Source organism: Pinus tabuliformis, chromosome 4_2 (assembly GCF_031772625.1).
Source record: "Pinus tabuliformis cultivar Carrire ecotype Pingquan chromosome 4_2, CPIR1, whole genome shotgun sequence".
Lineage (NCBI taxonomy): Eukaryota > Viridiplantae > Streptophyta > Pinopsida > Pinales > Pinaceae > Pinus > Pinus tabuliformis.
In genome coordinates, this window is record NC_142304.1 from 564,282,952 (window position 1) to 564,355,040 (window position 72,089).

Below are 72,089 nucleotides of genomic sequence, written 5' to 3' on the forward strand. Positions count from 1 at the left end.
ACATATTGGAGCTTCACTTCTCCTTTTGTACCATGTCGAAAATAAATTGGTACTTGATCTCGATGTGACTCAACTTGTCATGGAAAATTGGATTCTTTGTAAGCTTCACACAACTCTGATTATCACAATATATTACGGTTGATTCTACTCCTAGAAGTAGCTTCTGAATCCACACTACTTCACAACTCACCAAGCTAGCTGCAATATGTTTTTCCTCGACATTGTTGAGTGCAATAGATGTCTACTTCCTTCTCATCCACGAAATCATACCAAATCCCAAAAAAAAGCAACCTCTGGAGGTACTCTTTATGTCTTCAACACTCCCTTCCCAATTTCATATGTATAGCCCTGCAATTGTATGTCAACATATCTCAAACCATAGTTAATTGTACCATATAGATATCTCAATATGTGCTTTGTTGCAATCCAATGATAATGTCTCATACCCACCTAGAACTGGCTCAACGTGTTTACTGCAAAGAAAATGTCTAGCCTGGTATTAACCAAATACATTAATGAGCTAATCAGCTTTCAATATATGGAAAGATCTACCAAATCAGACTCGAAGTCTCTCAGCTTTGTTAGATTTGTCACCATCAAATTCAACATCAACTTAAAGTCCATCATTCCAAACTTCTGCAAGATATTGATAATATATTTTCCTTGACCAATAAAGACTTCACAGGGCTTCTACCATACTTCTAGCCCCAAATTGTAGTGCATTAATCAATATCCTTCATGTTAAATCCAAAATCCAACTCCCTTTTGCACCAAATAATGAGATGCTCCACTCCTATTAGAAATAATTCACCAACATATAGTAATAGAATTACATGTTCATTTTTCTCAACCTTGAAGTACAAGTTTGGATCAACATTGTTCTTGGAGAAACCAAGTCTTGTTAGATAATTTTCAATTTATGTATATTAGGCTCTCGGTGCTTACTTAAATCCACACAAGGATTTCTTCAATCTAAAAACATGATATTCTCTTCCATGGACCTCAAAGCCTTAAGGTTGTTCAATGTATGCTTCTTCCTCAATTACACCATTAAGAAAATAAGTGTTTACATCCATCTGATATAAACTCCAACACATATAAGAAGCAATGGAAATAATAGATTTAATGGCAGTATACTTGGTAACCAAAGGAAAAGTATCATCATAGTCTTCTACCTATTTCTAATAGAACCATCTAGCCACAAACCTTACCTTGTATTTTGGATACTTCCATCGATTGCATGCTTGATCTTGTATACCCATTTGGAGGACACCATTGATTTTCCTTCAGGTATAGGCTCAATTTCCCATTCAAAATTATTCATAATCGATTGGTATTCTTCCAACCTCACATCCTTCCAAACTTGTTGGATAACTGCTTCTTCAAAAGTGGAAGGTTCAGCATCAATAAGATTAGTCATTAAAGTTGCATATCCAGAATACCTCTTTCGCCTTTTGCTTTCACTAAAGGATCCATGTAGGATTGCATTTCCTTCTACTTCTTTCAAAGTGGAACTTAGCTAAGCTAGCCTATTCTTGATTTCAAGAACAATAATTGGGTGCAGTAGATTGATAGGCCCTTCTGGTTCTTCTCGATGATCAACATGATGTTCTTAAGGATTTGATGGACTAGAATCTTGCTCTTTATTGGGAGCTTCATGTTGTTCATCCTCATCAGAGTTCATAGGGACTTATTTATATTTCCAATAGGCCGCATTCTTATTAAAGGTTACATCCCTACAAACTTCAACTTGTTTTTGTCATGGAACATATATTCTATAGGCCTTTGATGGCTCACTATGTCTAATGAATATTCCTTTCTTTCTTGAAGGTTCTAACTTATTTCTCTTACCTTTTGGTACATGAATATAAACAAGACGATGAAATATTCTCAATGACTAACTTGAGGTTTTTGTCCAATGAATGCTTCTTCAGGAGCCTTGTCTTCCAAAATTCTATGATGACTTCGATTTTGAATGTAGACAGTTGTCATTGATGCTTCACTCCATATAAACATGGACAGGTCTTGATCGTGCATCATTGCCTTCATAGATTCTTCAATAGATCTATTCTTTCTTTCAGCGACTCCATTTTGTTATGAACTGTAAGGGACTATTAACTCCTTCTTAATCCCAGTTTCTTTACAAAATAAAATGAGCTCCTTGGAGGTATATTCTCCTCCATTATCAGATCTTGGAATCTTGATCTTCTTTCCCTTCAAGTTTTCTACTTCAACGTTGAATTCCTGAAAGTTGTCAAAGACCTCATCCTTCGTCTTCATGAAGTAAATCCACATCTTGCGAGAGAAGTCATCAATAAATGTTACATAATACAAGGAGCCTCTAAGGTATTTTACTGGCATCAGACCACATACATCACAATGGACTAGATCTAGGATTTCCTTAGATCTACTCCATTTTGTTGCAGATTGTAAGAGACTATTAACTCACTCTTAATACCAACTTATTTACAAAAGAAAAGAGGGCTTCTTGGTGGTGTAGTCTCCTTCATTATCAAATCTCAGATCTCAATCTTCTTTCCCTTCAAGTTTTCTACTTCAGCCTTGAATTCCTGGAACTTGTCAAATACTTCATCCTTCATCTTCATCAAGTAAATCCATATCTTGCGAGAGAAGTCATCAATAAGTGTTACATAGTGTAAAGAGCCTCCAAGAAATTTTATTGACATTAGACTACATACATCGGGATGGACAAAATCATAAAGACCCTTAAATTTTGACATCTAGAAAAATAAAATTTAATGGACCTTTAAGTGGAAAATCCATTGTGAAAGAATTTTAAAATAAAATGCCGCTTGTAATAATTAAAAGAGAAGTTAAAAGGATGATAAAATATATAAGAAAAACTTGAATTTGAGAAATTGAAATATAACACCCCCCCTCCCCCCCACACACACACACACATATTTGCACTGATCCATTGCGGCTCCTTCCAAGGTGCCTCATTGTTTAACTTATTTTTTGATGAAGCAAGTTTGCCAGTATAAGTACTAGTGAGAAGGCATAAGAATGTGTTATTTTCAAACATAAACCTTTGGGATAGTTGTCTCCCGTAAAAATGAATTAAATTAATCATCATTCAGTAAATTTTATAATATATTGTTTTTTTCTATAAAATATTAAATAAAATTCAAAAAGGACTCTTATGCCTCTAAAAACAAGAAAATATTGTGCATATTCTCATTTTTTGTCCATGTGTTCCAACATTATGCTATGTAAGGCCCAATTGTATTCAGACAGACATAAGGATAAGGAAATCCTCTTGCACACAATGGAAAAGTATGGATCTGAAGCTTTCAAACAACGCATCATCAACAAAGCATGGAAACTTTTCATGGGAGTTTTGATGTTAAAAGTGTGGAAAGAAAGAAACAGATGAATATTCAAAAATATCTCCCCAAAAGTGTTGAGTTTTCAAGTGCAATAGATACAAGCACAATATTTCTGAAACACTGATAATTACTTCTAGTGATATAGATCTTCTTTTAACAATTCCAATGTATCATTAAGCAATTACAATTCAAGAATTAAACCATAAAACCATAAGGACAGTAGAGATCACAATGTACAAATAGAACACAAGATTTACCCTGGTAAAACCCACTTAGGGGAAAAAACCAGCAACCTTTTTCTTAAAGAAATTCTTCAGTTCAACAAGAGATACACCTAATGTTTCTAGTAAACTATGAGGTCAAATTTACCAATAATGCTTATGGTAAAACTTGGTCCACATCCCTCAAGTCAAGCCCTCAAATTGCATTGCAATTCAGCCCTGCAACTTTAGCCTTGCAACTTCGGCCCTGTAACTCAACCCTACAACTCGACCCTACAACTAGTCCAGAATTCATGTGTGTGAGATCTAAATAGAGAAACGCGAGCTATATGTATATATATATATATATATATTCAACTTTCTTATCCTTCTTGTCCTTCGCTTGGATGCCCATAAAAAAAATTCTTCTATGAGGTTAAATGGTGCCTTTATGGAGGAGGTTGAATGCCCTTATATAGTGTTCTTCCTTCGCAAATGGGTGTGTCTCTTCACTACGGCCGACTTCACTATTTTGGAGCAAAAAATTCAAATTTCAAATTTCAAAATTTTATCTTTTAAATCCAACATGAAGAACATGTCTTACAATAATTATTTCAAGGGCTAAATAATCAAAATTACATGAATAACATATTACAATTTATTTATACATTAAAAAGGATAAAATATAAATTATGAAGACCGGCCATAGCTATAAAAATGAACACTCCCTCTTAGCTAGGGAGGTATTCATAATGACTAGACAGATTTTCTTCATGTGAACAAATTTCTCTAAAAAAAGGTTATAACAAATCATCAATAGTATCAACGTCATTCAAATACCATCATTCTGGGCATTAACTTTAACACATGGTAGATTTATTAGCATCAACATGCTACCATAATTTTTTTCGGTACCTCTAACACATGATGAATTCTCATCATAATTTTGGTTAGTACTCCTAGCACATGGTATATCAGTCATAATTCTAGTTGGTAACTCTGAAACAAGGCTCATCATTAGCATCAAATAGTCACCATAACTCTAGTCTATTTGTCCCACAATATACAGACTAGTCTTGGTTCACCATTATTTTGGTCAGTGCCTGATACATGGTGCATTGTCATCATTGTTTTGGTCGGTACTCCTAACACATGGTATAATAGCCATAATTTTAGGTGGTAAATCTAAAACATGGCTCATCATTAGCATCAAATAGTCACCATAACTCTAGTTTATATCTCTCATAATATACAAACTAGTCTTGGTTCAACATTATTCTAGTCGATACATGACACATGGTGAATCCCCAAAGGCCGCACTCCATCTTAGTAATTCTAAGCTTGATGCTAATGACCTTGATGTTGAAAAGACACACTCTATATAAGTAATTGTGGGCCTCTAGGACCATTCTTCCTAATTTTGGTCAACAACTTGATATAAGAAGAATGTCTATCCCATGTCAGACCATTCTCCCTAATTATGGAAATATATGACAAAGGGAGAGTGTCAGTCCATGATGTTATCTCATCAACAATCCTTCTCAATGAGAGATTTGTTCTCAACAAGTCCAACCTTGTCCCTAAGGTATACAAACTTCTCACTAGACAAAGGCTTTGTAAGAATATCAACAATTTGTTTATCAACAGAGACATATTGGAGCTTCACTTCTCCCTTCTATACCATGTCACGAATAAAGTGGTACTTGATGTCGACGTGCTTTGACTTGTCATGGAAAATTGGATTCTTTTTCAACTTCACACAGCTTTGATTATCACAATATATCACAGCGAGTTCTAGTACATGATAAAACAATCTCGTGAGTAGCTTCTGAAGCCACATTACTTCACAACTCGCCAAGATAGTTGCAATATTTTTTGCCTCAACAGTGCTAAGTGCAACAAATGTCTACTTCCTAGTTATCCATGAAATCATAGCAGAACCCAGACAGAAGCAACCTCTGAGAGTACTCTTTATGTCTTCAACACTCCCTTCCCAATCTACATTTGTATATCCTTGCAGTTATATGTCATATTTTGATATATCTCAAACCATAGTCAATCGTACCATGTAGATACCTCAAAATTATCGTGTCTTGGTTCCACCTAGAACTGGCTCAACGTGTTTACTGCAAAGAAAATGTTTGGCCTGGTATTAACAAAATACATCAACAAGCCAATCAACTTTTGGTGCATGGATGGATCTACCAAATCAAACTTAGTCTCTCATGTTTTTCAAATTTGTCACCATGGGAGTCGACATCGAGTTATAGCCCATCATTCCAAACTTATGTACGATCTTAATAATATATTTTCCTTGACCAAGAAAGACTTCATCGAGCTTCTGCCATACTTCTAGCCCCAAATAGTAGTGCATTAATTAAAGATCCTTCATGTCAAAATTAAAAGCCAACTCCATCTTAAATTTAATAATGAGATACTCCATACTTGTCAAAAATAAGTCACAACATATAGTAATATAATTACACGTTCATTTTTCTCAACCTTGAAGTATAGGTTTGGATCAGCATCGTTCTTGGAGAAACCAAGTCTTTCAGATAACTTTCAATTCATGTATACCAAGCTCTCTATGCTTGCTTAAGTCCATACAAGGCTTTCTTCAATCTGCAAAAGTGAGACTCTCTTCTGTGGACCTCAAAACCTTGAGGTTTCTCAATGTATGCCATTAAGAAACACAGACTTTACATCCATTTAACTTAACTCCAACCCATAGAGGAAGCAATAGAAATAATAGATCTAATGGTTGTGTATATGGTATCCGGAGTAAAAGTTGCATCACAATTTTCTCCCTCTTTCTAAGACAACCCTTCTATTTGTCAATACTTCCATCCACTTCATGCTTGATCTTGTATACCCATTTAGAGGAAACCGTTGATTTTCCTTCAAGTCTAGGCACAATTTCCCATATATCATTCTTCATATTCGATTGGTATTCTTCCAATATTGCATCCTTACAAACTTGTTGGCTAATTGCTTCTTCAAAAGTGGAAGGTTCAGCATCAATAAGATTAGTCATTAAAGCTACATATCCAAAATACATCTTTGGCCTTTTGCTTTCACTGAAGGAGTCATGTGATGTTGCATGTCGTTTTGCTTCCTGCAAAGTGGATCTTAGACAAGCTCGCCTCTTCTTGATTTCAGGAACAACCACCAGGTCCACTTGAACGTTAAGCCCTTCTAGCTCTTCTTGATGATCAACGAGATGTTATGAAGGATTTGATTGACTAGAATCTTCTTCTTTCTTGGGAGCTTCATATTGCTCATCCTCATCAAAGTTCATAGGGACTTATTTAGATTTCAAATAGGCCACATTCTCATCAAAGGTTACATCCCTACAAACTTCAACCTGTTTTTGTCTTGGAACATATATTTTATAGGCCTTTGATGGCTCACTATATCCAATGAATATTCCTTTCTTTCCTGAAGGTTCTAACTTCTTTCTCTTACCGTTTCGTACATGAATATAAACAGGACAGTTAAATATTCTCAAATGACTAACTTGAGGTTTTTGTCCAGTGATTGCTTCTTCAATAGTCTTGTCTTCCAAAATTCTACGACTGCGAGTGATGCTTCACTCCTTAGAAACATGGGCAGGTATTGATCGTGCATCATTTCCTTCATAGATTGATCAATAGATTTGTTCTTTCTTTCAGCAACTCCATTGTGTTATGAATTGTAAGGGACTATTAGCTCCTTCTTAATCCTAGCTTCCTTACAAAAGGAAATGAGCTCCTTGGAAGTGTATTCTCCTCCATTACTACATCTTAGGATCTTGATCTTCTTTCCCTTCAAGTTTTTACTTCAGCCTTAAATTCCTGGAACTTGTCAAAGAATTCATCCTTCATCTTCATGACATAAATCCACATCTTTCAAGAGAAGTCATCAATAAATGTTACATAGTAAGAGGAGTCTTCAAGAGATTTTACTAGAATCAGACCACATACATTGGAATGGACCAAATCTAGGATTTCCTTAGATATACTTTCACTATGTAGACCTTTGATGACTCACTATATCCAATGAATATTCATTTCTTTTCTAAAGGTTCTAACTTCTTTCTCTTATCTTTTGGTACATGAATATAAACAGGACAACCAGATATTCTCAAATGGCTAACATGAGGATTTTGTCTAGTGAACGCTTCTTCAGGAGTCTTGTCTTCCAAAATTCGATGAGGGCTTTAATTTTGGATGTATATTATTGTCCGTGATGCTTCACTCCATAGAAACATAGGCAAGTCTTTATTGTGCATCATTGCCTTCACAAATTCTTCAATAGATTTGTTCTTTCTTTTAGCAACTCCATTTTGTTGTGGATTGTAAGGGACTATTAACTCCCCCTTAATCTCAGCTTCTTTACAAATGGTGACGAGCTCTTTGGAGGTGAATTGTCCTCCATTATCAGATCTCATGATCTTGATCTTCTTCCCCTTCAAGTTTTCTACTTTAGCCTTGAATTCTTGGAACTTTTCAAAGACTTCTTCCTTCATCTTCATGAAGTAAATCCACGTCTTGTGAGAGAAGTCATCAATAAATGTTACATAGTACAAGGAGCCTCCAAGATATTTTACTATCATTGGTCCACATACATCGGAATGGACCAAATATAGGATTTCCTTAGATCTACTTTTACTGCTTGGAAATGGCTTCTTGATGTTCTTCCCAAGCACACATCTTTACATACTTCATCATGTTCTACGTACAACTTTGGAAGACCTACAACAATCTTCTTTTAAGCATGTTAAAGCTCTATAGCGAGGGTGAACATATCTTCTATGCCAAAGCTCACATGGATTATTATCATTATGTATAATTACTTCAGTAGTTTGTTTCAAAATTCTATACAACCTTCCTTCATGAATTCCAATTACTCTCGCAGAGTCTATACTGGAGTCTTTGGGACAAACAAGAAATTTTCCATCAACAAAAGCTAATCTATCTCCTTTATCTTCCAAGCATGAAATAGAAACCAAATTTTTCTTCAAACCTAGTACATATAGTATGTTGCTAAGATGAACATTATCACCTAATTCTAGCTCAATGGATGTCTTCCCAATGCCTTTGATTGTGTAATTCTTGTTGTCTCCAAGTTCCACCTTTTGTGATAATCTTCTTTCCATCAAGCTTGTGAGGTTGTCTCTATCTCCACTCATATGCCTTGAGGCACCACTTTCTACTAGCCACAAATATTACTATCTACAATATAACCAATAAAAGCAAAAAATAGAAGAATTTTTTATTACCTGAATCTTCATTCTTAGGCTTATTTGGAAGTTCATCCAAGTCTATTGTGGTAGGATGTTGGTTTCCTTTCCTCTTTCTATCATTCAATCTTTCAGGGCAATTGATTCTATAATGGCCAAATTTATGACATTGATAGCATTAAACCCCTGACATGTCTCTCTTTCCTTGAGAAGCGAATCTTCTTTCTTCAGGTCTTCCTCCATTACTTCTTTGAAAGCCAAACTTCTTTCTACCTCCACCTTTCCTGAAATGTGTTGCATATGCTTGAGAGTCACCTGGATCTTTGAATTCTCCCTCTTGACATGAGTCGTGATTCTTCTTGACTACAAGAAATCCATAGTTCATCAAACTTTGGAACATCTTTTCTGCAGATATTCCTAATGCAAATGAATTCCATGATTCAAGGAAACCATTAAGCATTGTAGTCACTAGTTATTTTTCGAGAATGATTTCATCGATCGCTTGAAGTCGATCTCTAATTGAGAAATCCTCATAAAATATGAGGCAATAGTATCATTCCTTGTCATTCTAACATCACGAAGCTCATTGTTTAAACTCGTGGCTTGACCAATATTTTTGATCATGTACAAACCAATTAGAGAATCATACATTTTCTCTAAAAAATCAAGATTTGCAATATATGGCATCAAATGATCTCTGATGGAATCTACAATGATACTTCTAGTTGCAATAACATATTTCTCAAATTTTAATCTCTTCATCTTTTTCAGGGTTAGTGACCTTGCCTTTCACAATACCCAACAAATTATCCTTTGCGAGATGAAAATCAATCCTTGTTTTCCAAGCCCTAAAGTTTGTAGCTCCTAATTTTTTTCCCTCATATGGAACCCATAGTCATGAACAGGAAAATATAGGGTTTTCTTCAAGAGTGATCTCTTACCAAAGCTTCTCCAAGTGTGATCTCAACGTCCTTTTGTCACGAAATCTTTGATACCATGTTAAGTTTTCAAGTGCAATAGATACAAGCACAATATTTCTAAAACACTGATAATTACTTATAATGATATAGATCTTCTTTTAACAATTTCAGTTTATCATTAAGCAATTACACTTCGAAATTCAACCATAAAACCATAAGGACAATAAAAATCACAATGCACAAAGAGAACACAAGATTTCCCCTGGGAAAACTCACTTAGGGGAAAAACCCCACAAACTTGGAGAAATTATTTAGTTCAACGTGAGATACACCTAATGTTGCTAGTCAACTATGAGGTGAATTTGACCAACAAAGCTTATGGTCAAACCTAGACCACAACCCTCAAACAGCCTTGCAATTCAGCGTCACAACTAGTCCAGAATTCACACATGCGAGATCTAGAGAGAGAAATGTGAGCTAGAGAGATAGAGATTTTCATCCTTCTTATCCTTCACTTGGATGCCTAGAAAACTTATTTCTTGTGTGAAGTCGAATGGTGCCTTTATGGAGGAGGTTGAATGCCTTTATATAGTGTTTTGAGTGCGCGAATGGTTGTCTCTCTTCACTAAGGCTGAATTGACTTGAGGGAGGGCCGACTTAACTATTTGAGAGCCAAAAATTTAAAATTTTAAATTAATTTCAAAATTTTCTTTTTGAAATATGACATAAGAATGTCTTACTATTATTCTTTCAAGAGCTAATCAAAATGACATGAAGAACATGTCTTACAAATTATTTATACATTACAAAGGCTAAAAAATAAATTATGAAAATCGTCCATAGCTACGAAAATGAAAGGTAATATCAAAGAAACAATCCTCATAAGTCCTTGGTCCAATAAAGATTGGTAGGGAAATAATTTGGAACTTGAAATAATGCATTCTAAACCTTTATCCCCCTCTAATATGATCAAATCCCCTAATGTCACTTCCCTTTCTTCCATTGTGCATTTAAAGCCTCTACCACTCCATTTCATCGAGATGGGGTTGTTGAGAAATCTAGGGCATTAGTATTGGATGATTTCTCTTCCAGTAGTGCCTACTTGTGAATGCTTTTTACTTCTTTAGATTAATATCTTCTTCACGTTAGATTATTAGTGTTCTTCTTCATCAAACAGTAACCAATGCATGAACATAAATACACAAGAGACACATCATGTAGGCTATAAGCCAGGGCCAAAACCTCTCACTCTTTGAGAGGAAAACCCGCACAAATTCTTCTTATAGAGATTCCAATTGACGAATACCAAGACCAAGACCCTTGACCTATTAGCCACTCCAAGATCAAGACACTAGTTCTCTATTATTGACTCCTCTTCCTCTTCGACCTTCTTCAGAATGAGATCATCTTCTCAACGAGCTGGATATATCACTGAAACATGTCAATATGATGTCAACAAATTGTGACTATTGTAGCAGCACCGAAACACTGTGATGTAGCTCATTCATAGCACTTTACAGTGATATTTCTTTGTTGTAACATCGAGACTATTATCTCATGAAATAGAACTTTAGTTTAGCCCTAGAAGAATCCTTGTTGCTTCTTTGTTGACTGTTTGAGTTCCTTCTTGACATCCAACTTTGTCTCTTCTTCTTTCACTATGACTATAATCTGAATCTCTGAGAGATCCGAGATTTCCTTACTGTGATCATCCCTACTCAGAACTTGTTGTCTTCTCCTTACTCATATGATCTTATCCATGCCTTATCCAACCGAAAAACACATAAATGTATTTGAGCTATTGATTGTACTTAACCACCGAAACTGCAGAGAAAATTTGAATTATATATTGTCCTTATGCGAAGATCATACCCACCTATTTATAGTGGTTGGTCCCATCAAATAATCTGACCTATGCATATCTGAATAGTTGTGTCTATTTGATGTGAACCAGCATGAGATTTATCTATGTTTTGAGGCCGACTTCAAGAGGAGGACTATTGCTTGCCGTTGGAGGGCTCCTAGACATTTTCATAGACTCATACATTGACTCATGCTCAAGAAGAGCTCTTCATACATGACATTGACTCTTTGACTTAATGATAAATCCTAAGGATCTCAATGGGAGCCACTAACAAATAAAATCTCTTGCTCATGAAACCCATGAAGCAAGGCATTATAAAAATATTTTTTCTTCTTTTCATCATTTATAAATATCATGATTACATGTCATTATGGAGACTGAACCTAATTACTTTTAACAACACTCCCTCTTAACTAGGGAGGTATTCATAATAGTACATGGTCATTCTCAATTTGAATAATTTCTCATAAGAAGAATTTGGATTTGTAACTCATTTGTATAGCATCATATCAACCAGCATTGTTATATAGCAAGGCCTTGACTAACAGCGCTATCTCTCCACAGGATCAAAGCGCAATGCTAGCGAGACCAATGATTTATAGACATACTCATCATTGTCTCTCAAGGAACATACCCCACTGGGGTTCACTCAGGATATGGTCCATAAGGATTATTCTTTTCCTGGACTCCCCAGTCCGAAAAGAATATTGGTTCTCCATGACTACTCTCTCATGGGATGCCCTATCTCATCCCCTAAGAGCATCAAATGCCAAATGATTACACAATCCTCCATTTTGTCTTCCCAAGTGAATATCAAAACAAAATGTCTATCACTCCTTTTTATACCAGGAGGTTTTATTCCATTAAAGGAATGTACTCATTCCTATCATAAAGGAATGTACCTAAGCTTCCAGCTTAGGAATTTCCAAGTTTATTCCAAGTAAGAAACTTCTTCTCAGGCTCCCTCTTAACTAGGGACCTATCGTAACTCCTTATGTGGAGATCCTGAAACAACCGGCTGCTTGAAGAGCTCTTTCCTTCAATGTCATAAATTTCTTTTTTGTCAAGGAGTCTTCATCTTTGGGAACTTCTATATATGGCACAAATCATCCACCACTTTATTCATGAGTTAGTCATGTCTTCGACTCATCATAAAGTGGTCCATCATATTTTCCATCTGGATTTTCTTCATGTCATTCTGCTTTCATGACATAATTTCAAAAGGACATTACATCCTTCTATATGGTTTGCTTGGAAGTCTAATCAAGTGTTCAGTGTTTAACTCAAAAATGAAAGTTTTCATAATCGCTCGAAACTTAAACGATCGCGTCCGTCTTGGCGATACGATCCCAACGCAACTCGTTTCACTCAAAACTGAGTTCGTATGAGGAAGATATCGTGTTCTGTCTGCTTTGCCAAACAGAGGAATTTTTGCAAAAAAAATGTACAATCACTGCAACATTAGGAGTCTGTACTGCTGACATGGTAAGTGATTAGGCAGGGTCAGAGGTGGTCAACGGCCTATCAGATTTCACCAAGTGGCGCAATGCTATTGGTTGATGGTATGGTGAGTTGGTTCGTTTTTATTGGTTTATGAAGGGCCAATGAGAAGGGGACAAGTGGCAAGCCCGGAGGCCGCCACATGTCCCTTCCCAAAGGCTTGGTCATTGGCAAGCTGAAACGGCAAAATTATGGGGTAGGTCGGCGGAGTCGAACCCAAGACCTCGCCCGAGCAAACCACACGCTTTACCATTCTACCATCGCTTGTGACTTAACCTATAAAGGTTTCTGGTTATATTTGAAGTTTATAACTTTTGCGGTTGGGGGGAGGAGGCAGCCAATCCGCGGGCCAGCCCCATCCCATGTGAACACCACCATAACAGCTAATGGCTAACAGTTACGGTTAACCAAAAACCGCTAGCGTAACCGTTGGCATTTACCACGATATGTGACCTCTACTGTGAAGGCCAAAGGACTGATGGTTATCTTAACGCACTTAATGCGCTCACTGTGGATTAGTCCGTAATTAAACTCCACTTAACATTTAATTAATCTACAGTTAACTTGTCAGAGGAGTTGGCGGTCCGATAAACTCGAAGATTCCTCCAGTTTTAGTGGAACTAACTGGAGTTCTCTAGTTTTAGTGGAGTTTTACTAGGAGAAACAATTTTTGCCATAACTTTTGCAAAATTCGACCAAATTGGGATCAGGAAAAGGTGTTCCTAGATGATTTTGATGTTCTGAACACATTGAAGCAGGTTTCAGGAGTAGTAGAGCATTGTAAACAGCATTTTTCCATTATTGAGCTAATACAAAGGCCTAAACCATGGAAGCTGGACCAAGGAAATGTAGCACAGGAGGGGTGAACTCCTTCATCAAAATATTGTGTTAAGTGTTCATTTTGATGGTTTGTTATACATTTAATTGTTGTTGTTCAACACTTTATTTTCATGTTATTTTTCTCATGAACTTAACATAAAACTTGACAAAATTTACATGTTTTCATTCACAAACACCATAAGGGAACCTATGCACATGAAGCAAAAGATAAGCATTTGTTTTTAAATCTGAAGTTAAAATTAGCGTAGCAAAACTAACATTCAACAACGTATCGAATTCATTCACAAATCTTCTCTTTGACAGTCCTACATAATCCCAACCAGATGTTAGTTCAAAAATAATCAATGAATACTTCAAATTAGAATCACCTTTGTGATGATCTTTACCATGACATCTTCCTATAAGTATTAGCATCCTGCATGCAAATTGACACATCTACCTGAAATATTCACTATCAAGGGTCTCTATCTTTTCCTAACTTCCATCAGAGTCTTCACATCATTCCGGGAGATCTTCTAGTCAAATATTTTTGGACTTCGGATGTTGAATGCCTTCTACCTTCATTGCATATTATCACAATCTCTTCCTATCTTTTCACACACTTCATTCCTAGGGGCTTCCAATCAGAGTTCCTCAATCGTAATCAACCACCTCATACTTCATATGAGGACATATTATGTTGATTTCATCTAGTGTGACTCGTGCCTTCCGACATTCTTTCATAGGAGGAGATTCCTTTCCTTTGATCATACTTCTCAAAATAGAAGTAGTGATCCTTATTCCCTGCAACCATATTGAATACAATCATACATACCTTATTTACCTTTAGGTCATCTAGGCTTCTTTCAACAGCTTCCTTGATTGAAAAGATCTTCAACCCCTCGATCTGCTTCATCTCTCATGTCATCATACCATCATCCCATGAATCTCCACAAGTTGGAGTTCCTGATGAAACACTTGCTTCCTTTCTAGATCGGTGAATCCTCCAATGAGGATTCTATCTCACATATCCTTATTCAGTGGATGTTTCCCTTTTAAACTAATGTATGATGAGACTTTTCCTAGACTTCTTCCTTTGATCTTTCAATGAAGTCACTAAGAGCTATATCCTTCAAAGTTGACTATCAAACATCTTCATGTTTCCTATGATGATGTCACAAGCTCTTGTTTCTAATGCTTCCATGATGCCACGATGCATCTTATTATTTATTATAGCCATATCCCATAACATAAGATTTAGAAGTTATGTCAAGCCCCTTTGAGAGGGAGACTATCTTAAACCTAGTAGAGATCTCTTACTTCCTCTTTTCTTGGACTTCTTTTCAGCTTCCTCCACTTCTGCGGTGATATGGACTTCTTCTCTTATTCTAATATTGTCCCTTTAAGACAATATTTTATGTAATTTCCATAGTCTTTACATCCATAGCATTAAATCTCAGCTATGCTCTTCTTTCCTTTCTAAGGACTAAAATTTTCCAAACTTCCTTTCCTTCCAGCAAATGTTTGAGTCCTTTAACCTTCAACACTTTTACCCTCAACTGGTTTTCTTTCATCTCACAAGTTGTCGAATGAGGTAATTTTCTTATCTCCATGGATATATGTTACCTTGATCGTCAGTTAGTGTATTTTAGATCAATGAAGATTATTTTCTTATCATCTCTCCCAGATCTCATATATGAGATCTTATGAAGATATCCCTTCATCCTTTGATACCTTTAATTTTTGTGAAGATCAAATCTAAGTCATGTGACCTCCTTTACCTAATCTTCAGAGAATATTCTCATGAGTTTATATACATCTCATTGATGTCTCCAATATTGCTATATGAGGGGACCTTTCATAAGAATCCATTTCCATAAATTCAGAGGAGAGCTTTCCGACCTTTCATAAGAATCCATTTCCATAAATTCAGAGGAGAGCTTTCCATTGATATGTTCAATGACTTCATTTTCTTTGAGGACTATATCTATCCTCCTTTTCCATGCAAGGAATTTCGATGACCCATCCAACTTATAGATCTCCTTGCAAACATGAAGTCATTTTACCAAATTGATTAAAGAATGAAAGATACTTACTTTGACAAGAGAAGATGAAATCTTCTTACTTTGATGATGGTTGAAGAAGATGTATTTGTTGCTTCCTTGGATGATCTTCTTCAAGGGCAAAGGAGAGGATCCTTGCTTGCTTTATAACCTTGAAAATTATGACAATGCCTTCTCGCCTTTAATATACTTCGACTTCTCTTGTAGTGTAGATCATAAATGCTTCTAGGGTTTCGAATTTCTCCAAGATGATGTGATCTACATCTTTAAAGTCCTTCGAGCTATCTTGCCTTGTAGACAACTTAATGAGGGTCTTTGTGGCCTTTTGATGATGATTATAGAAACAAAAGCTCTTGTTGTTGTAGACTGCTTCTTCGATCTAGGGGTTGATTCTTCAATGTAGATCTTGATCTTTTGCTTTGATGCCCTTCTTGAAACTCGATCCTTGAAGGTATCTTTGATTAGATGCCCTTCCTTTGTCTTCAGCACCTTAGCTTTGATTCCATGTTGAGAAATCTAAGGCAATAGTATTAGATGATTTCTCTTCCATTAGTGATTGCTTGTGAATGATTTTTGCTTCTTCAAATTAGGATCTTCTTCACATTAGATTATTAGTGTTCTTCATCAAACAGTGACCAATGCATGAACATAAATACACAGGAGACACATCGTGTAGGCTATAAGCCAGGGCCAAAAGCTCTCACTCTTTGAGAGAAAAACCCACACAAATGCTTTTTATAGAGATTCCAAATGACGAATACCAAGACCAAGACCCTTGACCTATTAGCCACTCTAAGATCAAAACACTAGTTCTCTATTCTTGACTTCTCTTCCTCTTCGACCTTCTTCAGACTGAGATCATCTTCTCAACGAGCTGGATATATCACTGAAACATGTCAATATGATGTCAACAAATTGTGACTGTTGTAGCAGGACCGAAACACTGTGATGTAGCTCATTCATAGCACTTTACAATGATATTTCTTTGTTGTAACATCGAGACTATTATCTCATGAAACAGAACATCAGTTTAGCCCTAGAAGAATCCTCGTTGCTTCTCTATTGACTATCCGAGTTCCTTCTTGACATCCAACTTTGTCTCTTCTTCTTTCACTATGACTGTACTCTAAATCTCTGAGAGGTCTGAGCCTTCCTTACTATGATCAGCGCTACTTAGAACTCATTGTCTTCTCCTTACTCATATGATCTTATCCATGCCTTATCCAACCGAAAAACACATAAATATATTTGAGCTATTCACTGTACTTAACCACCGACACTGCAGAGAAAATTTGAATTATATATTGTCCTTATGCGAAGATCATACCCACCTATTTATAGTGGTTGGTCCCATAAAATAAGCTGACCTATGCATATCCGAATAGGTGTGTCTATTTGATGTGAGCCGACATGAGATTTATCTATGTTTTGAGGCCGACTTCAAGAGGAGGACTAGTGCTTGTCGTTGGAGGGCTCCTAGACATTTTCATAGACTCATATACATTGACTCATGTTCAAGAAGAGCTCTTCATACATGACATTGACTCTTTGACTTAATGATAAATCCTAAGGCTCTCAATGGGAGCCACTAACAAATAAAATCTCTTGCTCATGAAACCCATGAAGCAAGGCATTACAAAAATAATTGTATTCCTTTATTTTCATCATTTACAAAGATCATGATTACATGTCATTATGAAGACCGAACCTAATTACTTTTAACAATAGGGGCCTCCAAAGGCAATCCTAGTCAAGCCATACTTGGTGGAGTCTTTAGAGATCACATAGGCAATGTCTCTCACATTTATGCGAGAGCTCTAGGTTGAAAGCAACAATTATGCAAAGATACTCACCTTGGAATTCGGCGTGCTAATTTCCATTCGCAACAACTAATTATGTTTACGAGGGGGAGGTTATTCTCATCTCATCATCAAACTTTTGAAGAAGCTCCAATAAAGCTCTACTCCCTCTAAAATTTCCAAAAGATGGCATCTTGAAAGTGAACTTAGAAAAATTTAAATGTCCTTCCTAGAATCTTGAACATCATAACTATACATGTTAGAAGAACTAGGAACAAATTATCCAATTTTCTAGCCATTGAAGGCCTAAAACATGTGACTACACAAAAATTCAAAGCCCTCTTAAAGATACATGATATCCCACACTTCCCTAGGACTAAACTCATCGATTACACACAGCCCGAGATTAAGTCCTTTCACATAGTTAATTTGGGTTTCAATCTTTAATAACATCATTGTTTTGTCTCTCTCTTAGTTTAAAAGTTGGGCATATGCCCCTACTCTTTGGGTTCAAATTGTGCATATCTCCATATCCCCTATGATTTTCCCTTGCATTAAGTTCCATTCCTTTCCTATGGTCGATGGTAATATCCATATGTAGTATTTTCCCTTTATTCCTATTGATTTGTATCATAGAACCACTTGATAGGTCTACCCTCTTGCCTACTTTCCTAGCTATGGCTAAGGTACCCTCACTAATTTCTCTCTTCCACACCCACCCTCACTAATTTCTCTCTCTTCCACACCCACCATATCTTGAAACTCTTCCTACCTCGTAGTGAACATCCGAAGTCATCTCCTCAAGCCCTTCTTTTATCATAGCCTTTTATGTCCAATATATTGACCTCCTATCCTCTGGCTCTCTTCCATCCCTTCTTGTGTTTTCTCTTGAAAACAACTACAAGAATAGGCATGGCACTTCTTAGTGTTATTATTATTCAGGGGTGGTTCAAGGGTGGTTGAATAGCCATCCCTATACATGGCCTAATATCAACACTAAAAACTATATTACAATCTATTGGGAGAAGACAACTCAAGTGACCCAAAACGAATTAAATTTGACAAAAGCAAGAGTTGAAAAACACTTCTTACAAGGTAAAGTAGTAGTCAAAAATGTTGGACAATAATATTGATATATTCATAAACAATGGGAGATTTAATAGACATCTCTAGGAAATGGATATCTATTAGCAAATGAAAACAATAATGGGCAAAGTGCTCATTAAGAAAAGCCCAATAAGAAATACCATTGTGCATCGACGCTCTCCAACTATATGTCCAAAAGTTGGATCATAACGTGTCTATGGCCGAGAAAAGAATTCCTTAAATTTGATGAAAAGAAGACCAAACTGCAAAACTCAAATTCCAGATAACTATATTATAATATACTTTTTTTCTTTATTTTCTATAAAAATAAATTTGATAAACAATCCTATTTTAAGCATAGGTAAGATAGTAGAAATTCATACATTACAAGATTATGGAACGTATGTATAAAGTTATTTTTGAAAAATTCTTTATATGGACAAAAACAATGCCACTATGTTACTACTCTAGTATTCCTAGTAGTGGATTAGTATTATATTTTGGCAATGATTTAAATGAAATACAATCTTAACACAGAATTATACAATATATATATATATATAAAGAAAACAAAACTCAACTTGGAAATCAGTCTTTCGGATTAATCACATCGTTAGGATTGGATCGCCATTTAGAACCAACTATTGTAATTCATCCTCGGGACAAGGTGAGAAATCAATCGATCTGAAAGAATAAATAACAGGGATGCATCATTGTTCAGAGTTAGCCGTTTAAAATTAGTGGTTGGTGAAATCATTAGATTTCCCTAGATTTCCTACTAATTCTTAAATGTCATGCAAGGTCGTCTTAGCAAAGTTAAAAGTAAGGTTTAAAAGTTCAAGTAATATAATTTTATTACAACAAATAATTCTAGCTTTTTCAAACTTTATCACCACAATGTTATTGTAAAAAAATGTCTAATAATCAAAACAATGAAAGGAAAATTTCTTTACATTTTTTCTCATAACATAATAGTGTTTTTTTTTCAAGTGAATATTATTCTTTGTAAAAGTGAGTGTTACCTTGTCACTTTTTCAAACATTTATAGCACGTTATAGCCAAAATTATGGAGATCATTCCCCTCATTAATAACAATACTCAAAGGTAGGAATTCATATATTTCTTTAAACATTTTCTAGATAGTGAGACGGTAAAGTAATAGAAAATATTTTAGTTAAAAAACATTGTTTTCCTCCCCGATGGGTGTCAAATCATACCAATTCAGCAGCGCATGCTTTAATAGCACACCCACAACATTTGTAATGTTGGAAAGTGGCGAGCACATAGGTTGGGGAGAGATGCAGTGAAAGTTTCGTGATGCTCTCCTAGGGCAATATAACAATGTAGATGGCCATTGTGCACTGTGTTCGCACCTGGGAGATGAGAATTGGGGTTCTGCAAGGTAATTCTTGCTTAGTTCGTCGGAGGGCCTTTCTAGCAGGCCACGCTGAGGTAATGATTGAATAGAAGTGTTGGTTTTGGCAACCTAGTGTGATGTGTGGAGAGAACTCACTTCAAGAGCTCAATCGTATCTCTGGGACCCGAAGTCAACCCAATTAACGAAGTTGGTGCAACAGTCTCCTCCAACTTGGGGCTCTGGTGAAACAAACAAATGGAAGACACCATGGCTCTAGTTTAGCTAGTGGTGGAATGCCAAGATAGGGGCAATATCAACCCCTCAACTAATCTTACTTTCACCGTCTCTTATAGCGTTCTTAGTGACAGTACGCGGGGTCAACTTGGTGTTCAAAGAGATAGTCTCTCGGGTAGAGAAATAGATTGGTCTATTGTCAATTACATTGTCCTTGGAGTGTTTAGTTTGTGGTTGGACTCTAAGGTGGGTGGTCCTTTGCATGAGTGTTGTTCAAAACCATGCCTTTGTTTCAAGCTTGAGTGGTTTCAAGCCTAAGGACCTTGCCTCTGTGCTTTATCCCTTTTTGGGTGCAGGGGGGGCCAACCGTGGCGTGGGGTCCCTGACAACTCCCTGTGCAAGGTGGTGTGTGCTTATTTTACTTATGAGTAAAATTTTAAAGGCCAGAGGGACCAAAAGGTCTCCAATTTGGTGTTGAGCTTGCTCATGAAAGGTGACAAAGATGTTAAGGTGGAAGGTGACGAAGATTTTAAGGCAACATGGACAAACCAAAAGGGGTGTCGTCCCACATGGCCAACCAGGTGAGCAAGCAGCGAAGGTAGAAATGCAATTAGAGGACAAAAGGGATAGGGCAAAAGTGGAGGGTGAGGTCACCCACAATCTATGCCAATTCCCGAGCTACGTAAAATAGTCATTGTCATTGGGAATGATTGCAGAACAATTGTGGCATTTCAACAAACTTGGACGTTATTTGCCTACATAGGTATGATGATCAAAATGAAATAATTGATTATATCAACTATGTTAGTTCAGCAAGGTGAAATCCTGGAACACCATGCCTTGATAAGGCACAATGAGCGTCACCATAGTGAAAGAATGGACAAAATTGAGGCTCCCCTGGCACACATTGACTATCATGTGCATGAAAGGCGTGGCCCTCTAGCGGTTCCAAAACCCCCCACCCCCTTGACATGAAATCAATTAGTTGTCTCTTGATTTTACTTATATTTCAAGTCATTCTGCCATGTTGCTTTTGGAACTTGTGTACTTTTTCTCAACTTTTGCTATGTTTTTTGGGGTGCTCTCCAAGCTAACAAATCCAGTCTGAGTGAAAGGTGGGAGAGTCAAAGACATCCAGATTATATGCAATATCTTTCTAATAATCTAATGAAAGTTCTTAATCAACAAACAAAAAATTCATTGTTTTCCATGGCATTGCATTGAAAAGATATTTATTTTGGTTTCTTTTTGTTTTGGATACTGAACACAGTACCTACAGTTTGGACATTTCAGGATGTTATTTTGTAATCCTTTGATTAGTGGTTTAAACCACATTATAGCATATGCCTTGGCATCAACAACATGTAATCTCTATTATTTTCTTTTTAATAGAAATTACGAACTCTATTTCCTCGGAAAAAAATTGCATTGAAAAGATATTAACAAATTTAGTTAGATTATATGCAATATCTTTCTAATAATCTAATGAAAGTTCTTAATCAACAACCAGGCATTACATTGAAAAGATATTAACAAATCTACTTAGAGATACATGATGACGTATCTTCTAAACTGGCAAGCTTTATAATTACTTTTTTTTCCTTTTCATAAAAAGATGACTCTTTCTTGTATGAATGCTCCATTATCATTTTTCTCAAAATTACCAAACTTTTTGTGATATGGATAATAGTATTTAGGAAGGATTCAACATTAAAAAGAAGAAAAACTTTTTATTAAAAATATTGTTTTTCATGGCACTACAATGAAAAGATATTCAACAAATTTAGACACAGATACAGGATCATGCATCTTCTAAATTGGCTTGCTTTACAAATATTTTTTTTTCACTTTTTGTGGTAATTGGCTTGCTTTACAAATATATTTTTTTTACTTTTTGTGGTATGGATAGTTATTTAGGAAGATTAAACATTAAACATCAGAAAAGAAATGAATATAAACCATAATATCTCAAAATTTCTCAAATAGATTGAAATATAGATATACAAATTTAGATGGGCAAATTTAAATAGAGAGATACATGATCATGCATCTTCTAAATTGGCATGTTTATTTTTGCGATATGCATAGTTATTTAGGAAGATTAAACATTAAAAAGAAGAAAATAAATGAGTATAGAACATAATGTCTCGATATTTCTCAAATAGTTTGAGAGATATTTCTTTACTTCGCAAGCATAGACAAAAATTAGGTAAAAACTATCTTAATATATATTGATACATTAAGCATTATAAATATAAATTCATATTCCTCAGTAGGTTGAAAACATGAGTATTCCTGAAAACTATCCGATTTACTCTTTGTTTATTTTGGGAACAACATCGTTTATACTAACTTTTTTGTTTTGTATTTTTTTTCAACATTGTTAATGTTGAACTTACACTAATACGTTCGTTAAATTGTTAAATTGTTGCAGTATGAAAGGTGTCAAAGACTTGCACGTAAGCTTGCACCAGGGTTTTGAACTCTTGATTCAAACCTCTCAATTTGAGTTTCCTTGCAATTTTAAAACATGGAACTGCTAATTCAAACTTCTCAATTCGAAGTGATTGCTATGTCACACGAAAATTATTGGCTACTGGACACTCCTACTTTTTACTTTGCTTGTTACAGGCTTGGCTACTTGTGCTTGGACCCAATTTTTAAAAGTGATTGCCATGTAACACAAATTATTTGCTACTGGGATTGTATAATACACTTACTTTTTACTTTGCTTGTTGCAAGCTTGGCTATTTGTGCTTGGCTGCACCTTAGACTGGTCTTTCAATGGGCAGATTCTCAGGCACATCAGATAGGACAACATCTTTTCTTACTTAACTTACCACCTCCTCACAGATCAAAAGACATGGCCAGCATTGCTTCATTGTTTTCCTCTTCAAAGTTGAAGTTCTTGACTTTCGATTGATTGTTAAATGCACCATACAGTCATACTCATCTGAACATGATAAGTGATTGCAATGTAACATAACAAAGTGACAATACTGTTTTCCTAGTACTTAATGGTGAAATTGTTCTTGATTTTCAACTGATTGTTAAATGCACCATACAATCATACTCATCTGAACATGATAAAAGGTAGAGTATGACCATGAAAAGGTTTTTTTTGTTGCTTCATATGGCCAATGGAGATATGAGAGACGAGATGTTAAGTTCATCTATTTTGCAGAGGCTAAAATTCTCAACTGTAGACTTCAAGCACATGCTGGGTCACTTTTTGTCAATGGCCTCTAATTTTGAATTTTTCAATACAAGATGGTTGGATGGAATAATCATTTGCTGACTTGCAGAATAATAGTATCACCAGAATTGTGCAAAGCCTAATCAAGCCTAGACACTTCTTGATACAGTTATATTCCTCAGGTGGCTCTCACCCTCAATCCCTCCCCATAAAATTTGAACCAGTGATGTGGACTAAAAGCCACAAAACACCACATAAACCAACTGGTCTACTCATAGGTCTTCTCACATTTATGCACTCATTGCATCCTTCAGAATTCAGAGTTTATTTGCTTTTGCTTCATTGACTAAACTTGTAGACTTAAATCCCCACCGAAAAGTGGAATAAAAGATAATAATGCATCTCAAGATCTTCATGAAAATGCTTTCTGATATTTTAAAATTAAAGTTCATTTTTACATTCATTTTGTAATTCTAAAATAATTTCATGTAAACCTCGCGATACAAGTTGTCACCAACATTCTTTATCTAGATTATTGGAGAGGCTTTATCTTCATGCTATATGGTAAAGTGCCCTTCTATTCAAAACATCGTATTCAACTCAATCTGTTCTGCTCTCTACTGTAATGGTCCGTTTTTAAAACGTTTAACAGCTTTGATTTAATCCAACGTTGAAGGATCTTTAGTAATATAAAGACAATTTCGGGTGATTTAAGCCTCAAAAGTGACTTTAGTATCGACCCATCAAGGAAACTTAGGAAGGACCTTCCATCAACATTAAATTTTCTGCAAGAGGGCTTGGGCAAACAAAAATAGAGGAAAAGCTTTCAAAAGGAACAGATATCAAAGGTACAATGCAACTAGATTTTACCATTTTCAGCCATTCTATGGTCTTATTCACCCCTTAGCATGGCAAACTATTTAGCATGTTTTCACTTGAAAACATGCTAGTAAGCTTAAACATTATTTTGTTATGTGGTGAATCAAAGCAAAATGGCCATTGGAAATCTGGGTACTTGATGTTACAAAGGAGAGAAATACACTCATACCATCAGATTGGTAGCATCTCTTTAATCAAGAGTTGGACATCTTGTCTATACTTTTTGGGTTGATTCTCCTTGATTGTCAGTTCTATGATAACTCATTATAATACATTTTATTAACAATATTTCGTGGATCACACTGCTTCCTACATGATTTAAGGTTGATAACTTTTAGTATAATAGTAACACTACAAATCAAGTTTATATACAGTTTCAGAATTGGTTCACTGTTAGAATCAAAATATGATTTCATTGGTTTGCCCTCGGGGGGTGGGGGGGGTAAAGCCAAAAGGGAAGTACAGAATATAAGCTTCCGAATCAAAAAACATCTACGCACTTCAAGACAAACAACATTAACCTAAGTTCCTCTAGGGCAAAAATACTTGCAACACAGTAACATAAATCAAATTGAGAAATGCATAATGTGCATCTTTTATTGAGAGAAAAGAATGTAAAAAATATCAGCTCGTTCATAGCTATTAGTAACAAATTTAGAGGCATTTTGCCGTCACTCATAATCTATTTGGCAAATAATGTTTTGCCATACCCTACATTACATTAAAAGTACATCAATATAACTTATCTTCATGAAATCATTTCTCATTCTCTTCCAATTTCATTAAAGCACGTTACGACCTTGCCATCGGCCCTAACAGTGCTGCTTTATACCTTCATCTCCAAGAACTTTCCACACACCAAACATTGAGATATTGACACCAGAGGTCCTACAAAAAGCAGAAAAAACACAGTAACTACCTCAAAACAAAATGAATTTTGTGGAAAAAAATTAAGAAATAAAGGCAGCAACTCTACTAGGAGGGGTAGCAGTATTCACTCTTGGAACATTTCTGAGATACCATGGTAGTAGTTTCCAAGGCTAGTTCCTGAAATATTGAGATATATTGGAGAATAAGAAAAACGTTTTTTTCTAAACAGCTAAGAGATTCTGGGGCCTCAGACATATGCCGAAAAGACGTGATTATTGAGTGTGCCTGACATGCACCAAAAACATGATCTGAAGTGTGATTTGTTTCTTGTCCACTCAATACAAGAAAATGATTAGTCACGTTGCATTCTGGTCAATTTGGTTGTGAATTTTTATAATTACTCCACATTTCATGGCTATAAATTTTTTGAGAATACAAGAACCAAAACAACCAGCATCACTATCATTCAACACAGCAGCTGACATACTCTGGCTCTCGTCTAATTGTACAAAACTTTTAAAGCCACACAACACTAGAACAACGAAAAATACCAACTTCAGTTGTCAATATGCACATATACTATCATGAAGCAAACAACTTCTACCAGCCAAATCTCTACAGAGCGCTTCTATGTTTCATGCTAACAGATAGACCTGTCACTGCTAAAAACTCCAACTATTATAACAAAAACATAAAATCATCCCATGTCAGAAACGTTATCTGGAAAAGTGGCTGCATGCATGCATGCAGGATAACTGCAATATTGTTGCATACTGCTGGTCACTAGAATAAAAGAAGACTAGCGCTTGTGAATTTGTTGGCATGTCAAATTAACAACAGCACGAGTTTAGCTTACAAAACATAACCTATAAATTCCAATCTCGCAACTAAAAGAAATAGACATGTCCAATCACATTCTATATGACTAATCTGGTTTTAACATGGACACATATATAAACAAATTGTATAATCTGAAATCTATTTTAATTTTATACAACAACAAAAAAGTACTTACATTCAACTGACTCCTTTAAAAATGATCATGTCTTGAGATTTACACTGGCAAAGTATAGTTCTCAGTAATTTTTTGGTAGCTCCCTAATCACAATATGGCAAGCATGCCTTTTCCTCAATACAGGAGCAATTACATTTAGCAAGGCGACATTCAAACAGAATACTTCATGGCTAAGAAGCTGCAAGTGAGGGTCTATCTATCAGCCAAAGTGACCCAAGACTTCTACCTACCCTAATCACAAGCAAAAGTACATGCAGCCCACAAGGAGTGGGCATCTTAACGGGAAAACTTTATGGGAGACTTGAAATCTGCTGTGAGCAATAACAGCACTCCTCACTGACAGATTTCTCCATGTGAAAAAGAAAAGGAAAATGAAAAGCAATTTAAAAACATGAAACAAATACTGCATGGATTGGTTGTATGTTTTAGCATTCAAGCCTGCAAGTTCACTTGCATGTGTTGCTCAACATGAATATCCCGTATAGCAGAATCATCACAAGTTCACTGAACAATAATCAGTTGTCAGTTCAACAAGCAAGATGATCATAAAACTTGTCTTCCAGAAAAGCTTTCTTTCGTAATGAAAGAATGGCTTCAACAGCACTTGGTAAAACAAGAAAAATCAAAACAAAGGGAGTATGGTAGAAGAAAAATAGAGCAAAACTCAGCACTACATTCCCATGTGCAAGGATGACATTTCACTCAGCAGTCACTAGAAGAGCAAACTTCCACCCAGAGCAGGGGGTAAACATTGCAAAAATCCCTTGCTGGGACTATAGCACTACTCTCCACTGGCTGTGCACCCTACCATGCATAACATGGGTACCACTCCTTGTACATACGTGGAAAGGACTGTAATGTGCAAATTTCAAGGTTTTCTAAACATGTAGTAGTTTAGCCTCAAAACATTATAACTTAGTCAATCCATGGGGGATCAGAAAAAAAAAATGAGTACAAGTGATGCCACAAGTCCCAACTTCTCTGCTTTGGCGTTAAGCGTAATAACCCGAGTATTTCGTGATCCCAAGATTTTGAGGCCAAACTGACAGAATTTCAATTGACAGACAAAGTTCTGTCTGTCGGCATCACTAACTAACAGACCAGTACCAAAAGGATATCGGCAGCCAGGGTTCAGCAGTCTTGGTGGCAAGGAGCCAGGCAATAGATCGCTCAGCGGTAGGGCTATACAGTGCTTGGTGGTGAGACAGTAGAGAGCTAAATGGTGGATAGCAAAAGCTCACAGCAACAGGCTTCTGTCTGTCGGCTCATCAATTAACGGGGACATTCTGTTGCCCGTCGGTGTTTCATAACTTCAATGCTTCCTGGTTGGGCGGTGGTGGCAGACAGGACAGCAAATGATGCCAATCTTTCTGTTATCTTGCTCTGTCAATTGACACCTTGGCACAACGATTTCAAGTCAGACAATGAAGACTGGAAACTTCAGTATTTCATTAAATGTGTGCAACTGTTAACTCTGTTGCCCTGGCTCTACCTGGTCAAAATCTGAGCTTGGCTCAATTTTATTTGTCCTTACAAACCCCAATAGAGGGACCTACAACATAAGGAAAACTCTCACATACACACAGGGTAATTGATTCAGACGATATGATTACACATTCAGGCATGACCTCGCACAGATATTTTTACAGCTCTCATACACACACACACACACACACACACATATATATATATATAGATATTGATTCAGACCATATGATTACACATTCAGGCACGACCTCGCACAGATATTTTTACAGATCTCATATATATATATATATATATATATTCAGACCATATGATTACACATTCAGGCACGACCTCCCTCTGATCTGCCTTAATATTTAAAAAAAGTACCTCTAAAATATGATCATACATAAGATAGCTCAACAACCCAAAATTAATTCCTATATTATCTAGCAAAATCCCATATTTGACTACATTATCCCTTTAACAACAGAAACCAAATGACACTAGACTTACTTCCTAACAAATTCAAATTCCTTCCAGACTATAGCTAGGAAAAATATTACAAATTTAGTCAAAGGTGAATTTGACTTGTAGATGCCCCTGCATCAACAACAAGCATATGTTGTTTTATCCCTTCAGCATCTAATAAATCCAAATTTAAGATGGATCTATGCTATACTATTGTTGTTGTTTAGATATGTAAACTTCTTTGTGGAGATTAAGAAAAAAAGTTTGTTCTTCTTAGTTTTGTCACATTATACACACCTGTGCACCATTATTTATTGTTGCCCGTTATATATGTAAAGCTATCAAATACATTGACTCATATTTTATTGTAACAGTAATTAAGAGAAAGTGTCTACTCTTTTTTTCAGTGTTGCACTTACGGATAGGCACACCAACAAAAGTGTTGAAGGCCCCCCTTTTGACTCATATTTTACCGTAATGGTAAATTGGTAATTAATAAGTGTACTCTTTTTTCTGTGTGACATCAACTTACAAAGAGGCACACCAATGCTTCTGTTGAAGCTACCCCCACTTAGGCTATAGATAGAGCTCCATGCTTCTCTGAGTGTAATGATGTAGTTAAGCACAAAAGCATCAAAAATCTCCCCCACCCAGGCTGCAAAGAACGTCATTTCTCTCAGCACAGTGAATATTTAATAAATAACTGTATTCCATTCCTTCATTAGAGGAATACTAGAGAATACACAAATATGAATTATTCTGTAAATTTCAGACATCTAGTTTCTATCAGTCACAGCCCAAAGTCAATGGGCAAGGAATGACATATGACAAACGGATGGAGTGAATGAACATTATAATAGTAGTATTCCAGGTCGTCCACCCTTTCAACTACTACATCCAAAATGGAAGAACAAATCATGATAATTGGGAGAGAATGGGCACAGGGGAGGGAGATGTTTTTGTACCATCCACGATGTTGAGAAGCAAATAAGATAAACAGTGAATAATACAGATTATTTATTAGTGTAAAAAGATCATTGTTTTAAAAAACGGCAGAGTCAGACCAAGCCAATGCCTGGCCGGGTCGGCTCGGTGGCTGAAACAGAACAGCTGGCCGGGTTGTTACCAAGCCAGTCATTGACTCGGTCAACTCGGTAACAACTCGGCCGGCTCGGTAACAACTCGGCCTGCTTGGCTCTTTGACAAAAATCCTGAAGCACATTTGTCAAAAGTTGTTCTGCCTCCTACATATCAATGGCATATTTATAGCCTTAAGTAATCTATCATTGTGATAAAGTTTTGAAAATTACAAGGCCGAAGTATGGTTATCCTAGTGGCATGAATTAGAAAACTGAAACAATGCAATGCAATGTTTTTAAAAAGGAAAACATTCTGGCACCAATTCACCCTTGCTCAGTATATAGATGAGCAATCTTTGCATATTTTGCCTCTAATGGTTTTAAATCTTAAAATCTACGTTACTGGATCCGGCAGCAGAGGGGCAAAGATCTCCGTATCCTCGGATCTGATCCGGATCCGGATCCGGATACACAGGAATACGTGCTAAATACAACAGGTGGCGGATGTGCACTTTTTGGAAACAACTACTCCTCGCCAAAAACGTATGTCTAGTATAAAGCCGGAACCCGCATAACTTTTGCCCAAATTCTGAAACCCGAAAAAAGTTAAAAATTAAAATGGGTGTATGCGTTGGAGTTTAGGGTTTTCGCTTTTTACGCTAGTTAAAGTTCCACCATTTCAGTGTGCTGAAATCTTTCCCACAGCCGCATTTTTTTTATATAACCACAGCCGCATGCCGCATTTTATAGTTTATAATTTAGAAACGATAACCATAGCCGCATTATTTAGAAACGATAACCACAGCAGCATTTATAATTTATAACCACAGCCGCATTATTTAGAAACAATAACCGGTTAATTTCCCATTTTTGAAAACCTGTTTTGAAGTGCGTTTACCCATCGCGTTTATATATTATTATTATCAGTTTGATAAATTATCAGCGTTTCTATAATTTGAAATATATAACTTTGCATATGCTTCAGTTTTATTAACTTTCAAATGAGCTTTCAAATGAACATTTAAAAGAAATCATATATATTTTGGTTTTTGGTATTGATATTTTGATATATACATAATATTATAATAATAATATATATATGTAGCTTTCAAATGAATATTTAAAATCTCATATATATTTTAGTTTTTGTCTATTGATATATACATACATACATATATATACATATATATATATATATATATATATATATATATATAAAATTCAAATTGTGTATTGATATATATACATACATACATACATACATATATATATATATATATAAAATTCAAATTGTGTATTGATATATATATGTTATTTAATTCAAATTGTGTATTGATAATTATTAACCATCAATATTTTTGAACTCTAAAGTGTTTTTTAAAATTTTAAAAATATTATTATATTTTTTTTTGTACGTGACGTATCCTTGCCGTATCCGGATCTTGGATTTTCAAAAAACTAGCGGATCCGGATCCGGATCCGAATCCGTATCCGTATCCTGGTAACATAGCTTAAAATTAATTTTCCATTAAAAATTAATTATTTCATTTATTTTTTTAAAGACCAGTTCATTGAGATGTGACCAGTCCAGTTTTTCCAGTTCTGGTTCAATAACTGGTTTGATAGCTGGACCAGGTTGGTTTCTGCTTCCAATTTTTAAAATTATGGTCCAGGAGACCCCCTTTCAGAGGGGAGAATGCCCACAAGTTTCCCTAAAAGATAAATCCCCCCTATGTGTTCCCCCAATAGCAAGGCATGGGGAAAGTACCCCATTGAGTTCCCCATCTTGTAAACATGGTAAGCTTGGGGGCATATCTCCCAAGGGAGCCAACCCATCTGTTAATCATGGGAATTGACATGGTAAGCACTTGGCACTACACCATTCAAAACATAGGTAAACACATTGAGGCATAACTTGCTTAGGGTACAAGGCCACCTTCTTTCTCTTACATAGCTCCAATACCCACCCCTTTGCATTAACTCGATTATGGAAGAAAAAGTACTACAACAGGACCGAGATAACTTTCTCCTCTAATGAGAAAGGTTTTAACATCTCCTAATGGTCTTGACTCATTAGGCATTCCCAAACTCCCACTTCATGTTAGGGGTTTTGACCCTCTAAAATGTTCTTGAAGGTCCATATGCAACTAATCCCAGGCATAATGGTAATGGGATATGACATGGCATCCACTTGGAACTACATTGATCAAACCATTTGAACTTGTCAAAGGCAAAATTCCTCCATTTGAACTCCAAATAAGGTGCTCTTTGGACCATTTGGTGAGCTCTTCACAAATAGAACGATCCTCAGTAGGAAACTTTGTTGGAAAAGTTTTAGGGGCCAAAACATTCATTTAACCTCAAAAACAAGCTCTACAAGTTTCAAGGCCCCATATCAGCAAATCAAGATCAACCCCCTAAAAATGGGCCCAACAATGCAATGAGTTATAACTCTGATTTTCCACACCATAAAGCACCAAAAGGAATGATAAACTATATATTGTTCAATTTCAAATCAGTAAGTAGCATCAACCTAGATAGTAGAAACCAAACAAAACATCACAATAAAATTCCAACAAACACAAACTACCTTAACTTCCATTTGCTAATAGGGTGGGAACCCTACTAAGTTGATTGTTAGCCACAAAACAAATCATCCACCAAGGATTCTTCAATGATAATTGAATGTTGGCAACTAGCAACAATGTCAACACTGACTTACAAATTGTTAATCATGTTCCCCATAGAATTCTTCATCAACCTAACATGAATCAATAATGATTGAACATAGACTACAATGAAGCACAAAGAATGGGGACGCAACACAAGGCAAAAAGGTGGCAATGATAGTTGAATGTTGACAACTATGCACAATGTCAACAATTACTTGCAGATTGTTAGGCACTTTCCTCATGAATTCTTCATCACTCTACCATGAATCAATAATGATGGACATAAACTACAATGAGGCACAAAGAATAAAGAACCCAACACATGAGGCAAAAGGGTAGCAGGGATAAGGCAAGGCAACACAAAAACAATGGGGAAGAGAGCATAAAATGGTGAGGGACATGCAATTGGACTTATCATAGGGTGGTGATCAATGAGTAAGAATGGTGGAAACCTCTAAAGAACAAATTTCAAAATTCTCTTTTTTAGAAGTGATAAATGCAAGATCCTTCCCAAACAGAGTGAACATAAATGTGATACCCTTCGAGAGATCACTCTTGGGACACAATTCTAAGCTAGGGTTTTCAATGAATACAAGAAAGAGTTGTATCTCAAAACAACATTACAACACTCATTAATCTATGAAGTAGTGATGCTCTTAATTGGATACACAATCGTACAACAAATAATTTAGCAGCATGTTGATTCCACAAAAAACTACTTATAAACTAGCATTGATTTATTATGCAATTACAGACTTACAAAGATCCATCAATAACATCATAAGCATAGCTTACATAGACTATAGCTAACCATTAGAATCCTATCTTAGTCTTGCTGTCACAATTTACACTAATCTAGCCTGGTAGGTTGCTTTGCACTGTTAATTGCCTTGGCTACTTCAAACACCAATCATTCAACACTCCTTAAACCCTTGTGGACTTCTCTACTTGTACCCATTTTTGTTACCCATGGCCTCAAAAACAATCTCTTGATCTTCCACTACCACAACGAATTGACCCTCATAAGCCCTCTACCTCAGGCAAGCTTGTATTGGTCTCTCTCTCAACCTCTATGAACTAGATACGACCCTCAATTGCCCAAGGGAAGCAGTTCCCAACCTCGTTGCCACAGAGAATTAAGTTTCCACCCTCCTCGCTGCCTCAAAATAGTGATCTGCTACCTTACAAGGTTGACCCAACCCCCGTTGCCATAGATAATCGAACTTCCAATATTTGTTGGCCACAAAAAGTATGATCCTCAGCCCAGGTATGCCAATTATTACCACAAAAGAAGATTTCTTATCCCTTTGCTGCCCAAGAAGCCAAATCTTAGCCTAAGTATGTCATCCGTTGCCACAAAAAGACAATTGTGGCCCTTTGTTGCCTCAGAGGATCATTACCAACCCTTCATTTACCTCAGAAAATGACTTTTTGCCTTTGAATGATCAATCCAACCCTTGTTGCCTTAGAAATGAAGATTTCAGCCTTGGCTTTGCCTCAAAAAGTTGATCCTTCAATCAAAATTTGGCCTCGTAACCAGAAAGGAAGAAGGGTTGGTTAGGGTGGAATCTTTCACAACCAAAACCAATCAAGAAAAGGGGTCTTAAAACCTACCAAGAGCCTCAGCCCAAAAAATCAAAAAGAACAACAATCCATGATGATCCAACCTCATCCCAAAAATCAGAGAGAACAACAATGCATGATGATCCTAATGAATCTCCTCTCCTTTTTATAGATTCCCTTCGAGGATTTTCCCCTCCTAATTTCAATTTTCAGTCGCAAACAAGTTTCCCTCCATTTGCCCCTAATTGACTATCATTATCTATTGTTATCTAAGTAACATTAAATAATGGTTTCCCCCTTCTCAAATGACTATAGCTACAGGGTTAAATAGGCTACTACATCCTCCCAACGGCAATTTAATTTGAAGAGGACATTACAGTACATGCTTCCCAACATAGCTTATCCTCGAGCAATTGCAAATTTGAGCGTTCCAAGATCTATTCTGGCACATATGTAGCCCACCACTGGGATAGGTCTTGTGAAAAAAATTTGTGTGCTTCCGCATACATAATAGGACCACCATTTGCATCCAAGCAAGCAACGTCAAATGCAATTGCGATCAACAAGTTAAGATGCTCTACAAAAGACCAACCTCAACATCAAGTCAGAAATATGAGAGCCTAAATTATAGTGTTTTATCTTGACTTGAGGATACACAGCAGGATTTAGTTTTTGGGTATTTCCTTCACTAGGAATATGAAGACTAGAATTTGTTGAAGGAAATGTAACTAGGTTCAGTCTTCATAAATGTACTTTTGATACTTGTACTTATTCAAGAAAAGAAATATTATTTTTTTAATATATGTCAATGAGTTTCTTGCTCACTGAAATAGGTTTAGCGCATGTTAAAGTGCTATAGGTGAGTCAAATAGTCAACAGAAAAATGTTGAAGACCTTAAGAGCATGTTGCACTATGTATATGTTTGTATAAGAGTCAAAAAATATCCCTCCAAGCAAAGTCAAGTCTCCTACAAAGCAAAGGCACCATCAAAGAAGCAATCTGAGCTATATATATGTCAAGTCGACCTGCAGTCCTATAGTTGGCCTGAAGGAGGGGCAGTCCTCTATATATAGAGGTTGTCCACTCCTCTAAATAGAACGCACTCATATCTCTGAAATCAACGAAGTAAGGAGGCAAGTAAAGGATGAACAAAGGACGAAGAAAGGATCTCCAAGTGCAACGAAGGAAAAGGGTACACAACCGAGTTTAAGAAGATTGTTTCTAGGGCAAGTTACAGCCACACGTGCGTGAAAAGGAGGGTTGTCTATGCTATTATGACAGCAACAACTCAGCTGAAATATCTCACTATTTGAGGCTAGTAAACTAGGCCTATAACACCTCCCAATCAAGCGAAGAAGAAGGGCACTTAAGTGAAGGAGAAAAGAGCCTACAACATCAAGTAAACCACCACACGTGCAAGAAATTATGGACAGTCATACCAAGTATGTACCTACATCTCAAGGAAGAAGCTCATTTGGTCAAGAGGAAGGAAGGGATCATCACGAATAAGGAGTCTCATCATAGACCAAGAATAAGTGCCTCTTCTAGAGCAAGTGTAACAAGGTTTACCAACAATTGAAAGAAGAATGAAGTGTTGGAAGGAGGAGGACGAAGTGTCGAAGAACAAAGTGCCATAAGAAGAAAGTGTCGAGGAACAAAGTGCAAAAAGGAGGAAAGACTTGACTTGTGCTTGGAGGGTATTCTTGTCAAGGGTCTAGGGTTTGGCATTGATCAATAAGAAGCTTCAATTAGAGAAACTTACCAAAGGGGTTTTCCTCTCAAGAGGAGAGAGGTTTTGGCCCTCGCATAGAGCCATCATCTTGTGTTCTTGTTCTTATGTTTTTGGTAGCAGTTTGATGAAGTACACACACATGCATTAATAAGAAGAAGAAGATTAACCTAACAACAAAAGTAAAAAGACTCCACAAACTGTTAGCAAGTCAAGAAGAATCACACTACACCTAATTGCCCTTGATTCTTCAACAGAATCACTCGTCTTTTGCATTTCATCAAGAATTTTGCAAGCTTCTTATGCCCTGTCCAATTTGGAGAGGCAATACCAAATTGTACCGCAAACATACTTATGTAAAACAAATTCCCTTTCGAACCATCTACTTATCAAATCATATGCCATTGATCCCTTGGTACACTTAACACCGTGAATTAATGACTTCAATGTTGCTTTGATTCGTAAAAGATTTTTCTTCCTCATCTTCTCCAAAACATGGAAGGCCCCTTCTAACTTTTTGTATTTGCACAGCCCATTAATCACTACTGTGTATGTGGAAACACTAGGAATTTGGCCATCACTCTCTGTTTGCTTCAACAACCTCATCTATTATACCATTCTTGCAAGCTCCATTACCACCATTAAGAGTAGTGTCGCCTCCCAGAACTCTGGTTCTAACAACCATCTACATTGGGGAAGTATTAGTTCCACCCAATAGCTCCCCAAAAGCATTGGCACTCGTCTTGCCTCCAAATCCATGCGATTAACAATGTAAACACTTGCACAATCAAATGATCACAAGTTGGAACCCATATCGTGATGCTCAGAACATCAAATGCAAGCAATGATGCTAGGGAAATATGGAACTTTGACCCCATGCCAATGTCCAATGTAACAACATGTTCAACAAACATTGTGGAGGTTTGGAAATAATGATAGCGAACACATTACCAGTTGCAAAACTACAATCAAGGATTTTCTCAAAAGGCACTTAATTCTTCATCCAACTGGAACAAACAACTTTGTTGATTCTACCAATTGGGCTAGGCCAACAAACTAGAGCATATGTAACATGTAGTTTGTTGGGTGTAAACTTTGGAGATGATGAAATAGAATAATATCAAGGTTGTAGACATGAGGCAATTGTTGCAAAGAAGACACCGGGAGGTTTCACAATGGAAATTTTGCCATAACTTCTAAAGGACCCCCTTGACTCACAATAATCCATTAGGAGTACTCATCCTTTCCGGTTAGTGATAAAAGAAACTTCAACCTCTCTGCTTCAACTAGAACAAATGCATGACTAGCCAAAGCAACCAATCATCAATGCGACCTTTTGAGGAGGATTCAACAAATCTACATAATGAGAAAGAGCATGTTGCAGAGTGCATGGACTAGGGAAGGGTGGTGGCAAGAAACTTCCAACAAGAGGCATACCATCTTCTTTGTCACTGTGTACTGAAATTATTGTCTAGTGGGTAGCGTAGCAACTTTGCAGCTTCCTCCACAGTTTCATCTGAGTTTTCTATAGACACCAACATGATCTCCAATCTCAGCCATAAGGCCAATGCTCGTGATATCAAATTCCAAATGGATGCAAGAATGATCAAACAATTGTGTATTAAGTTCTCTTCACACTACTACATTTGCTCAATAAGGATGAAGGATATCATAAATGGCTTGACCATTCTACTTTGTATAAGTTTCCTCATAAAGTGGAACTGAAGGATCATGAAGTTCTAGCCGATACTGAGGTGTTATCGTTGTGTAAGGTGTAGCACTTGAAGGTTGATCATCATGCAATAATTGATCTAGCTCAAGCCATACCTACTCTTGCCAAGCAATAGAGCAATCTTTAACGCATTGATCATCATCACCAAGGCCCAATGGAACAAGTCATTTCCCACCTTGCTCACTCAATGATTCATCTATTGTGCAAGCAAACTTATTAAAATCATATTGTCTATTTGCTTATAGCCGAATACCCCATAGGTAATGGTTGGAAAGCCAAGGCCCTCTCTCTTTTCGCTCAGTAAACCACATGTAGAGCCTTGTTGCATTATTAGTTAGCTCTCGATCTACTTGTTCCCTTGTAAGGTGAAGCTTCAAAAACAAGATCTTTTTTATTTTCTCAACACGGACTTAATTGCGCCCCATTCACAATTGACATTGGGTTGCTTACAAGTGTTCCATTACACCCAACAGAAACAACACAAACATAAGAGAAACCTTTCCACCGCCTTGGTTTATAATATGTATAACTAGCTTCTTCATGTTCACCATCATCATCATCGACCAACTGCAAAGGTTTTGGTAAGGTTGATAGATGCTAAAGATGGATTGTTAGTCGATAGTACTTATTCCCTTCCAAGTACAAGCAAACTTCAATCGTAGCTTTCTTAACTACAAAATTGTGTTCACATAAAGCTTGGGGCCCCACTAAACTAAATTGAAGGGTTGCATTTCCATGTCCCCTTTGTTGTGGTCCAAGAGGAAGTTCAATGAAGAAAGGTGCCCATAACATAGGCAATTGGAAATCTAATGGTCTTTCTTTAATTTCAATAGTAGAAAGAGTGACTACTTCATCAATTGATGTGGACCCATTTTTTGCTTGCTCCAATCTTGAAGAGGAGTATGTTATTCTATTTCTCTACCCATAAATGATGGATCTAAGGCCAAAATGGCACTTGGAACTTGATCTTGCATTGATTCATTCTCCAAAACCTTTATGTCGTTATCCTTGAATCCTTAATTCTAGCAAATAAGTCCAACTTCTTCATCCAAGACAGACTTGTGACCACCCATGCATCTAGTGGCCTTGTTCCAGCAACACTAAAATAAACTATATGTTAGACCTTCCTCCTAATGAAAATTGCTTGGGCAACATCTTAACCCCACAAAGAACCAGGTACCATTTTATAATTAGACTTGCCATCAATTCTCCCAATTAGTATTGATTTTTTGTGATCAATGTCTACAAGCACAGATATTCTATCTATGCCTTGTTTACTTTCCACAGATACAATTTCTCCCCAACTGTCATTGGTGGTTGGATCATAGGCTTCACCTTTAACTATCGTTTCACCTGTATCTACAACATGATTGATAGGGGATTTTGTTCAACAGTTGTGCTCTTTTTGTCTAACACTACTATCCCATCTTCTATAGATCTGCAATTTCCTTTTCCCTTTGTCGCTTCTACTAAAGCCCATACTCCAACCCACTCTATCACCTTTGCGAAGTTTTTGTTATAATCTTCAAATACCTTATAATCTTCAAAATCACACAAGAATTATGCGTTCACCCTTTCTACTGAGAGAAGTAATTCCTACTGCAACAATTCTCAGATAAACACTTGAGGCTAGCAAGAAAGCCAACTACTTGTGACACAATTATGAGCTGGGGTTTCCAATGAATACAAGAATGAGTTGTATTTCATAACAACATTGCAGTACTCATTAATCTATGAAACAATGATGCTTTTAATTGGATACACACTAGTATAGCAAAGAATTTAGCAATATGTTGATTCCACGAACAATTGTTTATAAAGTAGTGTTGATTCAACATGCAATTACAAACTTACAAGGATCCTGTGATAACATCATAAACATAGCTTACATAGATTGTAACTAACCATTAGTCATATCTCAATCGTGTCGTCACAATTTACACTAATCCAGCCTTGTTAGTTACTCCACATTGTTAATTGCCTTGGCTGCTTTAGACCCCAATCATCCAACACTCCTACATAAATCCTTTCTACTAAGAGAAGTAATCCCTATTGCAACATTTCTCAGATAAACCCTTGAGACTAGCAAGAAATCCAACTCTGATACCACTATGATATTTCTCTCAGGAAATTGCCCTTGGGACACAATTATGAGCTAGGGTTTTCAATGAATACAAGAACGAGTTGTATCTCATAATAACATTACAATACTCCTTAATCTATGAAACAATGATGCTCTTAATTGGATGCATGGTAGTATAGCAAAGAATTTAGCATTCTGTTGATTCCACAAACTGTTTATTAAGTAGTGTTGATTCAACATGCAATTACAAACTTACAAAGATCCAGTGATAATATCATGAACATAGCTTACATAGACTGTAACAAACCATTAGTCCTATCTCAATCCTATCGTCACAATTTACATTAATCCCTTCATTTGCCCCAAATTAACTATCATTATCTAATATTACCTACATAACATTAAATAATGACTATAACCGATGGAGTTAAATAGGCTATTACGTCCTCCCTTGGGCAGTTTGATTTGAAGAGAACATTAAAATAAACAACTAATGAGGGAGAAACCCCTTTTTGAGTAATAGATCATCAAAGGAAGGTAGCTAGTATTATGAAGACTGAGGTTAAGAGCTTTAAACAAATCAATCTTCTAATTAATTAATTGTTCAAGGCACTTTTAGGGAAGTGGGGGTGAGCAAAATCAAGAATCTGATGCCTTGTAATAGAATGGTGGCATTAGATAATCAAATTGGTGAGCAAAAACATGCATCTAATCCCTTATAATAGAATGGTGTCATTAGATAGTCAAACTAGAATATAAATGAGACTAATCACATTGTTGAATTTACATTCATCAACATATGATAGAGTTTTATTGATCCATGACATATAGCTAATAGCCTCCCATGATGGATTCCATTTTATCCCCTTAAAGTGATTAATTCTCAACCTAGAATCACCTTCATAATTATATTTCTTAAAACCTTGAATTAGTGATTACATGACACCTATATTATGAGATTAAAGTTCAACCTACTTGTTAGCCTTGATTTCTACAAGTTGGCAAAAGATTAGTTATGCTAAATTCATGATTTCAACAAACCCCACATACTCCAAAATTTCAATTTTGCAAAAATCGCATTTTTGTTCAAAAAATCATTATTTTTTTCGTGTGGCGATTTTATCGGTGATTTTTCCCAAAATGAAAAAAAATCAAGATAAAATCGTAAGAATCGCCAAAAAATCATGAAAAATCACCAAGATTTTTCCAAAATGATAAATAAAATATATATATATATATATATATCACGATAAAATTGAAAAAAAAAAAATTGCAATAAAATCATTAAAAAACGCGATAAGATCACAAAAATCACCAAAAAATCATAAAAAGGTTTTAAATCATGGATGCTTTAGATACTAAAAAATTGAAAAGAAAATGATGTTTTCTATTTTTTTAATCTTCCCAATGTTTTGACCATTTCTTCCCGATTTTTACGATTACTTCCTTTTTTAGACCCTTGTCGATTTTATCCCTATCACAATTTTCGCAACATTGCTCCAAACATTATTCTTGGTTTCTACAAGTTTGCAAAAGATCTTAGTTATGATAACTTTATGATTTCAAAAGACCCCCATACTCTCAATTGTTAGTCTTGGTTTCTACAAGTTAGCAAAAGATTTTAGTTCTACTAATTTCATGATTTCAAGACCCCTCATGCTCCCACTACAACGATGTAGCCATTAAAGGAACCATCAGAGTTGAATTTGGTCCATCTTTGTGTAGGTGGATACCATTTAAGTTTCTAAATCATTATTTCCTCTCAAATCCAATCACTTAAAAGTAGAAGGCCAAATCTAACCCACAAGTCCCCTTCCAAGTTTTTCACAAATCAACAAGTTCAAGTTAGAAATCCAAAATTGATTGAGCCTCCATATAACCAAAATTAAGCATTACAAAAATTTCCACAGTATTATTTCCCAACCTTCGGCCAAATACAAGACAAATTCTTACACTTTAGCCTCGTCAAGTCTTTCATTTAGAAAAGTTTTATAAAGATCCCACTTGCTCCTCCTAGACAACAATTTCCATTACAAGCACCATCAAAGTTGAATATGGTCATTAATGGTAAGTAACATGGAAGCTTTCATATCAATAGCACTCAAGTTATGTCTTTTAACAATAGCAAGTCAAACTCTAACTCAAGAGTCAAATTTGGAAAACACCAACCTAAAAACCTAATGATTATGCATTGTTATTGTTATTATTAATTTTTAATGCAAAGATAAATTGGGTTATGATATGTTGCTAGAAAATGCTAGAAAATGAACTTATACTCTCCTCCAGTATCCCACTTCTTTGCACGACTCAACTATGGAACAAAAATAATTGCAAAAAGAATAAGACCCCTTGAATCCACAATATGTTGCTACACTTGGGTCTATGTGGTGTTACAAAGACACATTCTTCTTATACTCCTCCAATATCCCATTTCGTTCCACTACTCAACTCTGGAGCAAAAATAATTGCAATAAGAATAAGATCTCCCGAGTACATGATATGTTGCTACAAAATCACCTTCTTATACTTCCTCCAATATCCCACTACTTTGCACTACTCAACTAAAAATAATTGCAATAAGAATAAGACCCCTCTTCTCTCATGATGGCTAAAGTTCCAACACCACTTTAATATTTATTAGCATTAAGGATTAGGAATTTGCAATGGTCAAAATATAAGTCAACTTATCAAAAGCATAACTCATTTAGTCTACGAGGCAATTTATTCGTCCACTTTGCTACCAACCTAGATCCATCTTAACTATAGATCTACCAAGCATCAAGAGGGATCAAATCTCTTTTCATTCTAAAAAAGGTTTGCATCTCTAAAGATTTGATCCCTCTCGACACTTGATAAAATTTGGAGTTGAGATGGAACTAGGTTGGTTTGATTATGTTGAATACGCTGATTAAAACATAGTTCAATTTAATGTAGGCATAATTCCTTTAAGTCTTCCTCTTCTCTAATATTCGACTCCTTTGCATTGCTCAACCATGGAACAAAGGATTGAAACCCCTATATTCCTAGAGACTTAACTTTTAAATTTTAATGGTTCCAAAAAGTCATTAGGGTTAAAATAAGGTTTTTGCAATCCCCAACCCCCACCACTCAAGGTTAGGGGGTTTTGGACCCTCTAGAATGTTCTTGAATGTCCATATGTGGACAACCTCAGATATGAGTAAATGGGCAATTGCCTGGAATCCACTTAACATTGGTTGAAGCATGAGTCAACTTGTTGTAGGTGTGTGAATATAGCATTGGATGAGACAAAAAGAATAGATACCGCACACATTGGCACATGACAAAAGTGTTGTGAGGATAGTGCAGAACCAAAGAAGGGCATTGGGGATGAAGTGTTAGATTGTGAGTACCATAAGATAGGAGAGAAAGAGGGTGTTGATCAATAAGAAAGGGAGGTAGAAACCTCTTAATTTTATTTTATAATTCCCTTCATTGGAAGTGGTATATGCCATCAAGACTATGACATAAATGAGTCAAGAGTGATAGATCATGAAAGTAAGGGGATAGTATCATGGAGATGGGGGCAAAGAGCTTTAGATGATTCAATCTTCCAACTTCAAGCTAAACGAGATGAAAACCATGTATTTAATCACCTAGGGTAGAATGGCTCTTAATTATTATTCCTACAAGCCAATTATCATTCCTCGCTAGCCTCAAGGGCTAGCTCAATCGGTCGAGTCCATGTTGTTAAGTGCTTCGCCCTGATAGTCTAGCCGACAAGATGATTCCATTCGGGGTTGATCTGCACAGATTTTCCTATGTGAAAAAAACAAACAAACAAACAAACAAACAAAATTATATATATATATATATATATATATATATATATATATATATATATATATATATTCCTCACTCACACCAATGAGATTAAATTCCTCAAAATTTGCTAACGCTAAATTTTTCATTTTATGTAGCTAGAAGCCCCGCACTAAAGCATTTTAATTTATTATGTTAAGATGATTAGTCCATAAGCCTAAAATCTTATTAATTCACACCATAAACCACCCACAAAAACGATCCTTTTAAAAAACCCCATGACACCTTTATTATGACCTTCAACCCAATTGTTAATCTTGAATTCTTTTACTACGAGCTAGCAATTCAAACCATCTTTTAATCATGGACTCTGGGAATTTGAATAAAAAATTGTTATGCAACCTTCATGGTTCTTAAAGACCCTAACTAATCGTATTATGCCACATCACCAATATAGGCACCATCAAAGTTGAGTTTGATGCATTCTTGTGTAGGTGGATAACATGAAAGCTTTCAAAACATTGATGTCTCGCCAGCGGTTCCGGTTTTTAAAACTATAGTCTATGCAGGTTTATTTTATTAGTATAACATTTTACTATTATTGCATGTTTTTTCTATTTTCTTTAGATCTTTTCTTTTTCATTTTGGCGTAAAGGCTTAAAGACATTCACTATGATAGATCTTATTCATACTAAGTTGTAGGTGTACCTCATTCGCAAAACAAGAGAATCAAGTATATCATGTCCAAATTACACTCTAAATAATGAACTCTAGAGCAAACACTTTATGATTGTAAATATAGAACTTTGAGTTGGAACTTTAACCAAATGTCAAATAACATTGCTAATGGCTTATCAACAAAAGACTCTTGGCCGTATCAGCAAGTGATCTAACTCACTCTGACCACAAAAACAAACCCAAATAGAAAGAGTATAAAATAAAAATGGTAACATACCTCCTCCCGTGTCTCACTCAATAATAATAATATTTCCTTTTCAAAATAAAAACTATAATGAAAGTAGCAAATAATATCAGGCTTTTATACAAAGAAAGATATTAATTTATCATTGAACATAAAAATCTTCCATAATGAGAAAAGCAGATGATCAAAGTTTTCATTTACTGTCTATGTAATACAGTCTGCAGAAAAATAATATAAACTAGATACCTTTACATATATATCGGATGTTAAACCACAAATTTTGCCCAAAATAGAAATTCCAGAAAATGAAATTCATTTAAAGCATTTTCAGGATCAATCCTTATGACAACTTTGCCTGATCCTTAAAAAATGCACCATACAATTAAAAACATGTAACGAATTAAATCTCCTAATTTCATTAACTATTGTAACACAAAAAAAATGGAATTGCGATAAACAAAAAGTTTTCAAAACCACTCAACAGAGCTACATTGCCAGAGTCAACTCACTGTGTGACATTTAATGATCTTAAGAGAAAATGCATTTTGAACACCAAGCATCATCTTAGAAGCTGGAATATCACATAAAAGCCCAAAAGATAGACACTTCGATGGGTTGTCTTCAGAATACGTAAGAATCTGATTAACATCTCGAGTATGGGCAAATTCCCCAGACATGCCATATATTTAAAAAGACCTCCGGACTTCCAAATATACAACAAGTAACTAACGAATTTTTAATCTAAACTCAAATTCTTGAAGAGAAACAGAGTATTTCAACCAATTAATTATTATTTCAGAAATTGTTTCTACAAATAAACAATATATTTTAGCGTGGTATCATTCACACTAAATATAAAAATCAAATTCAATAATCTAAACAGAACAATTCGGGAATCACGAAAATTAACATAAGTGATCCAAACGTCATTTCTGTAGTCATTGCAATATAAATAATGCGATAGATAACATAAAAATCCGAAAATAAATAACAGAGTGTGCCACAGATTTACAATACATGCTAAAAGGTAAAGTTAGGTCGACAAATAGATGCCAAAACTGAATAATCATTCTCCCGGGCCTTGAACGCATAAAATTATTCTGTAATACATATTCTCAGCTCTACAAAATCGATCCCTCCGACTACGCTCCAAAACCCTAAAATCTCCCTCGCAAATCTCTCAGCACCTTGCATTTCGGATTAAAGATCTCCAGCAACATACTGAAACTAATCCAAAACTAGGCATATGATTATAACCCTAGGGTTTGAAATATTAAAACCCTCACAAATGGTTCCTGCCCTAGAATCGATTATGTTTCAAATCTGAATAGGCTATTAAAATTTCTATAAATGCAAACCCTGATACTAATAAATTAAAAGGTCTTCTAAAAAGAGATGGCAGTTAAGTCCATACAGGAGAGCACGGTCAAATGGGCACGTATCTCTTAAGAGCCTGCTTCCCAGCGACAAGAGCTCCAACAGCAAGTCCCCCGATTGCTCCGGCGACGGCAGCCGACCTAGGACCAGCGGCGGCCTTGTAAAGCGCACCGGTGCCAAGCCCAGCGCAAACGCTGTTCAAGATATCGTCGGTACCCCTCGCAGCCACGATCCCGCTCTCCAATCCGGCGTAGAGGAGCCCTATGACGCCCAGTCTGTTGCCAAACTTCATTCCCGTGTGGCCAGAGGCGTTCAAGACCCTGTTAACCCTGAGCTTCATGGAATCTCCCGGCTCCCGAGCCTTCAAGCCCTCGACCAGGCCAACGCTGGCACCGGAGACGGCACCGAGGAGATACCCGCAGCCTGTGTAATAGGTGATATTTTCACCCCAAGACCTTCTCTGCACGGCGGCCTCTTCTTGAAATAAGAATTCTGGGGAAGTAGGGATCTGGTATATATTCTGAATCGGCCTGTAATCAATGGCACCGTGCAGATCTCCATAGGGATTGTACAGGCGCCTGCCTTCGCGATCTCCTCCTCCGTCTGCCGAATGATCCATTATTTGATCACTGGTTTCGCCGGGGTACGACTACCACGAGTGTTTCCTCTGGGTCGATCCCGCGACCTGCACCTTCTGTAAATGCAAAAGAAATCACGACAAGGAAAGCGAATAAAGGCGCAAGAATGGAACAGGTTGGCTTACGGGAGGAGGTATATATATAGATGCGGTTCATATTGACCAATATTAGGTTTCGTGGTTTCCAGTCGTCTTCCCGAGAGTAAGGTTTCACACCAACACAGAGAAATACCAAAAACCTTAATTGTTTTACTTGGGAATGCAACCTCCTACGGTAGAATATTCATTGAATATATCCTTCCGTGTATGCATGTGAAACTCCATGAAAAATATCTTTCATGTGTATGAGTTTGATACTTACATATGGTTGCAATACTCTTTCAATTTTTGGTGTAAGATGTGTGTATTGTTGAACTGTAAAGTGCACCCATGTTGCATCTCTATATATATTTTTAAGTAGGTTGAATTTGAATTGGGTTAATCTATCTATAGTGGGAGGTTATTAATGAGATTGTACAAAGTTCTGTTAAATTTAGACATAATCATATAATTTACATTTCTTAATTTTTTGAATGAAATTTGAATTTGGAACTTAGGCTAAAAAACTATTTAATATGTTTTCTTTTTTAGATACAATGACACATTCGAGAAAAAAAAAATTTAAAAATTAAAATATTAAATATTAAAAAATTTATAATTTTTATTTATTAAGTTTTTAAGATATTTATTAAAATATTTTTTTAATTATATTAATGTTAAAATAATTTATTATTTTAAAAATATATTTATATATATATATATTTTTAAAGTTTTTTATTTACACTCGGTTGGTTGAGATCTGCCTCACTTCGACCTTTTTCAGTTTTGAAGGTGAGTTCTTTGAGCAAACCTGTGGAGTTGCCATGGGCTCACCCCTATCCCCTGTTGTTGCTAATCTTTTTATGGAGGATTTTGAATCTAAGGCTCTAAACTCAGCCCGTCTTCTGCCCAAGCTTTGGAAGCGATATGTGGATGACACTAATGTCATCTGGTCTCACGGCCAAGAGGAGTTAGATCTCTTCTTTGATCATCTCAATAATCAATCCTCGGCCATCAAGTTCACTAAGGAGCAAGAAGTCGATGGTTGCCTCCCATTCCTTGATATTCTTATCTCGAAGAATGAGGATGGTTCCCTCTCCCACCGAGTGTTTCGCAAGAAAACTCATACAGAGCAGTATCTTCATGCTAGTTCCCACCATTTCCCGGCCCAGAAGTTGGGTGTTCTCAACACCCTAGCGACTCGTGCCGTAAGGATCTCTGATGAAAGGAGCTTCGAGGAGGAGAAGTCCCATCTCCTTAATGTCTTTGTTGAGAACGGTTATAGCAGACATTTGGGACAAAAGGCTTTCCTCAAAGCTACTAAGAATTCGTTATCCAGAAAAGAACCTAAGGATCGGATTCCTGGTGTTCATCTTCCTTATGTCCAAGGGACCACGGATAGGATTGCGAGGGTTCTTAAGAAGCATAATGTCCCTGCAACCTTTAGACCTCTTAACACCATTCGTAAGTCCCTCAAATCTGTGAAGGATCTTATCGACCCCAAGGACATGAAAGGGGTTTATATTATTCCTTGTTCTTGTGGGACCCCCTATATCAGTGAGACTGGTCGCTCCATTAACCAAAGGATTAGTGAGCACGCAGCTGACCTCAAGCATATGAGAACCAAGTCTTCCGCTTTAGCAGAGCATGTGGAGAAAACCAATCATCATGTTTGCATCGAAGAAGCTAGTGTGATTGCTAGAGTGTCACAATTCCATCATCGGAAATTTAGGGAAGCCCTTGAGATTGAAAAAAGGCCGAACAATATCAATAGAGAGGATGGCTGGAAGATGAGTAGTTGCTGGGTCCCAGCCCTCTCCTCCTACTCGCTTTCTCCCTTTATTATTATTTATTTATTTATTCGAATTCTTGATTTCTCTAATATTTAAATCCCTATGACTTTTAAACTAATATTAATATTTTTATTTGATTTGATTTGTTTTGATTTATTTATTATTATTATTAGTTGTTTTTATTTTTTATTTATTTTATTTGTATTTTTATTTTATTTATTTATTATTATTATTATTATTATTATTTTCTTTTTTTTTTTTTTTTTTTTTTTTTTTTTTACCCTTAATAATCTATATTGTAATCTCTCTAATATTTTTATAGGGATACTCTTTCACTTCAAATATGATACTAATCTATTTATTTTAATATAGGTCCTCTAGCTTTTATTTTAAAATAGAAATAGTTATTTTTAGATTATTATATTTTTAACTTATTCAACTAACTAATATTTATAAACATCTTTGATAACTAATTAATTTATTCATTTATTTTCTTAATTTAAGTTTTAAATGTCCCTTAACTTATATTTTATTTAAAATATATGACTTGATTGATTTTATAATTATAATATATTACTCGCTTATTCCAACATATATTTGCAATTATAAAAATGGTCCATTTATTAAGAAATTAATAATTGAACTTTCTTAATTAAATAAATTATGCCCTTCATGGTCTAACTGGCCGTTCCCTGGTCAATCTAGCTGTTATCATTTTAACCGTTACCTGATCTGGAAATTTGGTCATTGGACATTCTGCCCGATCTATTTATAATGCATAGCAAGATCTGCTCATTCAACTTGTACTGACGATGAACCACATTGGTTTTATTTAAAATATAATTAACTTATATTTAATTAAAATATAATCAACTATTCTCTATGACTTGATTTATTTTATAATTATAATATATTAACTCGCTTATTCCAACATATATTTGCAATTATAAAAATGGTCCATTTATTAAGAAATTAATAATTGAACTTTCTTAATTAAATAAATTATGCCCTTCATGGTCTAACTAGCCGTTCCCTGGTCAATCTAGCTGTTATCATTTTAACCGTTACATGATCTGGAAATTTGGTCATTGGACATTCTGCCCGATCTATTTATAATGCATAGCAAGATTGCTCATTCAACTTGTCCTGAGGATAAACCACACTGGTTGGTTCGAAATGCATCGGCAAAAATATTTCTATGTGATTTTCACCAAAGATTCTTCTCAAAATTATAATATAATTTATTTATTTTTTAGAGTATTTATTTTTTAAATTCAAAATAATCTAAACGAAAATGAGTAATTTGAATAAAAAATATTTTTCATGGTTTATGTTTTATTTAAAATTAACAAAATAATTTATTAATTAATATTTTAAAACCATTATGAAAATGTTTAAAATGTTAAAAAATATTTGTATATATTTTTTTAATAAAATAATATTTTTTATATTTTTTTATTATGGTGAATAGATAATTTAGATTTTACAAGGGTGGGGAGCCTATTCCTTGAGCCTTATTACAAGTAGAGATTTCAAACTTTGTGGAGAGAATAACATCTCATTGTGCCAACCACTAAATTGTCCCATAAAAAGATTTGTTAGTTTAATATTTTAACATAATCATTAAAAAAATATTTAAAAGTAATAAAAGATACCTCTAAAAATACCTATAGACTAAAACCCATCTATAAATGTTTATTTAAGTTTTATTAAAATTAATATAAAATCTAGAGTTAATGATTAATTGTAATGTCTACATTTGTGCACCAAAACTCACTAATGTCTTTTTCTTCAAACTTCAACAAAATAATACTTAATACAAATGATTATAAAATTTTAAAATTATTTTAAAATATTATATTTAAATTTTATGTGTATTGGGTGTAGAGTAGTTGATGATAAGGTATTATGTGAAAGCACTTCGTAGTAAAAATGTTATTAGTTCAAAACCTCATGGGCACAGATATAACCATGAGTACATGTTAATGTGGCTCAGACTAGGTGTGATCCCTCCGAGATTTTGAGGACTCAAATGCCTCTAGGTCACAATGTCTTAAGCCATAAGTGAATATCATGAATTTGCAAATAAATTAACCAACCAATAAAGAAAGTTATAGTTCATATCATATTAGAGTAAAAAATAACTTATACTTTTTAAACAATTGTTTATATTAACTAAAGTAAAACAATTTTATATTTTTAAATAATAATTTATTTGATGAGAAGTAAAAAATAATTTATTTATGAGAAGATATACGACAATCAACAATAAGGTATTTTATTAAGGCACCCATTGTATGAAGAACATCGATTTGAAACCACATGGATACAAAAATCTAACCATGTTAAACCAACTGTGATACTCAAGTGATTTTCATGGGTTATATATCCCTAGGACATGGTTTCTTAGCCAAAAGCTAGTCCCACAAGCCACAGATAGATTAGTAAACAAAAAAAGGTAACTAAATTATCTATATGGTAGTAAGTTAAAAAATAATTTATATGGTAATCAAGTAAAAAAATAGCCCTGAACATGTAGTTAACAGTAAACATGCAACAACTTTGGTGAGAGGAGGAAGGCGAGTGTGGGAAGCGATCTGTTAGGGTTCTGATTGATGTTCTGATATGTGCGCTGCCATGGCAGTGTAAGGGGAGGGTTGTGAGGCCCCCTCCTTCCGAGAAATAGTCACGAGGAAAGGTAAGGAACCTAAGACCTCTTCTTTTACAAAGCTTGCTACCTATAATGTCTTCAAAAAACCTATTGCTAGTCGCCCAAGAAAGGGAGGGGCAAGGAAAATCTCTGACAAACAAGCTAACTCATAGCATGCAAATTCCACTGGAAAAGCACAAACTTAGCCAAACTCTATCAATCAATGCAAGCCAAAAACAAAGAAAATCCTGACTCTGAGATATAGGATCTGGATATCGCGGCTTATTGGGATTTCATGCAAGAATATGCAAATGTTTTTTAATTTATGGGCTTTTGGACCTTAGAGAAGACCCTTAAATGGTGGATACAGATGAAGTGGCACCCCAAGGGGGAGATCAAGCTTCAACTAGGATCCAAAGGGTTCTTCATGGTGATCTTTGATCTCTTGGAGGATCAAGATCAAATTTTTTAGGGCAACCCCTATTTCTTCAACTCGGTCGGACTCTATATGCGCTACTGGAAAGATAATTTCAAACCTGAAAAAAGAGGATTTCACTAGGGTCCCTATTCGGGTCAGCCTATACTCCTTGTGCATAGACTATTGGTATCCCTCTGTCATTAAAAAGGCATTAGAGACGAAATCGAAGGGTACATAAAAATGTCTGAAGGCACAAGAGGAGGACAGTATGTTTCATACACCCGCATCTATGTTAATTTAGATGTTTCGGGTGCCGCTGGAGGCAATCAAGCTAGTGCTCAGGGACAAAGTGTAGCTCCAAAGTACTGACTATGAACACATACCTTTTAGGTGTGGGAAGTGTCATGAACATGGGCACCTCTTCAAGGATTGCCCCCAAAATGCCTCCCAAACTGCCAATCCTCAAACTCAGAAAAGCATTGTGAAACAACCCTCCTCCCACATCTACCCAAGTAACCGACCAACCGGGGTAAACATGCGACCAGATAGGCCATTATGAAGGGATTTAACCTCCTTAGTGACCTTAAGGAAATGGAATCGATGGAACACATCAACCATACCTTCCACATCAGCAACAACACCCCTAGGAGACATCTTAGCCACTTAGGCATCCTGCCCCTAGGTCCCATTGATCTTTTAGACCTCTTGACCTCTGGATGCTCTCACAAGCCTGCATGCCTACATCCAGGGACTTTGCCCAGTAGACTTGTGCCAACGTCCGCATAATTTAAGGCACTTTTATGGCCCATAATTTCGTCCACTACCCAAAACTTCTTGTAACTTCTAGAATCCATCAAACACATGATAACAAGACTAATAAACCAAAAATCAACCTTAGGACTAGGCCTAACCATCCCCAACTGGGACTGAAATTCTATCAAACACTTTGCATCAATGTAACCTACAGGTCTAGGATACAAGATAGAGCGTGAATGACTAAAAACTGTTTTGAAACATGACAAGAAGGATCACCACCTTCTCCCATGAACTGTTATGACATCAATTAGGTTTTTCATCCATCATTTTAACAATTACAAGTAAACACATGAAATAACCATGACATGAACGATTCAATTAACCAGGCTTATAACCAGCATAAAACCATGGAAATAACAGAGATATAACGACCATTAAATCCACATATAAACAAGTACAAAAGCAAGAGAACTTAGCTTTCATTAATCATAAGCAAATCTGACCAGGTTCAGGACTTCCACGTACCACCCGACCGTAGACATGGCTGAACCAAATCTTTATTTCAGTCAGTCACCCTCGTGCCATATTCCAAGCATGAATGCAGAATCTCATGGATAATTCAATCCAAAGACAACCAAGGGAATCTAGAGGTTAAACCACCTCCACCCTCACCACATCGTGATCACACCAAAACCAGTGCTCTAATCACAAAACCGAACTGAACTTGGAATGCCATCCGGAATCCATCACTATCCTTGAGGAATTTTTCATCTCCTTGTCTCTCTGGATTTACCGCAATCCAATCTTGAATCATTAGGCCCTAAACCGAGACTAGTCTCTCAAGCTTTACCGCAATCCAAGCCTATATCACTAGGCCCTAAACTAAGACTCCTCCCTTAGGCTTTACCATGTATCCCGCCAAAACCGGTCAAGGGATTCCTAAGCCTTTGGGAATGAACCGTGAGACCACCTCTGCCCCGGATTTTGAAATCCATCTGGCAAATCCAAAGCTCAAAACCGAGATAAACATCCCAACACACCATGGCATCCAGCAAAGGCAAAGCTAGTCTGAAAACCATTGTCATAACCCGGCAAAACGATGCCACCGACAACAAGAGAACCATACATGCATGTCAAAACCAACTGGGAAATCACACATGCAATATTTTTTTTATTTTTTTTACAGAAACGGTTAATGGATATTATTAGATACTTGGCCTCAATGCCAAAATTCAGATTACAAAAGGTGAGCCTAATTCCACGAGTGCCGCACAACCCTGAAAGGCCATGGCATTTATGCTTAGATCACATCTCTTTTTAGTTGCTACTATGTGGTCAATTTCAGTGATTTTCCCAAGCTTGTGGGTACATACAAACTGATTTAACAATAGGCAGTAAAACATGACAACTCACTAAATTAAGGAATTGGATCCCATGTTTCATCTCCGCCTCTGAGCAAAGCTCCAGCCGTAAGAAGGGCTGCTTTGTTGGCTTCTATGTCCGCCTCCTTGTTGTTAGCTCTCAACACGTGGTAGAAATTCAATTTCTGAAATGAGTCTCCAAGATCTGTTATTCTGAAGATCAGCCTTGCAAGCCTTAGGTCCGAAGGCTTAGAATGAGTCACCATAGTGTTAATAATAACCTGAGAATCCCCAAATACATTAGCCTCCCTGATGTTCAGCCCTTTCAGAAGCTTGAGACCTTGGAAAAGGGCCAAAGCCTCAGCTTGAATGCTGGAAGCGATGCCCAAACCCCAGGCGAAATTGTGGATCCTTATGCCATCTGGGTTCAATATGACACCTCCAGCACCAGCTCTTCCAGGGTTGCCCTTTGCAGCCCCATCAAAAAATAGAGAATGTCTCGGATGATTTGTAATCCAGCCCTGGAACTCTTTTGTTGTAGCCCTTATTTGCCAATCTTTGGGGAGGGAGATACTATTTGCAACTTTTTGGAACTGAAGATCGAGAGAAGAGCCCCAATTTATATCTTGTTGGCTTAAACTTGAATCGTCTTTATGCTCTCTCAGACACTCTTTTAACTGGAATTTTATCTTAACTACCACAAGCTTGGCATCCTGTTCATAGTTTCTGAAGATCCTTTTATTTCGCTCAAGCCAAACCTGCCAACAGATTATTTTAGGGAGAGTAGACCAAGCAGCTTTGATAATCTTGTTTTTTGGTGGGGGACCAGGGTACCTTTGCAGCCAATTAGCGAATAGATCAGAAATGGAGGATGGCAGTGCGAAGTTGGAGCTCAAAGTTCCCAACAGCTCGGACCAAATTTGCATTGTGAAAGTGCATTCAAGCATAAGATGAATTACGCTTTCCTGATTTTCCTTACACAGGCTACACCTTGAAGGGCCGTGGAAACCTCGCTTCTGAAGATTTTCATCAGTCAAAATTTTGGAGTGGCAAAGCAGCCAACTGAAGTAGTCGATCTTTGGCAAGGAAGGATAATGCCATATCCCCTTCCACGGCGCTGGGTTCGTGGCCACGTGAGGGCGCTCACACAGCTTGGCGTAGCCAAGAGCTACGGTGTAGCCACCAGCCTGCGCACCCCATCCTCTTGAGTCACGTTTTCGAGCCAACGTTGGAGCCGAACCGTGGAGCTTGGATAACAGGACATCGCACTCCATAAGCAGCTCTGGGGGCATTTGAAGATTCCAACCAGCCCAACGAGGACCATGCCATATGGAAATGTCCCACAGAGAACGCAAACCAGCCTCGTTCATCCATCTGCGCAGCGCTTGGAGTGAGTAGCAGTCTCCCAACGGATCATTGTTCATTATCCTATCTATCCATAGATTGATCCTTTTGCCATTACCGGGAACCCAGTAGGCATGAGCATTGATGAGAGGGCAGGCTTTGATATAGAGCTTCAGAAAAGGTGAATTTGAATGCGGCAGAGGATGATCTAGGCAGTGAGAGCGCTGGCCTTTGAAATATTTTCTCCATAGCGCTAATTGCGCCCAGCCTGGATTAGGTGCAATGATTCTCCAAATTAATTTAGCACCCATTGCAATATTATGATTGCAAAGATTTTTGAAATTCAAACCTCCTTCCAACAACGGTTTGGAGATGGATTCCCAATTGACTAGCGGTATCTTTTTCTCATTCTGCTTGCCCCCCTTCCAAAAAAAAATTCGAATGGTCTCCTCCATTTTTCTGAGTATACCAGTGGGAGCAAGAAGGACAGAAAACTGAAATAAGGGAAGGCTGTTAAGAACAGATTTGATGAGTACAGACTTACCAACAATGTTGAGCCAGGAAAAGCCCCAGGCAAGCAACTTATTCTTGAATTTCTCCAATTGGGGGAGCCAGTCTCTGCTGTAGGCTCTTTTGAGAAAAACAGGGAGACCCAAGTACTTGAAGGAAGTCCAAGTTGAGGAGGCAGCGAAACCAAAGCATCTGGAAATGGAGTTGAGCAAACTGGGCGATGTATTCCAACAATAGATGTGGCATTTGCCATTGTTTAGTATGCTTCCCGAGACCCTACAAAACTCATCCAGAGCTCCTTTAAATCTGGAAGCCATGAGCACAGAAGCAGCTCCCAACAACAAGGTGTCATCAGCAAAGAGGGCATGATTGATGTTTTTAACGCCTCTTGCTATGCAGAGCCCAACGATTTCCTGATCCATCATTTTCTTGTCTAAATAAAAACTGAGGACTGAGGCTTGAAGAACAAATAGTAGGGGTGAGAGAGGGCACCCCTGCCTGAGGCCTCTCGTGGCTTTGAAAAAATCAGCAGCTCTGCCATTTACTAACGGGGCAATCCAAGGCTCCGAGATGCAAGCCCGAATCTAGTTTATAAAGTTCGCACCGAATCCAAGCTTATGTAAGACTTTCAGCAGAAAACTATGCCTAACTCGATCAAATGCATTTGCTAAATCAAGTTTGACAACCATACCTTTTTCATTGCGACTCAGACTTGAGTGGATTGCCTCTTGGACCAGAATGAAATTGTCCACAATCTGTCTACCTTGAATGAAGCCTCCTTGGCTTTCTGGAATGATTTTGGGGAGGATGAGCTTCAATCTATTAGCGATTACTTTGGTAATCAATTTGTATCCAATATTACAAAGCGAGATCGGGCGAAACCTGTTGAAGGAGTTGGCTCCTTTCTCTTTGGGGATGAGAGCAAGAAAAGCAGAGTTCGTGCTGCCACCGATTTTCTGGCAAGCTTGGGACTTTAGAACCATTTTGAAGAGATCTTTTTCCACAATCGACCAACAGATTTGGAGGAATCTGGCTGAGAATCCGTCCGGCCCAGGGGCTTTGTCTGGGTCCATGGCAAAGAGGGCATCCTTGACTTCATTCTTGGTGACTTTAGCTTCAAGGAGGTGGTTCATTTCAGCAGTAATCAAGGAGGGGACCACGTCCATCATATCAGAGTTTTGGTCCAGATCTATATCTTCACTATACAGGCTTTTAAAGTGAAGGGAGGCTGCTTTTTTTATGTTTACAATATCCTTGTGAATGGTAGTACCATCTTTGATTTCAGAGATGGAATTGGTGCATTTCCTTGCCTGAGCTTGCTTGTGAAAAAAGGAGGAATTCCTATCCCCTGCTTTAAGCCAAAGACTGCGTGACTTAAGCCTCCAGTATTCTTCCTCAGCTAGACAGGCCTTGTGATAGTTTTGCTGGAGTTGGGCTTCTTTATCTAGAATCTCTTTTGTGATGTCAGCTTTTTCAGCCTGGAGATGATGGTTATCTAGTGTGCATTGAATTTTTTTTCTTTCGTTGGCTGGATTGGGCAGAGATTTGGCCCAGCTTTTCAAAGCCCTTTTCACTCTTCTGAGCTTCTCCTCCCAGACAAAAAAGGGGGAGCCTTTGACCGGCTGCAACCAAATGTCCTTAACTATTTGCATGAAATCAGATTCCTTAGCCCAGAGCGGGCTAAATCTGAAGGGAATAGGCCCATGATCAAGCTGGGCCAAGAGCTCAAGCTTGATGGGTTTATGATCAGAAGTGTTGCATGGGAGAATATGGACTCTAGCCTCTAAACCAAGCAGAAGAAAAGAGCTTTGAAGAAAGAATCTGTCCAGCCTAGCAGCGATGTGGCCAGGGCCAACTCTTTTATTAGTCCAAGTGTACTTACCAGAGATTGGCTTGATGTCCAGCAGGTCCCAGTCCTGCATAAGATCCTCCACCCATTCCCTTGCCGGATCGCGAACAATGTTGCCTCCTCTCTTATCTGTTGAAAGAAGAGTGAGATTTAGATCACCGACAATGATGGTATTCTCCAAGTTCACAAGGTCTGCTTGGTTTCTTATGGATTCCCAGCAAGCCTTTTTTCCCTAGCGTTCACAGGGACATACACGTTGAAGAGACTAAAAATCTCTTTTGAGTCTAAATGCTGCAGTTTTAAAAACAACCAGTGAGAGTTGAGGGTCTCAGAAATGACTGAGAATTTGCTAGCATTCCAGAGAGTGCCCAACCCACCGGAAGCCCCTCGGGCTGAGATTGCTTTCGCCTCGCATTTATTCCAGAGTTTCTTACTTGCATGAAGGAAGGCAGAGTCCTCCAGTTTGGTCTCCTGAATGAGGAGTATGTCAGGAGCTTCTATCCTTATTAAACTTCTGATAGCTTCTTCTTTGATTCTGCTCCCCATACCTCTACAGTTCCAGGAGACGATCTTCATCATTTGTGTTTCTGGTTGGCTCCCTTGGAGCCTTGGGGCTAGTTTCTCGCCATCTTTGGTTTTGACGCTAATAGCTTCTCAAGAGTTGGTTGGCTGCCTTGTAGCTTATATTTGAAAGTTTCCTGCTCTCTTTTTTCCTGATCTGTTTTGTGGCCTCTTATGGATCTCCTTATCCAAGCTTGAGATTCTCCTATTTCTCCTTCTTCCTTCGAGCCTTCAAATTCTTGCTCCACTTCCTCGATTTCTACAGTGTTTCCTTTGCTAGCATTCCAGAGAGTGCCCAACCCACCGGAAGCCCCTCGGGCTAAGATTGCTTTCGCCTCGCATTTATTCCAGAGTTTCTTACTTGCATGAAGGAAGGTAGAGTCCTCCAGTTTGGTCTCCTAAATGAGGAGTATGTCAGGAGCTTCTATCCTTATTAAACTTCTGATAGCTTCTTCTTTGATTCTGCTCCCCATACCTCTACAGTTCTAGGAGACGATCTTCATCATTTGTGTTTCTGGTTGGCTCCCTTGGAGCCTTGGGGCTGGTTTCTCGCCATCTTTGGTTTTGACGCTAATAGCTTCTCAAGAGTTGGTTGGCTGCCTTGTAGCTTATCTTTGAAAGTTTCCTGCTCTCTTTTTTCCTGATCTGTTTTGCGGCCTCTTATGGATCTCCTTATCGAAGCTTGGGATTCTCCTATTTCGCCTTCTTCCTCCGAGCCTTCAGATTCTTGCTCCACTTCCTCGATTTCTACAGTGTTTCCTTTGGAGCTCTCAGCAAGACTTGCCCCCTTGGGAGAAGAGGGGGTACCTTTTGCGAGTGGGGTTGATTTTTGGGTGTCTGCTTCCTGTGTTTCCTCTATTTGCGAGTTTAGGGGGGCAAATTTATTTTCTTGCTCCATTCTGGGAGGGGGTTGCTGAGCAGGGGCCTGCTGGGGGCCTTTTCCATTTGGACCACCGTGCTTGTGGGTTTTGTGGGAAGTCTTGGCACGCTTGACCTGGTTCCAGCCCTCTTCCTTACCCTTATCTGGCTCAGCATTGGATGGACATCCTTTGGCGAAGTGACCGTAGACATGGCATTTTCGGCATTTGAAGGGCAGCTGCTCATAATCTAGCTTCTGCACATGAGTCCAGCTTCCTATGTTGATTTTGATGGCTTCTGGGAGTCCCACCTCTAGGTCTACTTCTATGCAGATTCGGGCACAATCATATTGGTCTTTGTTGTTTGCTCGATCTATAAATTTCCCAAGGGTGTTGCCAATGTGCTTCAATGAGTCCCAGTTCCAACAATGAACTGGGAGGTTTGGAAGCCTGACCCACACTGGGACAGCCGTGGGAACATCGACTGCAGGGCGAAATCCGGCGTCCATTTGTTGAGATAAAGACCCTGGGGGCCCATGAAATAGGGGCCATTCTGGAAGATCAGATCCTTGTCATCCTTAGAGGTGAATTCGAAGAGGAAAAACCCTCGTCCCAAAAAATAAGATGTGACACTATTCTTGATCAATGGTGCCCAGTTCTTGTTGACCCAGATCTCAGTGGACTTAGGAGATGGCCATAGTCTGGTGAACTAGCCAATGAGGGCACACTCAGCCAAGGACAGGGCGACTTGGATCGGGGTCTCTGGCAGTAAGGAGATTTGAGGAATATCCTCGAGCCGCTTAACAAACTTGGCTACTTCACTCTTTTTCTTTTGCGGCAAACTAGCCAAGAGCCGATTGAAGGTGTGGCAGATGAAGGCATGGGGGGGGAGGGGGCTTGCCTGGGGCGAGCCCGGGACCTCCATGGGGGTGAACCCTAGCTTACGGGCCACCTTCCAGCAGCAAACAAGCCACACAGTGCACAGCGCAGGCTTAGATGTGCGCAGGGACAAAGGGAGCAGAGGAGGAAGGCAGAGGGCCCAAGGCCACAGGGCCGCAGGGCAGAAGCTCCCAGGGTGCAGAACACAGAGGCGCCGTAGCGCGGGCAGAAGCAAAATATTCTTACTCCAGCTTCAACACAAAATCACACATGCACTATGTTACCTACAAGTATTCTTGTTAAAGTTGTTGGATCCTATTTTTCCTTGCTTTCCTTTCCTTGTCCTTCCCTTGCTTGTTTTTCCTTTCCTTGCTCTAAAACCTAGGCAAGAGCCTCCCAATTGATCCTCAGAAGCCTTTTTATCAATGAGGCCTCTATTTTCTTGATTTTCCATTATTTTCCTTCAATTTCCTCCTCACATGCAACATGTGACCTCTCACCTTACTTTTCTCCTAATTTCCTTTATTTTCATAAATAAATGTACCAAAAATGCCTTTTTACCTTTGCCAATCTCCTTAGTCATAATAAACTGAAATGAACACCCACACCAGGATGTCCTGCCTAACATTTATCTTGGAATACGTGTCCCTTGACGATGGTCTTATTTTTCCTTTGTTAACTTTTATTACATGGAATTTTCACGAGGGTTGTTACAGGAACCTCTGCCTTGGGGAACACCATCCTCGGTGTTAAACCACACCAAGACCTCAACAAAACCACTAAAAAGCAAACATATTGCCCATGGAGCTTTATAACTTAGCTCGTTGCAGTATTTATAATTAAATACTTGCTCAATAGCAAAACATCATGACAACATGACAACATACTACATGTTGGAGCTTTATAACATAGCTCCTCATGGTATTTATAATAACCACATATGCACATTTGCTAAAACAACAAATAAAATGATACAATGTCTACATCCGCATCAAGGGAATCCAGAGGCTTACACCTCCACCCTCAAAGTAATACCAAGATTCACCTCATTCCCAAGAAGTCCAGAATCCATTACCACAGTCAAACTGCATCCAATGTCTAGCATTATAATCACGTGCCACTTTTCCTCTCAATAAATAATTACCAACTCATTGTTCTAGGGTGCACTCCCAATGTGCATTTGATTCCATCTGACAATGCTAATGACCAAAACAAATATATCCCAAACCTTCCCTTCTCTGCTACTCAGTCCCTCAAGAAATCCGGTCACCCCTTCCATGCAGTCACTCACCTTCCAAGTTTCTCGACATCCCCTATCCCGGGATATCCATCCCTTGGCAAGGCTTCCTCGCATTGGAAACTCAAATAACCAAGGCATATACCTGCCTCAAACCATCATAGCAATCACAACATGCTCATGGAAATAAATGGACACTATTGGGTACCAGTCTCCCACAATGGCCCTGCTCCTGAATTTCTTTACCAACATATTGTTGCATGTTCCAATTCCATTCACTATTGTTGCTAATTCTTGTAGTCGGTTTCAACCACCCAAACAGACATTTTTGTGCTTCTTGTACCAAGCACATAACTTCCATTAGATTTAAAATAAATTGAAATAAATTCACAGCATACCTCAATGGTAACTCGTCAATAAAGTACTCTTGTAAGTGTGTTTACTTCCTATCACAACAAATTAAACTGGCATATTTGATCAAATCATTATGTATAAACATATCTCATCAGGTTAGCTCAAAACACAACCATCATAGGTCAATATCATAAATCACGTGTAACCATCATAAACCAAAATCATAGATCACATGTAATTATCATAGACCAAAATCAAAAATCACATGCATAATAAAGTTGTTGGGTTGGGTTATATTCTTTCCACTACTAGCCCTAGTAGTGAAGTTGGGGGGGGTGGTTAGCCCCCCCTTCATTTCGTTGGGCACATCGGGGGGTTTGAGGGGGGGAAATAAAAATAAAATTGGACCCTATATTTGGTAGGCGGACCTACCTATGGTTTTTGTGCATGGATTTCGCACATGGTTTTGGGTGTGATGGTATTCGGTCCATGGTATTTTGTAAATCCAGTCAAGGGAACTACAATTATGTTCTAATCCAAGGTTAATGGATTGGGGTTTATGGATGCTTCGACAAGTGTGTATATATATATATATATGTGTGTATTGTAACATTGAAAGGAACATAATGAAAAATCAATCTGGTAGTCCCGGTTTTGGGATCTAGGGCAAAATCTTTGTGTATATTTGTTTTATGTGTTATGCTCTCGCCATTGTTTATTTTCTATTTTTAGAATTCGTATGCAAATAATTTCTGTATGGGATTAAAACCTACAAAAACTAAAGTAAAATAATGACACGTATCATTTAATCAATCCTTAGCTTCTACCTTTGTCTTTATTCCTTACGCACTCTGGATCGGTTTCCACACCCGACAAGCACCCAACACCTTCTCCTCAACCATGTGCACATACACATAGTGTGCTTCACACACATACAGGCACAAGCGATATACAACGCCATGCAATACATGCACCTATACTTGACATACAACGTATACACCTAAACCCAGTGTACAACACAACACAATACATACACCTACATCCGATGTACAACACAATACATATATGTACACAGAGTACAACACAATGAATACACATGTCATGATACCACGACTACAATATGCACATACATAATACCACATGTACAACATGCACACAGTACCACCTATACGCAACACCATATACATAACCTATACACAACATCACATGTACTTAGCACCACCTGTACAATGTGTACACAACGCCACATGTACATTGTACCACATGTACAACATGTACACAACGCTAGACATACACAACACCGCATGCACGACATGTACACAACACCACATTTACATAGTACCATATGCACGACATGTACACAACACCACCTGCACACAACACCATATGTACAACATGTACACAACACCACATGCTCACAACACCACTTGTACAATCATGCACACAACACCATATGTACAGAGCACCACATGTACAACATGCATGCAACACCACACGTACATAACATTGCATATCCAACTTGTGCACAACACCATATGCACACAATATCGCCTATCTAACATGTACATAGCACCATCTTTGCCCAACACTCCATATGCAATATTCACACAACACTATCTGTACCACCCTATACATAACATTGCATAACAACGTGTACACACACTATATATATACAACACCACATGCACACAACATCATAGATGCAACATGTACAACATAAACAATATATGCACAATAGTAGTATCACACATCCAAAACCACACTATCTCCACCAAGCAACCTTTCTTCCAGTGTCTTATCCATGCTTGTCCCAGCATGTCATAGACCACACTACTTTCATTTCGTTGATGTATCCCTCGGCCTAGCTTGTCCATAACATAAACATACTATAATAACATAATATCAATTCATATCCACATGATACTGACCTCATAGATTTGTCAAGACTACTCTTCCCACTTGATTCCTCATGAACCAGGAACCTCTTCATGTCATTCACCTACGTAGGCAATCATTCCTTCACAAGAATGATTCCTAACGACCCTATCATACATACATACATACGTATATAAACATTGGCATAATCATGATCATAACATAATTACTAGATAGCATAAGGTCAAGGTTAAGAGAACTCCCTTTATCTATGCACACCATGCACAACATTGAGAACAATCGTTCCCAACATAGCCAAGGCATCTGACGCCTCAGATCCATTTACTTCACCTTTCCTGTTAACTTTCTCATGTTTGTCCTGCCATCATCCATTTACACTAATGGACCCAACCAACTTAGCCGATTGTCATACTCTTGCCTTTAACTACCCTTATACATGCATCAGTTTCATCTGAGTCTTACATCACATTTTGGACTTCATTCGACTCTCCTCGAACTCCACTAACTTTACTCTTTCCCAACCAATTCCCAAGACTCAAAACTTAAAAGGCAAGTACAAGAAACAAACAAGAAGAAAACCATGAAAACCAATAACAATACAACACCACAAACAAAGTGGCATGATCATGCACTAGACATAACAAAACTGCAAATCAAGTGCAAGAAAATCACAAAATATCAAAAGCACAAGACTAACCACATACGCCATGACTCAATCTCCATGGTTTCCAGTGCTTCCAAGGGAAATCTCAACCTGAGCCTTCTTCGAGATTTCATGGCAATCTCCTTATCCATGCAATCCCTTGCATCATACTACCATAAACACATAACTGTTAGTGCTTAAATAAACATAATAATACACCAGTTACCTTGTCTTGTTGTGCCAAACATATTGCCTTGTGACTAAACACGTCCACGCCATCTCTCAAGGGACTCTAATTCCCTTGATAGGTCCACCTGTAACTAGAGACTAGCTAATATACATGTCAAGTACATCTTCATGAATCTAGCACATATCCACATAATGTTAGACAATATTAAGGTTAAGAAGACTTCATGTATGCAAAGAACTCATTTTTTTGGAATTAGGGTTTCCAAACATAGCAAAAAAAAATCTTGTTGAATTCCTTTCTTTTACCTTTTTACCTTGTTGCAATTGAGGCTTACTACTGCCACATCACCTAACTGTTAGTTATATACATCAATTGTTACCTTGTCATGCTAATACCAAGCATGTTTCCTGCAACTGTTTACACATGTCAACCACATGTTCCAAATATCAAGATAATCATATATATCAATTTGGAATCAACCTTTACCAAGACTAACAGTAATGTCATACTCCATAGTCAACTCATAGTCATTAGACATAATGCTACAACTGTCACCTACTACACTCAAGTACATATCAACTGTCTCAACACATATGTGTTAGTACAATCATCTTAAAACAAGATCGTTCATTCAGGGAATCTTACAAACACATACTCATACCATGCAAGTAATCAAACATTCATACAACAGATAGGCAGCATAATAGACACCAACACTCAAATACCAATTAAACGACATAGTCAAATATTCAAGCACAAAGTAGATGACATAAGCAAGCTCATACCTTAATGTATCTCAAGGGAAGCTATCTTATATGTAAAATCAATCCATATGAGCATGATATAACTTCATGATATATCAACTCAAAAATAAATAAGGTCATGATATCCATACTAGTCACTAGCTAACATATTCACATCATAAACTCATAAACATTTTCATTCATGCATAACAATCACATATGCATTGTTAGTCTAGATTAGTACAATGCAATGTCACAAATAAGTCGACTCATACATGAATGTCATAACCCTAGCCATCTGCATGGGCCAATCCAAATTAGAATGATACATATAACATTAAGATCTCAATGTAATAACCCTAATAATCAAGTTACTAGCATGTAACAACAAGAAGTTAACCTATAAAATACTCATAAACAACATATAACATAATCATCAAGTTATCTAACATAAAACAACAAGAGCAACACATACAACCACAAGTTACTACCTCTCATGACTATCTGACACGAGCATATGAATACACTAATCAACTAGCATCTATCATGTATATAACCATAACATCAATAGAATGAAAGGCATACACATAACCATAATGCATATAACAATCCTTAACCTACATACCTGCATTCCCAACATACAAACCTGTATGACAACATGCTCTTACCTTGACGTCCAGTGTTGCAATGTCACTTTAATGATATGTATCTCCTGCTCTATTTCAACCAACACATTAGCATCATAACATACAAATATCATCATGATGACCTAATTGCATACAATGACCTCGTTCATGACAACCTTCACCATGACAATGCATGCCTAACAACATATAGACACTGACATTCATAACAAATGCATAATCGGCCTGCACTCATGACAATCACATCCAACAACAACACCATCAAATTCCACATGGTGACACAACTGCTAGAATGACCACCGCCATGCATACACAACAAGCACATAGTCCATAAACATACCGAACACATATACAACCGACATGCATGCATGACAACACATTCACCCAAGGAGAGCACAACCACGCTCTAATACTAATCTGTAACCACCCTCCTCCCACATCTACCCAAGTAACCGACCAACCGGGGTAAACATGCGATGAGAGAGGCCATTATGAAGGGATTCAACCTCCTTGGTGACCTTAAGGAAATGGAATCAACGAAACATGTCAACCATACCTTCCACATCAGCAACAACACCCCCAGGAAACATCTCAGCCACTCAGACATCCTTCCCTTGGGTCCCACAAATATTTTAGACCTCTTGACCTCTAGACACTCTCATGCTATGGGCATGCCAACGTCTAGGGACCTCTCGACACTCTCACAGGCCTGCATGCCTGTGTCTAGGGACTTTTCCCAGTAGACCTATGCCAGCGTCCGCGAAATTTAAGGCACTTTTCTAGCCCAAAATTTTGGCCACTGCCCAAAACTTGTTGTAACTTCCAGAATCCATCAAACACGTGATGAAAAGACTAATAAACTAAAAGTCAACCTCGGAACTAGGCCTGACCATCCCCAACTGGGACTGACATTATGTCAAACACTTGGCATCAATGCAACCTACAGGTCTAGGATACAAGAAATAACACGAATGATTGAAATCTCTTTTGAAACACATGACAAGAAGGATCACCACCTTCTCCCTTGAACGGTTATGAAATCAATTAGTTCTTGCATACATCACTTTAAAAATTACAAGTAAATACATGAAATAACCATGACATGAACCAATCAATTAACCATTCTTATAACCAGCATAAAACCATGGAAATAACAGAGATATAACAGCCATTAAATCCACATATAAACAAGTACAAAAGCAAGAGAGCCTAACTTTCATTAATCATAAGCAAATCTGACCAGGTTCGGGACTTCCACATACCACCTGACCGTAGACATGGCTGAACCAAATCTTTCTTTCAGCCAGCGACCCTCGTGCCATATTCCAAGCATGAATGTGGGATCTCATGGATAAACCAATCCAAAGACAACCAAGGGAATACAGAGGTTAAACCACCTCCATCCTCACCAAACCGTGATCACAACAAAACCGGTGCTCTGATCACAAAATCGAATCTAACTTGGAATTTTATTTGGAATCCATCACTATCCTTGAGGAATTTTTCATCTCCTTATCTCTCTGGCTTTACCGCAATCCAAACCCAAATCACTAGGCCCTAAACCGAGACTCCTCCCTTAGGCTTTACTGTGTATCCCACCAAAACCGGTCAAGGGATTCTTAGGCCTTTGGGAATGAACCTTGAGACCACCTCTGCCCTGGATTTCAATATCCATCCGGCAAATCCAAAGCTCAAAACCAAGATAAACATCCCAACACACCATGGCATCCGAAAAAGGCAAGGCTAGGCTGAAAACCATTGTCATATCCCGACAAAACCATGCCATCGATAACAAGAGAACCATACACTAACATGCAAAGCCATGCATGTCAAAACTAGTTAGGAAATCACACATGCTATATGTTACCTGCAAGTATTCCCGTTGAAGCTACTTGATCCTACTTTTCCTTGCTTTCCTTTCCTTGTCCTTCCCTTACTTTTCCATTCCTTGCTCCAAAACCTGAGCAAGATCTTGAGCCAAGAGCCTCCCAACTGATCCTCAGAAGCATTTTTATCAATGAGGCCTCTATTTTCTTCATTTTCCATTATTTTCCTTGAATTTCCTCCTCACATGCAACGTGTGACATTTCACCTTGCTTTTCTCCTAATTTCCTTTATTTTCATAAATAAATGTTCCAAAACTGCCTTTTTGACTTTTAATGCCTTTGTCAATCTCCTTAGCCATAATAAATCGAAATGAACACCCACGCTAGGATGTCTTGCCCAACATTTAGCTTGGAATACGTGTCCCTTGACTGTGGTCTTATTTTGCCCTTGTTAACTTTTATTACATGGAATTTTCACCAGGGCTGTTACACACTGATGAACACGGCTTCACAAGAGTAGCTATGAGAAACATAAATAATAGAAGAACTCAAGGGAAACAAGGCCAAGCGTCCCAATCTAACAAGAAAAAATTTGAAGCTCTTGGAGAGGAACATGACAAAGAGGAAATCATAGGGGAAGAGAGAAACATGGTGCAATAGTAACCCATCCTCCAAGCTCAAAACGAAGAGGGCAATCCTAATGCAAATCTCAATGAGAATGGACAGGACTCAGAGGATGTGGACATGGATCAAGAAGACAACGATGATTCAATGAAGGAACAAGCAATAGAAGAGGCCCTTGGGGAATGGATCTTAATATGATTGCAGAAGTATGGGAGAGGTGCAACTTAGAAGCCATCCTAGAGGAATACTTATAAAAAATCGAGGGAGCATTCCTATTCCAAGAGGAGCTCAAGTAAGCCGCAACGAAGAGGTAGTATGGAGACCACCACATCAAAGGTATAAAGTCCAACATTCGAACTGACCAATACAATCCCAAAGAATTTGGAAGGAGAAGAGGCAAGAAAAAAACAAGTCAACACCTACAAGAACTTGGTGCAAAATTGATCAAAGAGGGAAAGGTAAAAGCCCTAATCCTAACCCCAAATATTTCTCAATGAATCTGATCTCATGGAACATTAGAGGTCTAAATGGACCTACAAAGAAAGGCTTCTAAAGCAGAGAATAATGGCAAGTAAACTCGAGATTGTGCTCCTTCAAGAAACTAAAATAGGTATAGAGGACATTCCAGCTCTTCATAAATAGTATTGCAGGAGCTACAACTTCATAGTTAACACAACAAGAGGCATGGCGGGAGGACAATTAATTTTCTGGAAGGACTCACTTTTTGAGCTCATCAGTTCAATATCCACTAAGATCTCAACAACAACAGTCTTACAAGTCATAAGAACTTCTAAAATATTATGTATCACCAACATCTATAGACCTCACAAAGTAGATGATAGAGTCTAGATGTTGAACACCATAAGGAAAATCACCGAAGACATGCCATACCCTCACAAAATGATAGGTGGGGATTTCAACATGATCCTCAACTTCTCAGAGAAAAAAGGAGGACTTAGGAGATTGGATCGGGATGCAAAGGCTTTTAGGGAGGCCATAGATTTGTTGAAATTGGTGGATGTACAGATCATCAATGGAGTCCACATTGGAACAATAGATGGGGAGGGATAGACAAATAGCCTCACAACTAGACAAATTCATCATCTCAGAATCTATCTTCCTCATCTCCTTGGAGATCGATGGAAGAATTCTTCTCCATACAGGATTAGACCACTGGACTATAGCCATGAAAAATCTACCTCTCAGAAGCCCCCGAGAATAGACCCTTTAGATTTTAAGTTTTCTTGTTGGGAGACCTTAAATTCCAGCTTAACCTGAAGGAATAGTGGAACAACACCCCACCTCAGAGAGGCTCCCAAATGTATCAATTTCAACATAAACTAAAGCACATAAAGAATAAAATCAAACAATGTAACAAATATATCTTTGATAACATACTCATGGACAAAAAAGATCTAGGGAAGAGCATGGAGGAACTTCAACAAAAAATCATACATCAGGGCATCACTGATCAAATGAAGCAAGAGGAAAAAGATCTACAAAGGAGATGAGAAGAAAGGGCCAAACAAGAGGAAAGGTTGTGGCAACAGAAGTCAAGAGCTCAATGGCTAAAATGTGGGGAGCTAAATACCAATTTCTTCCACCGATCCATGATCCAACACATGAAAACCAATAGGATTCTCGACCTTAAAAAAGTAGATGGAGGAATGACAAGCACTAATGAGGAGATTTCTAAGGAACTTAACACCTTTTATGGATGACTCTTGGAGGAGCCCAATTTGGACAGATCCCAAGCCATCAGGGAAATCACCAGCAACATTCCCACCATTTTGAATCTGGATCATAACACCATGCTACTCAAAGAGGTCACTATGCAAGAAGTTGAGGAAGTTGTAACAACAATGCCATCGGAAAAATCCCTTGGCGAGATGGCTTCACAACTGACTTCTTTAAGGCCTATTGGTCCATAATAAAAGAGGAAGTTCATGCAATATTGGAAGACTCAAGGAAAAATAAGACAATGTTGGGAGCCTTTAATGCAACCTTCCTAACTCTAATCCCCAAGGAAGAGGGGGGTAACACCTCATATCACTTTCGACCCTTGCTCTATGAAATGTAATATAAAGGATCATTTCTAAGGTTCTGGCGAACATACTCAAACCATTGTTGCATCTTTTGGTCTCTTCCAGCCAACCAGGATATGTGGAAGGGAGACAGATTCTATACAATATCATTCTTTCTCATGAGAATATCCACTCGCTCCAAACTTTCAAGAAGTCAAGTGTGTTAATGCAACTCGGTATGTTGAAGGCTTTTGATAAGATAAGTTGGAACTACATGCAGGAGGTTCCGAGGGCCTTTGTTTTCCACAAAGATTGCATTGATTGAATGATGGCCCTTGTCCTAGGAGCCTTTTTCTCCATATTCTTGTTGTCGCTGCTACAACACCCTCCAAAATTTTGGCTTGCACCAAGTTTCAAAGCCTACCTTGGTCTTTTATATTGTTGTTGCAAACACTCAAATCCATTCCATGTGTTTTCTCTAAGTGTTTTGGTCCCTATTGCGAGAAAAGACAAATGTGGTCTTTTCGCATGTTAAGTGTCGCACGATGTATATAAGCTTGTTTTGGTGGTTTCAAGGGGTTATCTTTGTGAAAATGATTTGATCTTACCATGTAAACATCTGTCGCACTCATTCCCAAAGTTTTAAGCATTGTCGCACAAGTGTTGCCATGGTCGTCGCAAAGTGTATCTTTAGTGTTGCACTTGTCGTAGATCATCCAAAAAGTCGTCGCACCGAGGGAGTTATGTTGTTCATGTGTCATGGATGATCTATGTTGTTGTGTAGTCAAGTGTTTTAAATGTGTGATCACAGTCAAGTCTCATCACTATTCACATCAACTTCATCGATCCCACACTTAGTCAAATTCTGAAAAACTCTTAGACCAAGCAACTTAGCCTCATTCGGCCCTCTTGAACTACGCATTGTGCAGTTCCAGCGCTCAAGATGCAACCTTGCCTCTTAAAATTGCGCAATGCACAGTTCCTGCCTCCCAGGACTATGCATTGCGCAGTTTCAGTGATCAAGCCTAGACCTTGGCCTCCAAAATTGCACAATTCAACCCTCCAACTTGGCCCCAGTTTCACATTGTGCAGTCCTTGAGCTCAAGCCCATCTGTTGAGCTCCTGGACTGTGCAATTAAAAAATCGCCAGGTCTACTCTGCCTTCCAAAACTGCGTAGTAGGTAGAATCAATGCTCAATCCCTTCAGCCTAGCTCACTGAGCTCCAAAACTGTGTAATCTGCTTGCCTAGTCTAGCCTGAACTGCACATTGCACAGTCTCAAGGCTCAATCTTCACCCCTGACTATTTGAGCTGCGCAATTGAGTAGTCACTGAGCCTCACCCTCATCCTGCCACCCATTTCCGGCTTAGTCAAAGGATCAATATGCATCATCTTAGACTGGGGGTTTATCGGATTGATGTCTTCTCATCATGAGTGAATTGTAGATGCAAGTACTCCATCATATCATGACAGGATGATGAAGAAGGAGATGAAGAAGGGAGACATGTTGGAAGACATCTTTGTAGTTGATTATGCAAGCTGATCAATCATCAGAAAGAAAATGGACACCAGTTTGCGACCACAACTCAAGACTTTATATCATTGAAGACTCCTTACCTCTAAACCATATGGAGGTGGATAGAAGAACTTTCTCAAAAATACATATAACAATGAGCAACAAAAATGGCTTGACATTGCCATGTCATCAAATAGTCCATGTCACCAGTGTCATGTCACATCATGTCATGAGTCGTCATATGCCACATCATTATTGTGGATTATGTAAATTATTATTTAAAAATGTATTATAAAGTGGAAGTCCAAAGGACATGTACATAAGATGAAGAGTAATGTAAGTTGAAAGGTCATAGGAAGTCAAACAATCATGAAGGTAGTTAAAGAGTCACAAGGGAGGTGAAACATCACCCCATTGGTTATATATACACCCTCATTGTATGAGCAAAGGACTTTTCACCTTGGCTCCTCCTGCAAGGCATTGGAGAGATAAGCTAGTTCTTTTAAGGAGTAGGTGGTGGCTCCAATGGTCCACTATTGGAGTTAGTGGTGTTCTATGTATACGTGTGTCTTGGGACTTTTACTTAATATATGTAGTATGATGGCCAACACATTCTTCATGCATGGATTATGAATGTTTGTAAGACTATTATATGAATGTTTATGATTCATGATTGTTTTCACCTGTACTAAAGTAGTTGAACTATTTCAGTTATTTTAGTGCTATCATATTGAGAATGTGTTGTATTGGTTGCAATGATCATCACATCTTTGTGGACTATTCCGCTAGATGTTAAATGAACCCTTTCTGTTCATGTATGTCTCTACTAGGGTGGTACCATTACCTCTCTCTTAGAGGCTTAGTTTCTCCTTCCCTTCGTAGTAGAAGGACCTTGACACACCTAGAATCGAACACTCACCAACCACACTTACTTGATTTTCGAAGGCACACATGCATTCCTCTCTTGCTAACAATTAGAGCCAAGACAAATCTTTAAGAAATTAGCAACCAAGCCATATTCTAGATGCGGCTCCTATCCCAAATGGTGTGAGCTCTATTTTGGACCACATATCGGGGAGACCCCTTGAATGTTGGCAGGTCCAACACTGTCAACATTTCTGGCGCTAGAAAGAGGGTAGCCAGATTTCTATGGCTAATAACCTCACCCACTCTAATCCTACTTCCTTCGGTCAAGGCAGTAATATTCCCATCACCTCCCATGCTCATATTCCTAAAGTTGGTGGATCTTCTCAGCGTAAACTTGTACAAACTTGTGAGATCTCTTACGACCAGATCTGGGCCATCCATCCTATAACCCGTAAATTTGCAAGAGCTATTGGCTTGATTCTGGGAGTACACAATCTTTCGTATTTTCCAAAAAAGAACCCAACCAATCCTACCGGGGTAATGGTTTTTATGGTTGAATATTTGGTTCTCGCCACCCTTGAAGAGT

General features: G+C 37.5%; 1 protein-coding gene and 1 pseudogene across 1 annotated transcript; both read right to left on the reverse strand.

The window, feature by feature from the left end:
- Positions 1 to 25,059: 25,059 nt before the first annotated feature.
- Positions 25,060 to 46,126, reverse strand: TIM23-2 (translocase inner membrane subunit 23-2). The gene is made up of 2 exons (XM_089423917.1): positions 45,284 to 46,126; positions 25,060 to 25,376 (listed from the first exon to the last, which is right to left on the reverse strand). The coding sequence occupies exon 1, from the start codon at positions 45,863 to 45,865 to the stop codon at positions 45,296 to 45,298; it is 570 nt and encodes a 189-aa protein (XP_089280043.1). The 5' UTR covers positions 45,866 to 46,126; the 3' UTR covers positions 25,060 to 25,376; positions 45,284 to 45,295.
- LOC149170531 (NADPH--cytochrome P450 reductase 3 pseudogene) lies at positions 31,003 to 38,999 on the reverse strand (annotated as a pseudogene).
- Positions 46,127 to 72,089: the final 25,963 nt, after the last annotated feature.

Coding starts and splice junctions, on each gene's coding strand:
- TIM23-2 (XM_089423917.1), bottom strand. CDS start 45,865: ATGGATCATTCGGCAGACGGAGGAGGAGATCGCGAAGGCAGGCGCCTG.